We start from the raw sequence: 60,948 nt of genomic DNA, 5'->3' as shown, positions 1-60,948 counted from the left end.
CCACAGGGAGCCCTGCTCTGACAGAGCTGGAGTTTCAGACCTCTCCTCAACACAGAGCTGGAGGGCTCAACACAACCCCAGCATCTCCAGACCCCAGCTGCTGTAAACATGGCACCCCCAAAGCCCAGCTGCCATAGACCCCCCAGTATCCCAAAATCCCAGCTATTGTAGGCACAGCATCCTTAAATCCCTGCATCCCAACATCCCAGCTGTGGAAACTCAGCCTTCTGGCTCTGTCCCAGGTTGAGCCGTTCCAGCCTTGGGTGCATTTCCCAGGCTCTGCTGCAGGACATCCCCAAGCTTGGCAGCAACCTCCAGAGGGAGGCTGGGCCTGGAATTCCCCGCTTGCTGCAGTTCCTTGGAGATCATTCTCCTTACATTTGGATTTCTTAAGTAAAAGGATCATTTCCTCTAGGCTCCTGCTGGATCCCAGTTCTGTGGAATTCCAAGCTCAGCTCAGTTCCTGAGGATCAGGGCTCCCTCCCAGCACCAGGAGGTGCTCTGCCAGACCAGGAGCCCCCAAAGGTGATCCTCCCCTACCCCAAGTTCCTCCTTGGCTCCATCCCAACCCCCTGGAGCCCATCCTGGAGGGAGCTCAGAGTTGGGCAGGGGCACCCACAGCACCTCTTTAGGCCCAGCTCTGCTCCTCAGAGTGCCAGCCTGAGCTGTAGAGGTGCCATTGCAGTGCCAGCCCTGTGCCAGCCTGGGCTGAGGGGGTGGCAGCCCTGTCATACACACACACAGACAGACAGACAGAGTGACACCAGCTTTCCTTTGTGTTTTTATGTCAACTCCCCAGACACCAGATCCCTGTACCTGCCCTGGAATGTCCTGGAATGTCCTTTACACGCTGGCTACAAAAATCCTGGGAAGCAGAGGGGGCAGGGCCAGTCTCTGGAGCAGAGCTTGGCCAATTCCTTGGAACAGAGTTGCACTGACTCCTTGGACTGGAGCTGGGCTGAGCACTGGGATCAGAGCTGGGCTGATTCCCTGGATCTGAGCTCAACCAGGCCCTGGGATCAGTGTTGGACCAATCCCCTGGGTCCAGGTTCAGCCAAGCCCTGGGATCTGAGTTGGGCACATGCCCCAATCCAAGCCCAGCCAAGCTCTGGGATCAGAGATGGACCAAGTCCCCAGATTCCAAGCCCTGGGATCAGAGCTGGGGCCAGTCCCCAGACCCAAGCCCAGCCCTGGGGTGCAGTTCATGCCGAGAGGTCACTGTTGTCAAACCTCTCCTGGTCGTAGACCTCAGCCACCACCTTCCTGCCCGCGAACCAGCGCCCGTTGAGCGCCTGGATGGCCTTGTGAGTCTCTGAGGCCATGGAGAATTCCACAAAGATCTTGACGATGATCTCGGCATCCTCCTCCTCCCCCTGCTTCTCCTGGTAGATGATGACCCTGTTCACGGCCCCAAACTTTCCGCACTCCTCCGTCACCTCTCCCTCCAGGTCATCGTCAATGTCCTTGGGATCCACCATGTTCCTCAGCACCATCACCGTGGACTGCAAGGGAAGGGATGAGGGAATTAGGACCTGGAGATGCAGAGGACACACCTGAGCACCCCAATCCCCGGGCTGGCCATTCCAGCCACACTCCATGGCACTGATGGTTTGGGTTCTCAGGGATAATTACTGAGCTTCCAGGGCTGTTTGCTGCTGGCCTCTGGATCAGAACTCCCCTGGGCTTTCCTGGGATTCACCCTGGAAGCACAATGAGCCTTGGGCACCACTCCCATTTTCCCTGTGCTGCTGTCATCCAGGGATTTTTGGCTTTTCCTCAACAATTCCATCACAATTCTCTGTTTTCCCTCCCTCCCCTCCTGGTACAGCTGAAGGATTCCCCAGGTGTTCTGGGTGCTCCCAAGAGGACACACAGGGAGGTCACACACCTGCATCCAGCCCTTCCATGACTGAACCCCTCAGAATCTCAGATCAGAAGGGACAGCTGGAAGTCACCTGGCCTCAGCTCCAGGGCCATGTCCAGGTGGCCTCTGGGCATTTTCAAGGATAGAAATTCCACCACCCTTCTGGGCAGGCTGTCCTGTGCACCTGGCCCTGGCACACCTGGGGCATTCCAGGCTCTGCCCCATCCCAATCCAGGCCCCACGTGAAAATGTTTCCTGTGGCTATTCCTCACAGCCCAAATCAAGGGCACGTGTAGGCTCAGAATCTCAAACAGTTTGGGATGGAGCATTTTACTGAAAAAGACAAGTTTTGGTTTTTGGGGGTTTAAAACTTTTTTAAACCTTAAATAAGACTATTTAGGTCTGCTCAACTTTTCCCAAGCCAGGCTGTCCCACGGACTGAGTCTTTGGGAAAGGTGATTGTGACAGAGGTTGCAGCTGCTGGGGCAGGAGCTCAAAGGTGTGTTTAACTTCAGGCACCCTTGGGAAGTAGAGGGAACCCTCACTCCTTAGGGAATGCTGCCAGCATTTTCCCCATTAGCAAATGGGAAGAAATACTTTCCTGAGCTGTCAAAGCTCAGGAAATCTGTCAGGAAGCTCCAGCAAAGGAACAAACTGGACATGCCCAGGCAAGATTACCAAGACCCCTCCAACAGCCCCCACGAAAATCCATGAATCCACTGTTCTGTTTAATGTTCTTTTTCTATTCCTCTTTCTTGTCCTCTTCCTCATAGCAATTCCCACGAACTTGTTTGATCAACACCTCAGGGTTTCACAGAATCAATTAATGTGGGAAAAGACCTCCAAGAGTCCAGCTCGTGTCCAATGCCCACCTTGTCACCCAGACTGGAGGCTCCTCTGGGATTCTGGACAGGACCCACCCCACTATGGAAAGTTGTGGAGAAAAGGAAAACTTGGTACTTGGGATAGACTGGCCTGGCCTTTGCCAGTCCTACCCTTCCAGCCCAAAGGCCACCAGAATTTGATTTAGTGACACCAGGGACAGAGTTTGGTCAGAGACACTTCATCAGGGCCTGCTCTGAGCCCTCCAAGGGACTTGGGGAAGATCATGGAACCTCAGGATGGCTTGGGATGGAGGAACTAAAAGCCCATCCAGGGCAGGAAGGCAGGGACACCTTCCACTATCCCAGGTTGCTCTCCAAGCTCTGTCCAGCCTTAGACACTTCGGGGATGGGGCACCCACAGCTTCTCAGGGCAGCCTGTGCCAGGGCCTCCCCACCTCACAGGGAAGGATTCCTTCCCAATGCCCCATCCATCCCAGTCCTCTGGCAGGGGAAACCATTCTCCTTGTCCTGGCATTCCATGTAAATCAATCCTCAAGAGCAAGGCCAGATGCCCCTGGGTGCCCTGAGCTCTGAGGTGCTGTGGGTGTTCCTGAGGAGGTGCCAGTGCAGTGCCAAGGCTGGGACACACAGGTGCCAGCTGTCACCTGCCTGGCCTCACCTCCTGCTTGCGGAGCAGCTTCTGCATGACCATGTGCCGGGCGCTGCTGCCGGAAATGCTCATGTGCTCCTGCTCGCTCAGCATCTCCGGCCGCTCCGACTCCTGGAACACCTCCTCCTCCTCCTTCTCCTTCTTCACCTCCACCAGCCCCAGCGCCGGGGGGCTGGCCAGGATGGGATTTACAACCCCCACCTGCGGGATGGTCACCGGGATGGGCGGCCGGGCAGGGGTCACACCTGGGAGAGCACAGGACGGGAGCGTGGTCAGTGACACCTGGGCGATGGCTGGTGACATCTAGGCAATGGTCAGTGACACTCAGGCAGTGGTCAGGGACACCTGGACAGTAGTCAAGGACACCTGGGCAATGGTTGGTGACATCTGGGAAACACTCAGTAATACCCAGGTCACGGTCAGTGACTCCTGGCCAACGGTTGGCAACATCTGGGCAATGGTCAATGACACTTGGGCAGTGGTCAAGGACATTTGGGCAATGGTCAGTGACACCCAGACAATGGTGACACCTGGGAAACATTCAGTGATACCCAGGCCTGGTCAGTGACACTTGGGCAATGGTCAGAGACACCCAGTGCCAATTATCCAGCTTTTCCCCCCGCCATGCCAGGAGCTCCTGCTGGGAACCCACAGCCTGTCCTATCTATTGGACACCAAAATTAATCCATAAAACATCCAAGTTCTTGCCCAGGCAGGGCCAGGAGCAGGATTCCAGCCACCCCAAGCAGAGAGTCCCATCCGTGGAAAAGGGACACAGATGACAAGAGGCAGAGCACACACGGGTGATAGGAGCAAGGGGACCCACAGAGGTGACAAGGGAAGAGCACACATGGGTGACAGGAGGAGAGGACAGACGTGCAGGTGTCAGGAGAAGCACACAGGTGACAAGAGCACACACACATGACAGAAGGAAGAGGACACACAGGTGCCAACAGGAAGGGACAGACACAGGTGACAGAAGGGGACGCACCGAGGCGCCAGCAAAAAGGGGACACAGGTGCGAGGGGGAGGAGACTCACCTGTGATGACCCCAGGGGCCTGTGCAGCCATCACAGCCTGGGGCAGAGCCCCCAGGGGCTGGGCCAGGGTCAGGGCAGGGGACACCAGCCCTGGTGTCGCCAACGTGCCCAGCACTGCGGCTCCTGCCACAGCTTCCTGCGGGACACACAGAAAACCGCGGGTTATCCCTGGCTCCTGCTCAGCATCCAGCCAGGCTCAGCTACCCTACACCTGGTAAATGCCAGATATTCCATTCCCAGGAGCTCCCAGTGCTGCTGGGGAAGGTAAAGGTGTCACCCAGCCCAGCAGGGAAACAAACTCTGAAGCAGCTTGGAAGAAAAAACTTCTCCTGGAACTCGAACCTCAATAAGCACCCTGACTCCAGGTGCCCAGAATTCCCACAACATTCAGCAGGAACATCCAGCTGAACAAAAAGCACTTCAATGAAAGCCTAAAATACATGCCAGGACCCAAATGTTTTTGGTTGTTGTTGCTTTCCAGGCCATCATAGGCCTGATTTAATTGCTCACATCCTTCTCTTCCTGGTATTCCCAGGGCTCCTGTAATCCTGCAGAAGATCCCATGGTTTTGTCCCTCCACTCCCACGTGTTCATGGATTTGACTCAAAGCTGCTGCAACATCCCAACTCTTTTCTTCGTAAATGCCCAGACTTTGGGATCCAACCCATCCCATCACTGCCCACAAGGCAACTCCTATTTCCACTAGAGATGAAGCTCCTAATTAAGGGGAATGGGAAAGTGCTGGAACAAAACCACTGGGATTTCTGGCTACACTGGTCACCAGCTACTCTCTACTTCTCACTGAAATGGCTAAAAAAACTCTCCCAATAAATTCTGATTCCTTCCCTTCCTTGCAAATCTGACTTTTCCTATCTCTGGTAGACAGGGGTGAGCCTTGTTCCTCTCTCTTTAGTGCCACTCTCCTCACATGAACAGATCCTGCAGTTTCTTGACAGAACAGCAGGATTTATCCATGTCTGTATCACATCTCCACCAGAGTCTGTGCTTCTCTCCCAAAGTGATTTTGATCCAAGTAATTCCAGCCATGTCTCAACTTCCTCCCTCCCTTGACTGCAGAAGTTTCCAGACCTGTGGAATCTTTCCTGGGGACCTGTGAGTTCCATGTGAGGGGCAGCTCCTCCTGCTCCAACCCCCACCTTTGATTTGGGGAAACATTCCCCAAAAAGCCTTCTGGAGCCTCAGCTCCACTGCAGCAGCACCAGGAGCTGCAGTGAACAGCAATTCCTGCCTGAGAAAATCCCAAAACACAACAGTGCTGGAATTTTCTTTCTCTGTCGGGGGGATCCTGCTGCCCAAGGCAGGGATGGGGGCACAGCCATGGGAATCTGTGCTCAGTGGTTCCACCCAGGAGCTCCTGGTACTTCAGGAAAACTAAATCAGAGAATTCAAGTTCCATATTAATACCCAACACTGCCCTTCCCTGTTTCCCAACAGCCTAAAGCCCTTCCAGGCCTGTTCCACCCTGCTACAGGTGGGACCTTCAACCACAGTGCTGCTCACACAACTGCTCCTGCTCTCATCCCTCTCCCCCTTCCATGTCCTTCCCTGCTTTCTCTCAGCCTCTCCTGCAACTATTTTTCCCTCATTGCTGGTTTGATTTCCAGACTAGGAATTGTCTCCATCCTTCCCCACCAGTTATTGAAATAAAGCTCTCATCAGCTGTGCCAGATCATTCCACAATCTGGTGTTTCAGATTCCCCAGGTGCCAGGAACAAGCTTCCATGTGTGGAATCCTGGGACAGAGTATGCTCTGGAATAGTGGCATCCTGGAATGGTTTGTGTTGGAAAGAACCTTACTGCTTATCCAGTCCTACCCCCTGCCATGAGCAGGGACACCTTCCACTATCCCACGGCCTTGGACACTGCCAGGGATGGGGTAGCCACAGCTTCTCTGGGCAACCTGTGGAATGCTCTGTGCTTTCCCTGTGCCTCACCTGAACTGTGCCCTGAGCTGTCCCTGTTCCACCCTCGTGTCTCACCTGTGCCACATCTTAGACATCCCCACATCTCACCTGTGCCTTCCCTGAGCCATCCCCACACCTCACCTGTGCTGTCCCTGTCTGAGCTGCCCCTGTTCCATCCTCACGTCTCACCTGTGCTGTGATCTTGGCTGTGGCAGCAGCAGCAGCCACAGCAGCTGCAGGTGGGAGCCCTCCAGGTGTGGCTGGGGTCAGGAGTGGCATTGGGGGTGTCACAGCCTTGCCCACCCGCAGGTACTGACCCCCCAGGTCAAAGAGGTTCATGGAGGACACGGCATCCTGGGAGGACTGGGCCTTCTCATACTCTGCAGGGAGAGATCATTCATTCACAAATGAGCCTTTTGTGATGGAATTATAGAATGGTCTGGGTGGGAAGGGACCTTAAAGACCACCTAGTCCCACTCCCTGTCCCCTTCCATGAGCAGGGCCACCTTCCATTAGACCAGGCTGCTCCAAGCCTGTTCAACCTGGCCTTGGAGACTGCCAGGGATGTGGCAGCCACAGCTTCTCTGGGCACCCTGTGCCTGGGCCTCACTCCCCTCGCAGCCACTATAAATAGTATTTCTCAATACAGAAATATAGCAGACCTGACGCGCTCCAAATTTACTCCTACTACTTAAGGAACTTCCTTCACTAGGGTGGGAAACCCAACCCCAAAGCCACCCCAGGAGCAGAGGACAGCCCCATCTCCCTCTGGCTGTACCAATGAAGCCGTAGCCTTTGTGCTTCCCTGTCGTGGGGTCCCTGGCCAAGGTGCAGGATTTGATCTTCCCAAAGGCCTCGAAGACGCTCTTGATGTCGTCGTCGGACAGGTCCTGGTGCACCGAGGCCACGTAGATGCGGTTGAAGGCCCGGGCCTCCTCTGCCAGCTGGTCAATGATGGGCTGAGCCTGCCCGATGTTGCTGGGCCTCCCTACCTGCAGGGACAGGGATGGGGATGGAGCTGGGAAGGGTCTGGAGCCCCAGGAAAGGCTGGGGGAGCTGAGAAAGGGGCTCAGCCTGGAGAAAAGGAGGTTCAGAAGGGGACCCTGTGGCTCTGCACAACTCCCTGACAGGAGGGGACAGCCAGGGGGGTCGGGCTCTGCTCTCAAAGACCAAGAGAGAGGACAAGGGGAAACAGCCTCAAGCTGGGACAGGGGAGGTTCAGGCTGGACATCTGGAGGAATTTCTTCAAGGAAAGGGTAGTCAGGCCTTGGAAGGGACTGCCCAAGGAGGTGCTGGAGTCTCCATCCTTGAAGATGTCAAAGGAATGCCTAGATGTGGCACTCAGTGCTCTGGGCTGTGTGACAAGGTGGGGATGGGTCACAGACTGGACTCAATGAGCTGGGAAGGATTTTCCCATGTGAAAAGTTCCATTATTGTGTGATATGGACAGTCCATGGAGCAGGGCAGCACCCAGCCCCTCCCTGCCTGTGCAAACCACAGCACACCTCAGGGGGCAATCCATCAGCAGCAGAGGGAACAGGTCCAGGAACAGCCTGCACTACCAGGATCCTGAGCTTTGCTCCCTCCTCCCTGTACCTCTCCCATTCACCTTCCCTGACCTGCCAAACACGAACTTCCAGGGACTGAGAAGGATTTTGTAAGCAAATCACAGCATTCCTACCCCTTTCAGGGGCTCCTAAACCCCCTGGGCCACAGGACCCTGCAGACACTCAGGGCGTGTCAGAGACACCAGATAAGATATAAAGAATCATTTTTGCTTTGTCTTCAAGAGAATTCCATGTGTGGATGTGAAAACCTGAGTCAAGCCCCTGGAGCCACTCTCAGGTGAGATTCAGAGGCCAGGGGTTTCTCTTTGGAGGGGGACCCAGAGCCACCGTGGGCTCCATCTTGGACATCAAGGTCCATCAGATAACAGTCTTCAAGCTCCTTCCCCTATCACAGTGCTGTGGGGAGCATTTCCAGGCATGAAAGCATTATTCCCAGGAAGAGAGAAGCAGAGATTTTCAGAGCAGGCATGTTACTCACCTTGATGTTCCTTCCTCCCAGCATGACAGAGTTCATCTGCTCCAGGGCCAGCTGGGCGGCCTCAGGAACCTCGTATTCCACAAAGGCAAAGCCCTGGGAGGGGAGGAGACCATCAATCACTCCAGCTGTGCCTGTCTAATGCAGCCAAGGTTTCCTATGGACAGGTGCCTACAGGTGGAATTGATTCCTACCACACTGATGGATGCTCGTGGCCCAGGATTGCTCAGAGAAGCATTTATTATGGCAGAAAAGGGCCTGCAGAGGTTCCCCCAAGGGCAGCTGATTCTGGAGCCTCTCAGACTCTGAGGTCCCACAGCAAAACCCCACACAACTAAGGGCTGCTGCCTTGTCAGCACTTTCAGCAGAGCTTTGGCTTGGACATCAGGAGGAATTTCTTCAAGGAAGGGCTGGTCGGGCATTGGAAGGGGCTGCCCAGGGAGGTGTTGAGTCCCCACCCCTGGAGATATCCAAGGAAGGACTAAATGTGGCACTCAATGCCAACCTCAAATAGTTTATGATTCTGTGCACTTCACCCCACGCACCCCTGGCTCCCACCAGAGAATCCTACCCTGAGCAGATCAGGGAGCTGCAAACATTCACCCCTAGTGCTAAAAGGAACCTATTCCTCGTAAGGATAGAGGCCCTTTTCCCTCCTGTCTGCATCTGGAAAGCCTTGAAGAGAGGAGGATGTTCCTTAAGGGCTGGGAATCATGGGAAGGTTTGGGTTGTAGGGACTTTAGAGCCCATCCAGTTCCACACCTTCCACTATCCCAGGTTCCTCCAAGCCCTATCCAGCCTGGCCTTGGACACTTCCAGGGATATGGCAGCCACAGCTTCTCTGTGCCAGGGCCTCACCACCCTCACAGGGAAGAATTCCTTCCCAGTATCTCATCCAGAATTCTGCAAAGCTGGTTATTTTGTGTTTAGGACACATGGCTGAAAGAAATGTCCTTGCAGAAGGACATCACTGGGGCATCACCACCAACTCTCACTGCCCCCAAAGAATTCCTCTCCTTCCCAGGACACTTCCCCTGCTCTGTGCCAGATCCAGGCAATCCCACAACGGTTTGGGTGGAACAGGACCTCAAAGCTCACCCAGTTCCACCCCGTGCCACAGGCATGGAACCTCCCTGCCAGACTGGCAGCTCCAACCCACCTTGTGCTTCATGGTGACGGAGTCCCAGGACATGTCGATGCTCTTGATGGGCCCGAAGGGGGCGAAGGCCTGGCGGATGGTGTCCTCACCCAGCTCGTAGTAGATGGAGCCCACGTAGACCCGGCACATGATGGCCAGCGCCCGCTGCCTCTGAGCCGCCATCTGTAGCGAGACAAGGACTGGCTGGTCAGTGCTGGGCTGGCCACGGCCACTGGGGCCTCCTCCCCTCCTGCCTCCCTCCCGGAAGCCAGCCCTGGCGGCAGCTCTGGCACAGCCTGGATCATCAAAAGGGTTTCCCTGCTCGCTGCACAGGGCACTGGAGCGGATCTGTCCGGCTCACTCCCGGATAAAGTCTGGTTCGTCCTGGGGCAGACACGTTCTGGCCCCTCTGGCCGGGTCTCCCCTAGCCTGATCTCATCTCCAGCCACACCTGCAGGAGGAGGGAATCCCTTCACTCTAGGGCAGCTTCCCCCTCCAGGCAGCAAAGGGCTCAGCTCTGGGCACCGGGAGGATCCCTCCCACTCCCCCCCAAAGAGCAGAGATCCATCGGCACTCCCACCCCCGCCCCGTCCTCCCCGGCAGCAAAGGGGTCTGGGACTGGGAACCTCCCCCCGCTCCCTCCGGCACCAGAGCCTCCCCCCGCCCCCAGCAGTCCGAGATCCAGTACTGGGCACCACTTCCACAGCTCAACAGCAAAGCCAAACACTTCCATGGCCCAGTGGGACTCCTGGGAAGCGTGTGGTGCCAGTACTCATCCCTGCCTGGCGGCACTGGCCAACTGGCCATGCTGGTGCAGCCCTGATAGGCGGGCGCTGCACAGAGGGTTTCTGCTACTGTGTCCTACATCTGCCTGGAAACCCGTCTCCAAGACAAATCCAGCCATTCCTTACAGGAGGGATCCCAAAAGCAGAGCACAGTGTCTGTGTCTGTCTTTGTGTCTGTCACCCCCAGAGCAGCTCTAGAGCTGCTGAGGGACGTGGCCACACCACAGGGCTCTGGAGGATTCACTGCCTGCATGTGAGGGGATGGCTCTGGGGCAGGTAGGACACACCTGGGGCAGGAAGAGGCTGGTGCAGAGCACGTGCAGCAGCAGCAGCAGCAGATGATGCCTCTGCCCCTGCCTGGCATCACAGCAGGGAGCTCTGAGCACCCCCTTCCCTTCCCAGCATTCCCAGGACAGAGGGGCTGCAACCAGGAGACGATTTTTGGGATGCCCTAATGAGCAGAGGAGCTCTGCCATGCCTGGGGAGCTCTGGGGCAGAGGGAAAACACTCAGGGCCTTCTCAAGGCTGATTTTTGGGGTGCCCTAATGAGCACAGGAGCTCTGCCTGGTGCTGCTGCAGCCCAAAAGGAGGGAGAGCTGATCTATGACAGGCACAGCAGCATGGACACAGCCTGTGCCCGAGGGACTCCTGCTCCCTATTGCACCTGTCCAGGGCTGCCACTGGCCACAGGAGGAAACAACCTGGGAGGGTTTAACTCCTGCCATTCCATACAGGACACTGCAAACAGGGACAGCTCTCACCCCAGACTCTGTACCTAAGGTGACATTAAACCCCAACTGCTGCTCCTGAGGTGACATCAAGCCCCAAATGTCGCTCCTGTGCTGACACCCAGCCCCAGCTGTTGCTCCTGAGGTGACATTAAAGCCCAACTGCTGCTGCTGTGGTGACATCCAGCTTGCCCCTTGCCTGGCTGAAGGACTTCCCAGCACGGCTGGGCCATGGCTCTCTTTACTCTGCAGGCTGTGACTAGCAGGACTATGGCACGTGCACATGCAGGACAATAACTGGGTGCTCTCCCAGCTGCTCCAGCACATTCCCAGCTTTGGGGCAGGAAAGCCCCTCAGTCTGTGTCCATTTACGGAGTCAGAGCCACGACCAGTGTCACCCTGGGTGTCCCAGGAAGGTGCCTCTGCAGGAGGAAATCCCCACCTTTCCCTGCCACAGGACTCTAAAGGAGAGGTGAGGGAGTGAGGAGGACTCAGGATTTTCAGACAGAAGAAGAATTCCTTCCTGGAAAGGGTGGTCAGGCATTGGAAGAGGCTGCCCAGGCAGGTGTGGAGCCCCCATCCCTGGTCAGGCATTGGAAGAGGCTGCCCAGGCAGGTGTGGAGCCCCCATCCCTGGAGGTGTCCAGGGAACACCTGGATGTGGCACTCACTGCTCTGGGCCGGTTACAATGTGGGGATCAGGCACAACAGTTTGAGCTCGATGACCCTGGAGGTCTTTTTCAGCCTTAATGACCCTGGGATTCTGGACCTGCAGAAGGCAGAGCTGAGATGGGCTGTGCTGACTCTGGGTACCTGTGGGTCACCAACAGGAGCATCCAGGTGGGAAATGTGCCCTGGACACCTGAGCTCAGCACAGGCTGGTGTCAGGGCCTCCTGTCTGGACATCTCACTGCTCTCAGCATTGATTTCACTGTCCCCTGTGCCTCTTTCTCCTCCTGTAACATGGAAAAGCACCTGAAGCCCTAGCAAGGCAGCAGCCCCCACCTGTAGCTGTGCAATGTTACTCTAAAGGGATTTGGGAGATTATTTTAAGGACAGGCCAAAACCCCACCTCGGGGTGCTCTTGTAATCAAAGCAGGTGATGCACAACCCTCTCCATGAGCATCAGTCATGACACAGTGACACCAGGGGACGGTGAAGGGATGTGAGAATCCTACACTGTGACACCTGGAGGGAGGGCTGAGCCCAGGGGAAGCTGTAACTCGGGCCCTGAGACCCAGAGCTCAGGAGTTCAGGCTGTGCTGCCTCGACAAAGGAACTGGGGAACCCTGACAACAGGAAAAGTGCTGTTTGCACTTTGTGCATTCAGAATGGGCTCTGGGATGAAGCATCTGCCAAGAACGGGATATCCTGACTGCTCTGAACTGTTCCAGGCTCCTGCTCCAGGGCTGTGTCCACCTGTGACTCCTGAAGGAGGAATGGCTGAGGAAAAGGGGTCACAGCCTGGTGCCCTGAGGTTCATAAGCCAGTAAAACTTTCCTGTGCCACCAACTCAGCTATGCCCAGCTGGGGAGAATGAGCCAAAACCAATTTAGGCCAAACGGCCGGAGTTCCACTGTCAGGCAGCAGCTCCAGGGATGGGGGGAGTTGCTGGGCATGAGGGCTCTGACACCATCTCTGCCAGATCCACACCATGATGACTGCTCTGTTCCATTCCAAACTTACCCCTGCCCCAGAACACCCAGCCTGGCTCCCCACTGACACACCACCCATTGCCAAAGGAGGGAGATTGGGGATTTCACTTCAGTGCCCTTTTTCTTGGAGTTCAAACCTCCGTCTGTGTTTTACACCAGGCACAAATCTCACATTCCAGCAAGATGGAGAGATATTTACAAATGTGCAAATGAATTTACAAATGAACCTTTAGGGAGGAGTCACAGGACACTTTGTCCAGCACATGCAGGAAAAAGGAGAGGATGGATCATGCCAAGTCATCCAGCTCTTTGTGGCCTCTGATTAGAGCGAGCACAAAGGGTCACACAAGTTCTCTGCTCGGTCCTGTGGTTCTGTCCCTTCCATCCTGCTTTTGCTGCACTCGGAACATGCCATATTGCCCTTGGTCTGCACCGTGCACAGTAAAGAGAGTCTGAGCCTGGGCTACACCATGTTCTGCCAACCTCCGGCACCCCGGCCCTCCCCAGCACCGGCCGGCTCTGGGTGCTGGGAGGTCGTTCCACAAGAAGTCGCCCCTTGGTGAGTTACCTTGGCCGTTAGTTTTAGGTCGGGACCTCAGAACTGTAGCATCCCTAGAAATGCAGCTCCCACAATTTCACAGGTGTGTTCAGAACTGGTGGAAATCTAAAGCTGTCTTTGCCCCCGAGTGGCAGTGTCCCCGCAGACTGCACAGCCTGGGGTCTTCTCGGGGCAGTGACACCTTGCTCTGCTCCTGGGCGTGTCCAGTACAGGTGGGGATGTGGGAGGGCTGTGCTGGGCGCGGACAAGAGCATTGGCACCACTACGAACGTCCCCACGCTAGGCCCTGACTAAGACAAGTGCCCCAGAAGAAGTGAATATGTCTATTGACCGATTGTAAAGGTGAGAGAGGATCTCCAAAGCCCATTGTCACTGCTGCCATCTGAAAGACAGTAAAGACAGAGTTCAGTCTGTTGGAGCTGAGCATACTACGGCTGTTTGTACAAACTCAAGCAGAGCGGCGGCGCAGGGGCACCTGCGGAGAGGCCTCTCCTTCCTCGGCCCTCACTGCCTGGTCCCCAGGACTGTCCGGCGCCAGGACCCTGCCGAGTCCGGTCCCACCAGGCCAGGGTGGGCTTGTGCTGCTGCCGCTGCCTCGGGAAGCAGGGTGGGATCCCAGGGGGGACTCAAGGCAATAGGAAATCTCTGCAACCGCTGTCGTTGATTCACCCCCAGCATTTAAAAGGAGCCCCTCAACTAGAGCAGACCCTCAGAACCAGGCACAGCCCCAAATGGCCTCAGCTGCCGGGCAGGGAGAGCACATCCACAGAGATTCCTCAGGCAAAGCCCTTGTTTTGGGCTTCCTGACTTTGAGTAAAGGCAGTGAGACATGTTCCAGAAACCTCTGAAGGGAGGGAGGTCAAACCTCAGTTAAGGGTTCTCCCAGTACAGGCATTCCAGTACAAGCAGGAACAGCCAATAGAACTTCTTCAAAATTGAGAGCACCTGGGTGCAGGGGAGGGAAACGAGGCAGCACAGGAACATGGGGACCCTCTCTGAGGCAGAGGAGACAGTGATATGACACTGTTCCCAGGATCCCTTCTGCCTTCACCACCTTAAACATGGCTCAGAAGCAAAACCCATGGCAAAGTCTTTGGCTTCTTGTATCTCAAGAAGGGACATCCAACAGGACACAAATTTTTTAACCGTTTCCTCTTGGAACAAAAAGAGATCTGCAGGCAATTTGTGAGGTCAGTCAGGGTGCCTGGTTGAGCTGCAGGCTCAGGGCTGTGCTCTGGTTCCGAGGGTCCTGAGAACTCCACCGTGTCGGGGGGAGCACAAGGCAGAGGGAGCGGCTCGGAGTGGGGGTCTCACCTGGAGGTTGGTGAGCTGCTGCTGCTGGTGGGCGATGGTTTGTTTCACCAGCACACTCTTGATGCTCTGCTCCATGGCGTACTTCTTGGCCTGGAAGGGAAACAGGGGCTGTAGGGGCAGCATGACACAGCGGGGCAGGGAACAATGCCTGGTTCCACACCACAGCTCCCAGAACCTTTGGGTCTCCATCCCTAAGCACCAGGGCACTGCCCCCAGCTCCCCAGCACCTCGAGGCCCTGGTACACAGCAGGATGTGGTGAGGGGCAGCCCAGGGAAGCAGCATGCACCGGGAGCTCGGCGTTCCCCTCTTCCACCCTCGCGTCCCCTTACCTGCAGGGCCCGGGGCGGGGCATGGCCTCCTCCAGTCCCCTCCTCTCAGAGAGCGTCTGCACAGACAGGTACTACAGGAGGGAAGGGGCTCCACCTCCCCATGGCCATCCCTAGCCTGGCCTGTCCCCTCTCAGCACACCCAGTCTGCCCTGCATCTGCTCTCAAACACATCAGCCCTTCCCTGGCTCTGCTCCCAGAACGGCCCAGTTCACCTCTGGCTCTGCTCCCTGAATGCCCCAGTTCACCTCTGGCTCTGCTCCCTGAATGCCCCAGTTCACCTCTGGCTCTGCTCCCTGAATGCCCCAGTTCACCTCTGGCTCTGCTCCCTGAACGCCCCAGTTCACCTCTGGCTCTGCCTGCACACTCAAGGCTCCTCTGGGGTTTCTCTCAGTCCTCTTCAAATCTGGCGAAGCCAGAGATTCCAGCGGTGCTGGCACAGAGACTCTGTGCCAAGGCAAATCTCATCCCCACACCTGTGCACGTTCCCTGGGACACACACAGCCACACCTGGAGCACCTGGTCTCTATGGCTGTGTTTGGGAGCTGCCAGGGAATGGCAGGATCTAACCCAGGGATTTGAGGTGTGTGCTTCAGAAACCTGGAAATTAACAAGGGGGTTTCCATCCACTGGCTCCAGAGAAGCCAGAGGGAATGAGGCCAGGAGCCAATCACCACACACAGAGGGACAGCTGTGACAGCACAGGGACAGCCACACAGAGCCTACCATCCCGAGGACAAGGATATCCTGAGATATGCTCTGGTGTGGACAGTGACAGGGCAGTGACAGATCTCAATTTCAGCCCTCATGGAGCAGTGGTTGCTCCTCAGTGACTTTGTGGCACCCACACCCTAGATCAGAATTCCCGTCTGACTTAGGATGCCATTTTTCCTGAACTGATTTACTTTTTAAATTAACCCCACTCTCACCCACCCCAACAAAAATTCCCCATCATGCTCCCAAAAGTGTCCATGAACTCTAAACCAAACCAAGTAATTCCCAGGCCCAAATGTGACTGTGGGACCCTCCAGCACAGCCACGACCCCAGAGATGTGGTGGCGAGTTCCCTCTGGCCCCACCAGTGACAGAGGCTCATTAAAAACACAAACAACATCACTCCCCAAACAGCAATTTCCCAGTTTTACTCACTTTCTGGAGAGCTTCCTGCTGCTCTGGGGTGAGAGGGGGCAGCCCCAGCTTTGCTGCCGTGCTTTGCCCATTTTCCATCTTAATGGACTCTGTACCCTAAGGAAACAGAAAATGCTCAGGGAGAACTTTCTCACAGGAGTGACCCGTCTCTTCCTTCCCAGAAAACCAAAGCACTTCATGTCAGTTGGCTAAAAACCCTTCCCAAACTGAGGTGTATGTCAGGAAAACCAGTTCATATCCCTGCCATTCCCTGTAGGAAGAGCCATTCCAGCAATTGTGCAAACCAAGGCATGTGTTGGACACGTACAGAATTCTCCAACTACGTTTTCTGTGAACAGACCATCAAATAATCCCCAACCCTTGCTCACATCATCTCCATCCCCTCAACAGATCCACTGTCTAATGCTCCCATCAGTGTTCCCCTCCCACTTCTCCCTCCCAGCTCTGTTGATCCAGCTTTCTCAAGTTCTCATTTTAAAACTTCCTCTGGAACTTTCCCAAATCACAGAATCATGGAATGCTTTGGAGGGATCTTAAAGCTCACACCTCCTGCCATGGGCAGGGACACCTGCCACCATCTTAGGCTGGCCTTGGACACTTCCAGGGATCCAGGGGCAGCCACAGCTTCTCTGGGCAACTTGTGCTAGGCCCTCCCCACCCTCAAAGGGAAGGATTTCTTCCCAAAATCCCATCTAACCCTGTCCTCTGGCAGTGGGAACCATTCCCCCTTGTCCTGTCCAAACCCTTGTCTAAAGTGCCAATCCAGCTCTCTGGAACTAAGATTCCAGCACCTCAATCCCACTGCTGGAACTATGGATTGTACTGCTGGAATCATGGATCCCACTGCTGGGACCATGACTGACTCCAGCACAGTGATCCCACTGCTGGGACTGGGATTCCAGCACAGTGATTCCACTGCTGAGACCATGGATCCCACTGCTGGAACCATGACTGATCCCAGCAATTCAGCACCCCAGTGTTGAAGGCACTGCTGGGACTGGGATTCCAGTCTGGCAATCCCACTGCTGGGACTGGGACACCCAGCTCAGCCCCCAGGAGCAGGATGTGGCCCTGCCTTCGGTGTCCATGTGGGCTCTGGTGGCACCAGCCATCCAAACAGAGCTGGTTCCTTCTCTCAACTCCACACTTCCAACCAATCTCCCAAAAACCAGCAGGGACAAACCTCAGCCTGTGGCCCTGGATGCTCCTGTGGGAAGTCTTTGCTCCGAGTAAAAGCAGCATGGAAAAAACTCTGTTCAGAGCAGGAACCAAGACTTGAAGCTTTTTCTTTATCAAAAGCAAAGCTTCTCCTGGACTGCCACAGAATCGTGGAATGGTTGGGGTTGGAGGGAGTTTAAAGCTCATCCCATTCCACCTTCTGCCATGGGCAGGGCCACCTTCCGCTATTCCAGGCTGCTCCAAGCCCCGTCCAACCGGGCCTTGGACACTGCCAGGAGTCCAGGGCAGCCACAGCTTCCCACCACACCCCAACCATTCCAGGATATATGCTCAACAATCTGACTCTTATTTTACAGCAAGGATGAGACTCCTGGCTTTGTACAGCCTCCAGTTCCCTGTGGGTGTTGTGAGCATTTTCCAGGATTGGTGAACAAAGAGCAGACAGAAAACAAACCCTCCCACCACAAAATCCTGTTCTCCAGGTGTCTGGACAGTATCCAGAAATGCAATTGTTTCACTGGTCCCTTCAGAAGTCCATGGCTGGACTGGGACACAAGGAACATGAGAGTGATGGGAACACCAACAGGGAGCTGACAGGGAACAGAGGTGGCTGGAGCTGCAAATTGGAAACTCCAGTGCACAAAGCCTGGACTGCACAGGCCACACCCAAGCTGGAAACACGACCAGCAAAGCAATATGGAATCATGGCACTGTTGAAATTGGAAAAATCATCACAGCCCACCAAGTTCAACTCTCCCCAGCAGTGACCATGCCCCCAAATGCCAGCTCCACCTGGCCACAAACACAATCCAGAAACGTTGACCTGCTTCTAAAAGAAGGCTCCCTCATCTCCAAAATTCACTTTGATTGTGGAACATCCAATAAATTAGTTTTAAGAAATCTTCTTGCCTTTTCCCATCTGTCTGAAACCCTGTTTGTCATCAGCTGTCGCTGTCCCTGTCCCCTCCCATGTCTCTGCCATTGGACACTCAGGGCCAGAGCTCTCCCCAGCCAATTTCAAACCCTTTTCCCACTGCTGCTCCCATCTCCTCTGGCTTTAAAAAAATCAATTATTTCAGTTTAGGAGCTCTGAGATGTAGGAGTAGAAGAACAGAGTGTAGGGCTGCTGAGTGGAACTATTCAAAATAAAAAATTCAGGAGCCCAATCTGTTGTGATTGTTCCAAACTCAGCCTATTGCACGGCTCAGTTTAATATAATTTACATATTTGGGCTCATTAACAGGCACAGCTTCCAAAAACTGCTCTGGAACATCACAGCTCCAGCATAGAGAGCAAAGCTGAGACTGAAAGGACCCAGCAGTGCCCAGGAGCACCCTGGCACTGCTGGCTCCAGCCTCTCTGCCAGCACACATCTCTCTGGGAAGAACTCATAGACACAGGATTGATCTTTGCTGACCGCTGGCATGGCTCCAAGAGGAATTCCTGACCATGCATCTCTCACCATGGAACATCACCACCCTGTCACTCCAGGATCCCTGGAAAGCTGCACATTGTGCAAACCCACTCCAACCTCCACCCTGGTACTCAGAGAGCCTGGACTGCTGCTTTCCTCTTTCCAGGCACCTCGGGATAACGCTGCTCCCAGGAAACACTCGGCTCAGCTCCCTGGGGCCAGACAACAGCACTTGGGGCTTTGTGCTCAGGCTCCTCCCCTGAAACCTTATTTCCACATCCCATAACAGCCAGAAGGGAGCGAGGAAAGAAGGAGAAAAACTGGTAGGGGAAGCAGGAGAACAAGAGCTTCTTTGGAAAGAAATAAATGAGAAGTGGATTCCTGCTGCCATTCCAGTGTCTGAGCATAGCCGGGCCCTTTCAGGGGGTTTGAACTCCAAGAACTCAGAAACATTCCTGGAAATTTGTTACAGGGCTGAGAACTCCTCTGAAGTATTAACACACAGAAAGGGCAGAATCCCGTTTATTTGGGAATAACAAGCAGCAAATCACACGGAGATCCGAGGAGACAGAAGTGCAAAAAGGAAGGATGGAGCATGTGACCAGGGCATCACCATCTCCCTGGCAGGTGAACAGGAATCAGCAGTCCTCTCACACTGCCCCCAGCAGAGGCTGGGAGAGCATCTCCTGAGAGCAGCAGCCCTAGCAGCACAGAATCCCAGGATCAGGGAGGCTGGAAAAGATGCCAGGATAATGGAATCCAGCCTGTGACTAATCCCCACCTCATCAGAGCACTGAGTGCCATGTCCATTCATTCTCTGGACACCTCCAAGGATGGAGATTTCAAACCTTAACCAGCAGCAGCCATTTCTAATGGCCTTACCCCTCTTTCCAGAAAGAAATTCCCCTACAACAGGTGAGTGTCCAGGGAAAGCCCTTCCTGGTTGATATAATCACATTTCAGTAGATTGTCCCTGTTTTCCTTCTAAGCCCTTGAGGATCACTCCTGGAGGCCCTCGTGGCCATGGTAACCTTTGGTACCCCTCAATGGCTTTAGCAACTCCTCTCCCACACCCCATGGAATGCTCCTTCCCAGCTGGGAACAGCTGTATCCAGAGCATGGGGCACATCCACAGCTCCTCCACTCCTTCCCTGATGCGTTCCCTGATGCGTTCCCAGAGACTGGTGGAAATCAAAACCTCCCAAAATGGGCTCCTCCTGCAGCACTCTGTGAACAAATGGCTCCCACAGTGACAGTGACTGCTCCCACAGACAGGGCAGGGACACAGAACCAGGAAATGGTTTGGGTGGGAAGGGGCTTTACCACCCACCCAGTCCCACACCTCTCCATGGGCAGGGACCCCTCTCCCTGTCCCAGCTCTGCTCAACCTGGCCCTGAACACTCCCAGGGATGGGACTGGAGGAGATTTAGGACTTTTAGGACATCCCATTCCAAAGCAGGCTTTGATTCCATGATTCCATAACTGACCTTCTCAGGCTCCCAAATGGCTTTTGCCAAACTGCACAGCTCAGCCAAGGAAAGGGAACCGTGGCTGATCCAACTGCTGTCCCTGCAGTCCCCAAAGGCACCACACAACCCTGCAGGGCAGGAATTCCCAGCCCAGTTGGGATCCAGGAATGCAGAAGGAAGTCAGACACTGGCAGAGGAGATGATGTGAGGGCTGGAAGGCTGACAGTGATAGGGAATGCCCCAAAATGCCCCCACAGAGGTTTTACTCTCCCAAATGGCACTGCTGAGGTGCCTGGAACATTGTGCCCATTCCCAGAGGTGCAGAGAGCCCAAAAACTTCCAGGAGTCAGGAGAGAGCAAAGGAAAAACACCCCAGGGATGTGGGAAGGTCTCAGCTCAAGAATGAGGGGAATGCTGAACTGGGAGCAGGATCACAGCACTGACAATCCCAGATTGGTGAAATTCCTTTAGCAGGGGACCCACACCTGGATCACCTTCCACAGGTGATTCCAGGGCCAACACCAAGGCACCACCCAGGAGCACAGACATTCCCTGGGAATTCCCTGCACATCCCCTGGGAATTCCCTGCTCTGTCCCACGGCACAGGAAGGATGATCTGGAGCAAACGTCACAGGTGATGATGACTCTCTGGGTCAGAAGGAAAGAGAGAATGTGGAATGGACTTTCACAGATCCTCCCTAGCTATGCCAGAAAACTTCATCGGCTGCTCCAGGCTGGGAAAATGGATCCCAGAAACACCAGAGCTGATTTGTGCACCTGAAAGGCAGCCACACACCTGCCTGTGTGTGATTCTCATTGCTCCTGGTACCATGGAATGATCCTGGCATCATCGCTGAGGCTAGGAAACACCTCAGGTCCACCCTGTGACCTGTCCCCACCTTGTCACCAGCCCAGAGTGTCACCTCCAGCCCTTCCTTGGACACCTCCAGGGATGGGCACTCCAAACCCGCCTGGGCAGCCCCTGCCAAGGCCTGACTCCCCTTTCCTCAAAGGAATTCCTCCTGAAGCCCAGCCTGACCCTCCCCTGGCACAGCCTGAGGCCGTTTGCTCTTGTCCTATCATCCTGTGAGGGTGTGTCCACAGGGACTCCCCACACCTGGGGATGGATCCCTGTGCAGGTCCCCAGGATAAATGGGAATTCTGAGGCCAGGTGCTCCCTTCCCATTCCCCGTGGAATCACGGTGACCTCACAAAGCCAGACCTGCCCCCTCCTTCCCAGCGCTGACCTGGGAAGCCTCCTAACCCAAGGGATTAAGTAAAGATGAGGCAGGAAAAACAAAGTGAGAGTTATTTACATTTACTCCCAAATGGGAGCACCGACACCTTTCTGTGGATTCACAAAAGGAATTCCAAGACACACAATTCCTTCTGGGATCAGCCCCTCAGAGCAAAGCTGAGCTGCTCTGGGATTGAACTATTCATCAGGGAAATCCCGTATTTTCCATTAAAACAACGACGGGGAAACAGGAAAAACTCAACAATAAATTCCCGCCGTGCCACAGTGACTGCAGATCCAGCCCAGCATTTCATGAGATCCGGGGGTTCACGAGGGGAACCCCCGCAGGTATTCCCGGGCTCCCTCCCTCCCTCGATTTCCAACTCACACAATTCCCAGCCAGCCAAGAGCCGGCCCGGCAGCAGCACTTCCACTGCTCTGTTCACCGTTCAGCCCCAGGAAAACCACCAGCCCGGAAATTCCCCTTCTCTCACACCCACAGCCCATTCAGGAAAGCTCTAAAAACGTCCCAGAGCCCACAGAGAACTCCCATAAAACGCAATTCAGGCGGATTTCAGACCAGGAGCCCAAAACCAGCTTTTAAACAAATGGATTTGGAAAACCTAGCCTAAACCCGAGCATTTAAACAGGCGAAGATGGAACAGGAACCCAAAAAGAAATGTTTAGACCAATGGATTTGGAAACACGCAGCCCAAAAACCAGCGATCCCTGGCAGCGGGATGCCCGAGCCCGCTCCCTGCAGGGCCTGGGAGAGCCATTGCCGCTCCCGGAGGGGTGGGAGCTGAGGAGAACCGGCGGGGCCGGAGCTCACGACCGGGGAAGACCGACACTTTCCTCACAGGGAGAAGGCCGCGACGGGAGCCCAGAAGAGAAGAACCGGCGGGAAGCGGCGCCATCCCTTCAAAGCCGCCACCCCACCACGCGGGCCCGGACGGACACCCTTGGCGGCCGCCCCTCTGCCCCGCCCCGCCAGGAGCCCCGTGAGGAGCCGCCCGGGTCCGGTCCCGGTCCCGCCGCCCCATCGCCCCTCACCAGCGCCATCGTCGTTGTCGCCGCCATCTTGTCCTTCCCGTCTGCAACACGCGACTCTCGCGAGAGCACCGCGGCGCGCGCGGGAAAGGACCGGCGGGGCGGTTCTCTCTCGAAAAAAAAAAAAAAAGTATCGCGAGATCTCGGGAGGAGGGGTCATGTGACCCGAGCGGCTGCCAAGATGGCACCGTCACGGCCGGAGAGGGGAGGGATGGCGTGCAATGGACCCGGGGGGGATCAGGCCTCCGGACCGGCTGCTGCGGCCCTCAGAGCTCCTGGGTTAGTGCGGGGCCGGTAGTTCCCGGGGTCTCGGGAAGGTCCAAAGCTTCTGGTGCCGCGGGCAGGGCTGTAACTGGCTGGGCCCAGGATAAAACGAGCTCAAACCGGCTAAAATGTTGGCTAAACCCGGGTAAACCCAGCTAAAACGGGATAAAAACCGCTAAATCCTATTGGTACCGGGTGATCCTTGGTCGCAGCCAGGGGGAAGAGCCGCGGAAGCCCCCCGGGCACCGGGAGATGCTGGGTATGTCACGCGAGGGCGGACCGGGAGCGTCTGCTGGGAACTGCAGTGAAATGTCCCTGTCCCGCCGTCCCTGTCCCTTCTCTTGGGACTGTTCGAGGAGTCCTGGTGTCCAAATCTGAGTGCAGAGCTAAGGCCACAGGGGACGGAGCCGGGCTGGGAGAGCTGGGAATGCTCATCTGGAAAGGAGAACATTCCGGGGACACCTCAGAGCCCCTTCCAGGGCCTAAAGGGGCTCCAGGAGAGCTGGGAGGGATTTGGGACAAAGGCCTGGGGGGACAGGACATAGGGAATGGCTCCCCACTGCCAGACGGCAGAGATTAATGTAATATTGGGAATAAATCCTTCCCTGTGCGGGCAGGCAGGCCCTGGCACAGGGTGCCCAAAGAAGCTGTAGCTGCTCCTGGATCCCTGGGAGTGTCCAAGGTCAGGCTGGACGGGGCTTGGAGCCAACCTGGGACGCTGGGAGGTGTCCCTGCCCGTGGCACTTCCCTTCCCACCTGGCCATCCCGGCGTTCTGTGTCTGTGCCAGGGGACGGAAGGGCAGCTCTGGGATGGTCCCAGCTCTGGGATGTCCCTCCCTAGGGGTGAGCTCTGCCTCAGGGACAAGCAGCCCCAGCAGGACACAGGCGCCGTCACACCCCCGGAGCAGAATCCTGTGTTCCCACTGGGGAACAGACCGAGGAAAACCCCCAAGGAATTCACAGAGCCCCCAAGTTTTATAAACGATTTTGGGGAAGTTTGGGCCACTGAAGTTCACCAAGGGAATTGCAGGGTCAGAGCAGCCGTGTTAGATCCCATGGATTCATGGAAAAGGTGGTTGAGGAAGGGCCGAGGAGGGGCTGGGATGTGCTGGAATGTCTAGGCAGGTCTGCTCTTGAGGGATTGAGAATCGGCAGCTGGGAGGTGTCCCGTGAATCCCTCCTCCCCGCTTTCCCTGGAGAAAGGAATTCCCGGCAGTTCAGTGCAGAGCCCTCCAGGGGGACTGGCTGCTTTATTGATTTGTCACATTGGAACACTGGCACAGGCTAGGGGTGCAGCACGGGCTGGGGGTGCAGCCTGGGTGAGCCAGAAATGCAGCACAGGCTGGGAGCACAGCCTGAGCTGGCTGAGTATGGATAAAATCCCGCTGGGGTGCAGCTGGAGTGACGCCACAGAGCACGAGCAGTGCGGGGCAGGTTGGAGGCACGTGGAGCTCCAGCAGGGAGGAGAACAGCAGCATGAGGCACAGGAGGCTGAGGCAGCTCCCCAGAGCACAGGGGGAGCAGCAGGAGCAGCACTAGCACGGAGCAGGGGCACGGAACAGCAGCCTGGTGTAGATCATCACCAGGACGGTGCCAGAGCTGCACTCCCACAGCACAGCAGGAGCAGCACAGCACAGAGCATGATGCCAGAGCCAGTTTTCCCTGGCACACCAGAAGCAGCAGGAGCAACGCTGGTACAGAAGACTGGCACAGAGCAGGGTGCCAGAGGCAGATTCCCCTGGCACAGCAGAGGCGGCACCAGCACAGAACAGCAGCAGGATGCCAGAGGCAGTTTTCCCTGCACAGCAGGAGCAGCACCAGCACAGAGCAGGGGAACAGAACACCAACCTGGTGCAGATCACCAGGAGAGCACCAGAACTGGATTCCCCCAGCAGTCTGAGCAGGAGGAGCAGCACCAGCAGAGCACAGAGCAGGATGCCATGGATGGATTCCTCTGGCATGGCAGGAGCAGCACCAGCACCAGCAGAGCACAAAGCAGGATACCAGAGGCAGTTTACCCTGGCGTAGCAAGAGCAGCACCAGCACAGAACACTGGCATGGAACACTGGCATGGTGCAGAGCACCAGGACAGTGCCAGAGCCAGAGACCCCCAGCGCCAGCACAGCACAGAGCAGGATGCCAGAGCTGGATTCCTCTGGCATGGCAGGAGCAGCAGGAGGCACAAACCCTGGCACAGAGCAGTGCATACCAGGGTGCCAGATCAGTTTCCTATGGCACAGCAGGAGCAGCACTGGCACAGCACAGAGCAGGATGCCAAAAGCAATTCTCCCTGGCACAGCAGGAGCAGCACCAGCACAGAGCAGGATATCAGAGCCTGTTTCCTATGGCACAGCAGGAGGAGCAGCACCAGCACAGAACACTAGCAGGATGCCAGAGGCAGTTTTCCCTGGAGCAGCAGGAGCAGCACTGGCACAGCACAGGATGCCAGAGCCAGTTTCCTATGGCACAGCAGGAGCAGCAGCACCAGCATAGCACAGAGCAGGATATCAGAGCCAGTTTTCCTATGGCACAGCAGGAGCAGCATTGGCACAGCTCTTGGACAGAGACAACTCCATTTTTGCACTTTTCTCCACGTCAACGAGGTGTCCCTGGCAAAGGGCAGCACTGGGGTGGTGATGGTGGCCGTTCTCCCATCTCCAGGCCAGGGACTGACATTCCAGTCTCCAGGAGTAATGGGAGGAAGAGGTTCCAAGGCTTTTTCCTGGAGATGCTGAGAGATTTTGGAAGGCTGTGGGAGGAACTGGGGAATTGACAAGGATTCTGTGGAGCATCAGTGAGATTCCTGCTGATCCACATATGTGGATCCAGGTGGTGGGTCAGGATTTCTGGGATTTCTTCCCAAGCCATATCGTGTCCAGCTCACACAGTCCCAGCTCACGGTGAGGATTCTAAACACAGGCAGCACAGTGGAGACTTTAAACCTGGAGAAATTCGGGATCGACAGTGGAATGTGGCAGATGGGGCTTTCCAAACCTGCTCCTCCCCTCAGCAAGGACCATTCCAGATGGCAAAGAGGGAAAAAATAACTTTGGGACCTGCAGCGAGAAAAGCCACTCGTTCCCAGAGGGAAATGGATCCGGCTGGGGGCTCCTGCAACAGCTCCACAAACCCCACTGGGAAAGGGCTGCTGGGGGATGCTGGCCACTCCCCTTGGGAGCAGGGACCAGAATGAATCCCAACTTCCTGGGACGTAATTCCCGGTGTTTGCCAAGGCCTCCGTCAGCTGATGCCTTCCCAGAGCATGGATTGGGCAAATCCCTGTGGGCCCAGGGTCCGGCCAGGCCGGTCCTGCTGCAGTTTGGTGGGTTGGGAGCCCTTTGGGATCCTCCAGTCCGGCACCTCGATCCCCTGTGGTGGCTCACAGGGCTTGGGAGCGGTGCTTGTGGAAGGCGTTCTCCAGGAAAGTGGCCAGCTTTTCACAGTCATCCTGAAATCCAGACAGGACAACAGATAAATCCCTTTGCTGGGCTGTCCCAGACACCTCCAGCCCCCCACAGTCCCAATCCCAAACTGTTCTTGTGCTGGCCCCGTCCTGGAGCAGGTTTGGGGTCCCCAGGTAAAGGACATTGGGGGGCTGGAGCATGTCCAGGAGAGGGAAGGGAGCTGAGGAAAGGAGCCCCAGGAGAGGCTGAGGAAGCTGAGAAAGGGGCTCAGCCTGGAGAAGAGGAGGCTCAGGGGGGACCTTGTGGCTCTGCACAACTCTGACAGGAGGGGACAGCTGGGGGTGGGGCGGGTCGGGCTCTGCTCTCAGGGAACAGAGACAGGAGGAGAGGGAATGGCCTCAGGCTGTGCCAGGGGAGATCTAGGAGGGATGTTGGGGAAATCCCTCCTAGAAAGGGCTGCCCAGCCCTGGCACAGCTGCCTGAGGCAGTGGAGGAGTCCCCATCCCTGGGAGTGTTCAATAAACATGTGGTTGTGCCACTTGGGAGTGTCATCAGGGTGACCTGGCATGTTTGGTCACAGGTTGGACTCAATAATCCTGGAGGTCTTTTCTAACATTAATGATTCTGTGATTCCTTAAGTAAGAAATCATCCTGCTTCCCTGGGTGCTCCCCTGGTTCTCCCACTCAGAATTATTTAAGGTGCAGCTCAGTAACATGTGCCACAACAGGCAGCTCCCCTTGGAACAACTCCTGGAGCAGAGTCCTGAGGGAACAGAAAACCAGGCCCTGCCTGTGAGGGGCCGGTGCTGGAGGAGCTCTGGTGGCTCTGCAGTGGCTCCAGGCTTGGGGACAGCAAGGACTCACCTCGTGGATGAATCCATAATGCACCAGCTCTGTGGCCAAATCCTTGGAGTTATCAGCTGCAGAGACAAGGAGCAGGAGAATATAAGTGTGGACACAGCTGGTGGAGCTCCTGTGCCCAGGAGAGCTGGGAAAATGGGGCAGGGAGGTGGCACAAGGTTCCCGAGTTCCCAAAACACAGCTCTGGACAAGGAGTCCCTTGGAAAGGCTTTGTTTGGCTCTCCAAGGAAAGCCCCAGAACAATGCCTGTGGCAGAGCCCGCAGCGGCTGGGGAAAGAGCAGCTCCAGGTACCATTCCCAGCTTTCTGAGGGAATTTTGCCTCTGAGGCAACCCCTCTGAGGGCTCTGGCTGTGTGGCCTCCAGGGGCTCCTGATAGTCTGGGAAGGAGCTGGACCTGCACCTTTCCTGGGCCCCTCAGAGGAGGGTCCACAATTCCCTTGGAAAAGGGAATGAGAGTGGAGTTCACCACTGGGGACTGTGGGTCCTGTGGAAATGCAGCTCTGGAATGACCCTGCATCACTGCCCTCCCAACTGCGCCTCATGGGCTGGTGATTCCCACATGGCAGAGGCACCAGCACAGGGCCCGGGGGGGCAGGGCCTGGGACCACAAGGGAAAAAGGAAAGAAAAGGAAAAAGAAAATGAAAAAGGAAAGGAAAAAGGAGAAGGGAAAGGGGAAAGGAAGGGGAGGGAAGTGAAGGAAAGGGTGAAGGAGAAGGAAGGAAAAGAGGAAAGGAGATGAAAGGAGATAAGGGGAAAGGAAAGGGGAAGAGAGGAAAGGAATGGAAAAAGGAGGAGGAGGAGAGGAAAGAAGGGAAAGGGAGGAAAGCTGGCACATTCTGTGTCCAGCAGAGCCCAATCCCCACAGGGCCCCGGAATTCCCCAGCAGCCACACCCAGCATTCCCGGCGGGAACATACTGGGCAGCAGGTCATAGCTGAGCTGTCGGTGCAGTTTGTCCTCCAGGATCAGCAGGAGTGTGAGCTGTGGAGACAGGAGAGAGTCTGCTCATCCCAGTCCCTCCTGAGGCACTGCAGGAACTGGGAGCTCTGGGCACTGCTGCAACTGGAAGCTTTTGGGCACTGCTGGGACTGGAGCAGCTCTTGGGCAGTGCTGGTGCCCTGGAGCAATTCCAGCTCCCTGCAAGTGCTGGGCTCAAAAAAATAGGGGTTCAAATGTGTCTGGGAACACCAGGGACAGAGACATCCAGACACTCCAGGTCTGCGTCCCACAGGCCAGGGGACTTGTAGCTTCTTTGGGAATTCCTTCACTGTACAGGACAGGAGTGAGTTCTTTGGGTACCATGGAAACTGGCTGAGGCCTTTCCCAGTCAGACTTCCCAGTACCAATTCCCAGTCTGATATCTTGGGCTGATTTCTCCTTCTCATTTTCCTGTCAGATTTCCTGGTCTTATTTCCCAATCCCATTTCCCAGCCCCATTCCCAGTGAGATGTGCAGGGAGCAGGTCAGGATCCAGGTACTCACATGCCACTGGCTCTTGTCCTCGTTCAGCTCCATGTTGCACTGCATCTGCACCACCTGGAAAAGCCCAGCCTAGGATCAGCCTGGACAGGCCCCCTTCCTGAGCAGGCCTTTGGGATTCCTGCTGAAACCCTGGAATTCCTCTCCCAGCTCCTACCATGGCTAACAGGAGAGGTGCAGCAGGGATGAAGGGCCAGAGCAGGAGCTGTCCCCACCTGGGTCTGGCCTTACCTTCCTCGTCTCCACATCAAAGGGCTCTGGTGTGGGGGTCTTGGCTTTCTGGGGATCCTCCTGGGGCTGGGACAGGGCCCGTGGGAGGGCATGGGGTCTGGAGACGGCGAAGTTCATCAGGGGGTAAATCCCATTCCTGGCACAGACACAGAGGGAGGACAAGGAGCTGATTCCATCCCCTACAGAGCTGGCTCAGGAAGGAGCAGGGCTGGGCAGTTCCCTGAGCCCGGGGGCACTGTGGGGACAGCTGGAGACAGCAGGGACACTCCCTGTGCCCGTCCTGGCCCCACATTCCCGGGGAGCCGAGGCGGTGAGCTCTGACCCACCTGACATCCTCCAAGAACTTGTCAAGCTCCAGGAAGGAAACCTCCGAGTACCTGGCAGGGAACAGGGCAGGAGGGTTCAGGGGCTTCAGGGCTGCTCCCCACAGCACCAGGATCTCTGGGCTGGATGTGGAATCTCCCCCATCCTCACCTCCACTGTGCCCCAGGCCGGCCCTCCCTGCGGATCTCAGCCATCACCATGTTCAGGTCCAGCTCCTTGATCTTCTCTTCCACCACATTCTCTGGCATCAGATCTGGGGCAGAGCACAGGAGGGGTGTGGGTCCTGCTCCAGGGGGGGCTGGGATCACTTCCTCCCTCCAGGCTCTGCACATGGAATCCCAGGATGTTTTGTGTGGGAGGCACCTTAGATCCCATCCAGTCCCACTCCCTGCCCTGGGCAGGGACACCTTCCCCTGTCTCAGGCTGCTTCAACCTCCGTCCAACCTGGCTGTTGGGAAAGATTAATCAGGGAAACCTTATAAATATGATTGCTTAGCAAAAGATTCTGAAAATATGAAACCTGTAGTTGAGATAGAAATGGAAGCTTACTTTGAGTTGTAGGATACCGAGTCTTAGTTACTACATAACCTAAAGACAATAGCCTAGCCAGCTGAAGGAGAATCCCTTTTGATTGAACAATACCTTTCTGCTGGCTAAGGGATCCAAAGGTCAATGTAGCAAAACAGAAAAGTCTAAAGAGTAGTTTTTAGAGTTTAAAATATAACACATGGTAATGTAGTAGTTCTTATAGGCTGTATGTAGATTCTATAGGGTTTTGTGTCTTGTATTGGTTGGTCACTGTAAATTAGAATATTCATCACAAAAGGAGATATAATGTATTGTAACCAGGACCTCACTCTCTTGTCTTGGCTCTTCTACCTTTCGCCTCTCTTCTTTTCTCTTCTCTTCTCTCTTTGCCCTCTTCACTCTCTGGTCCTTGCTCTCTTGGCTCTCCTCTTCGCTCTTTCTCTCTGGACCTCACTCTCCTTTCCCTGCTCTTACCTCTGCTCTCTTCCCCCTGCATTCCGACCCCTGCCACGTTGCTCTAGCTCTCTCCCCTCTTCTTGCCAGCTTACCCTCTTGCTCTCTCTCGTTCTCTCTCTGGGACTTTCCTTCAGCCGAGGCTGGTGGCTGGAGGGAAGGCCCTTTCTACCCACGACCCTTGCAATAAAACCACATATTCTAGATTATCTCAGGTTTGCAGAGTACCTTGTCCCTGATATCAAATGCTTCTACACCTGGCCTTGGACACTTCCAGGGATGGGGCAGCCACAGCTGCTCTGGGCTCCCTGTGCCAGGGCCTCACCCCCATCATGGCCAGGAATTGCTCCTCAAAATCCCCTCTAACCGTGTCCTTCGGCAGTGGGAAACCCTTCCCCCTTGCCACTCCATCCCTTACCCAAAGTCCCTCTCCAGCTCTCCTGGAGCCCCTTCAGGCACTGCAAGGGGGCTCTAAAGTCTCCTTGGACCCTTCTCTTCTCCAGGCTGAGCATTCCCAGCTCTCCCAGCCTGGGAGGGATGAGCTGGGGGGTCAGGGTGGTCCCGGGCACTCACACTGGTGGTTGATGAAGCAATGGGCTGCCAGCAGCTTCAGGGAATGGACCTCGAAGAGCACGCGGTGGAAGAGGAGGCTGTTGGCGGTCGGGCGCTTGTCGGGGTTCAGGGTCAGGCAGGACAGGATGAACTCCTGGGACCAGAGCAGGGCCACAAGCTAGAGCAGGGCAGGACATTCCTCTGCTCCTCTCACAGGAGCATCTCACACAGATCACAGAACCATGAGGCTGGGAAAGAGCTCCCAGTCCACCCTGTGCCCCATCCCCACCTTGCCACCAGCCCAGAGCCCTGAGTGTCCAAGCCAGTCCTTGGACACCTCCAGGGATGGGCACTCCAAACCTCCCTGGGCACTTCCAAGGCCTGACCACCCTTTCCTTGAAGAAATTCCTCCTGATGTCCAGCTTGAGCCTCCCCTGGCCCAGCCTGAGGCTATTCCCTCTCCTCCTGTCCCTGTTCCCTGGGAGCAGAGCCCAACCCCCCTGGCTGTCCCCTCCTGTCAGGGAGATGTGCAGACCCACAAGGTCCCCCCTGAGCCTCCTCTTCTCCAGGCTGAGCCCCTTTCCCAGCTCCCTCAGCCTCTCCTGGTGCTCCAGACCTTTCCCCAGCTCCATTTCCTTCCCTGGACACGTTCCAGCACCTCAAGGGTCCTTACCTGGGGACCCCAAACCTGCCCCAGGACTGGAGGTGTCCCAGCAGTGCCAGCACAGAGGCCACTGCCCTAGGCCTGGGGTCACACTGTTTTTGATACAATTCCCTAGGAAATGGATCCAAAGGGTTCTTTGTGCAGCAGGAGCCACAGGACAGGGAGCTGCAGCAGAATTCGGGGTGGGGAGAGATGGGAAGGGGGTTCCCACTGCCCCCATCCTGGGTGTGAGCCCAGCAAAGGCTGCAGGAGAAGGGGCAGGATCAGAATCAGCCCCGAGAGCAGGAATGGGGTGGTGGAAGTGGGGAAAGGGCAGGATGAACAGCAGGATCCAAGGGATCTTCCTGTTCCTGCTCACTGAGAGCAGAGGAGCTCAGTCTGCCACTGCTCCTCCAGCTCCTGCCCTGCTGCTGACGGGGAATGGGCCAGGATATCTGGGAGAGATCCAAAAATGATCCCAAGGATGCCAGGGGAGCACCCCCAGACTGGACCCCTCAGAGCCCCCTGCCCCAGAGATCCTCGGGTGTGACTCCGACCACTCCCAGAGCTCCAGAGAGGAGACTCCTGCTTCTCCTGGAACGTGGGAACTGCAGGATCTCAAGGGCAGGATTTACTGTGGGATGCCTCAGGAAATTCTGTGATCAAACAAGAGAATTTGGGGAATGTACAGACTCATTATGGGATGTTCTGGAGGCTGCCACGGGAAGAGGAAGGGGGGTTGGGTGGTCGGGGTGGATGGAGGGGGATCAAAGGTTCCAGCTGTTCCGTGCCTTCCTCTGGCTGAGCCCAAATCTCAACCATCCCCCAAACTGTCCTAGCTCCTTATTAAACCCCGTTCCCAAGTATTTCTGGGGCAGCTTGTTCTCTGCTCCCTGGGATCCACGTGGGCCTCCAGCCAGCATGGAGCCAGAGCAGCTGAGCAGTGATGGAGCCTGGGAAGGGGCACAGGGAGACCACAGGAGTGAGGGAGAACAGGGACACTCTCGTGGGACAGGGCCAGACCCCATCTGCACCTACTGCGAGCTGGCAGGATGGGATTTACATCCCAGGAGTGATCAGGACAGGGATTTACATCCCAAGAGTGATGCAGGGTGGGATTTAAGCCCAGGAGTGATGCAGGGTGGGATTTACATCCCAAGAGTGATGCAGGGTGGGATTTACATCCCAGGAGTGATGCAGGGTGGGATTTACATCCCAGGAGTGATCAGGACAGGAATTTACATCCCAGGAGTGATGCAGGATGGGATTTATGCCCCGGAAGGATGCAGGGTAGGATTTACATCCCAGGAAGGATGCAGGGTGGGATTTACATCCCAGGAATGGTGCAAGACAGGGGTTTACACCCCAGGAGTGGTGCAGGACAGGGGTTTACCCCCAGCAGGCTCCTCCAGCTGCACTCACCCTCATGTTGGGATCGTCCAGGGAGTGCCGGGCCCGCGCGATCGCCTCCTCCGACACCCGCGTGTCCCCGTTGGTCTGGATCTCCAGCACGGCCATCTGGAGGGAGCACAGCCAGTCCGGGGGGTGCCCCGGGGACACCCCAGAGAGGGGACAGCCCCGGAGAGGAGACACCCCAGACAGGGCAGGGACAAGGGACACCCCAGACAGGGGACACCCCCAGACAGGGCAGGGACAAGGGACACCCCCGGACACGGGACACCCCTGGACAGGGGACACTCCCAGACAGGGGACACCCCCGGCCAGGTGACACCTCCCGACAGGGACAGGGTCCCAGCATTCCCGGGGTCGGCTCCGCCCCGCACCTCCAGCGCGCACATCCCGAAGGAGAAGATGTCCACGGCCGTCCCGTCCGCCCGCTCTGCAACACGGACCCGTCAGGAGAGAGCCCTGGAGACCCCCACCTGGAGACCCCGCCCACGGTATCCCCTGGACACCCTCACCTGCCCTCACCTGTTCTCAGCTGTTCCCACCTGTTCTCACCTATTGCTCCCTGCCGTCACCTGTTCTCACCTGCCATCACCTGTTCCCACCTGTTCCCACCTACTGTTCCCTGCCCTCACTTGTTCTCACCTGTTTCACCTTTCTCACCTGCCCTCATCTGTTCTCACCTGCCCTCCGGGCCCCCCCATTCCCGTCCCCCCCAGCCCCACTCACGGCCGTATTCCGGAGGGAAGAAGTGCAGGTTCCGCAGCTCCTCCCTCTCGATCCTGATGGGGCTGCGGAGGTCGTCCGGAAGCGCTGGGGGGACGGGGCAGGGGATGAGGAAGGAGGAGGGGGGGGCCTGTGCCCACCCGGGAGGGTCTCAGGGGATGGGAGGTGGGGGGGGGTGTGTGCTCTACCCGGGGGGTCTGTTTGTGCCCAGCCGGGGGGTCTCAGGGGATGAGGAGGGGTCTGTGTGTGCCCCTGCCCACCCCCCAGCCCATCCCAGCAGACCCCTCTGCTCTTACCCAGGAGCAGCAATTCCTGGAGGGATGAAGGTGCTCCCTCCCCACAGAGCCCAGGATCATCCCCTGTGCCTGGTGCCCCTCTGGAGGGAGTGTCCCCAGGGCAGAGGGCTGTGTCCCTGGGGGTGTCCCCAGGGCAGGGGACTGTGTCCCTGGGGGTGTCCCCAGGGCAGGGGACTGGCTGGGGAGTGGCACTGGGGTCACTCACCATTGGCAAACACCCGGTGCCAAACTGCCAGGCAGCGCCAGAGGGAGCCGAGTGTTGGGAGAGCAGGAGGGGACAGAGAAGAACAGGAAACACCAAGGCTGGCACCCCCAAAAATGGACCCCACAATTCCTAGGGGTCCTGCCTAGGACCCGCCCTTCCCCCCCCCCCCCTCCGCATGACCCCCTTGGGCCCCTTCCTGCTGCCAACCCCCCTGGACCCCTCAGACCCCCTGGATCCCTCAGACCCCTTGGACCCCTCAGACCAAACTGGACCCCTCAGACCCCCTGGACCCCTCAGACCCCCAGCCCTCTTGGATTCCTTAGACCCCTCTGGGCCCCTTGGATCATCTTGAACCTTTTGGACCCCTCTGACCCCCTTAGAGCTCTCAGACCCTTTGGATCCCTAACACCTCAGACCCTCTTGGACCCCCCAGACCCCTCTGGATCCCTCAGGCTGCCCAGACCCCGTTGAACCCCCCAGACTCCTCGGACCCCCCAGGGTGGGGCCAGTGCTGCCACACCAGAGCCGATCTTGATGAGTCCGTTGTGCTGGATGAAGATGGTGTCACTGGTGAGATTGCCGTGGATGATGGGGGGCTCGCAGGAGTGTAGGAAGCTGGGGGGGCACAGGGGTGTCCCGAGCACAGCCCACACCCCTGGGACCCCCCAGGGCTGGGCAGGGAGCTGGGGGAGCCTCACCTGAGAGCCGAGAGGATTTGGGTGCACCAGCGCTTCCAGGCCTAGGGCAGGGACAGAGTAGGGACAGCAGAGACAGAGCAAGGACAGAGCAGGGACAGAACTCCCACCAACCAGGACACAACACTGGCACCCATGTCCAAGCCAGGGCCTCCCATCCATTCCCAGTGACAGGGACATCCCCCACTGACAGGGACACCACCCTGTGCCCTGCCCAGGCTCAAGGCTGTGTCCCACACTGTCCCACAGAAGCAGCCCCTGTGCCCTGTTCAAATGGCTGCAGCAAATGGCTCAAGGCTGCAGGAGAGCTGGGAGGGACTCTGGGGAAGGGATGGGGAGCCAGAACAAGGGGAATGGCTTCCCACTGCCAGAGGACAGGGTTAAAGGGGATTTGGGAATAAATCCTTCCCTGTGAGGGTGGGGAGATGCTGGCACAGGGTGCCCAGAGCAGCTGTGGCTGCCCCTGGATCCCTGGAAGTGTTCCAGGGCCAGGTTGGACAGGGCTTGGAGCACCCTGGTCCCATGAAAGGTGTCCCTGCCCATGGTAGGAGTGGCTCTGGATCATCCCATAGGTCCCTCACAGCAGCCCTGGGCAGTGGCTTTGCAAGTGATGCTGGTCCCTTGTCCCCAGGTGCCAGCCCTGGGCGGGGGCAGGACACTGGGAGCACCTGGGGCAGTGTCACCCACCACAGCCACTCCCAGTTTGGGGTCAGTGGGATCCAGGCTCTCCTGGGGTCCAGCAGGGTTCCTGTGTGACCCAGGGAACAGCAGCTCCCACCTGCCCTGCCCTGTAAGATCCCAGAGACCATCCCTGGGACAGAGACACAGAGCCACCTGCCCTGTCCTGCTCCCAGGGGCTTACCCGGGCATTCATGGCCTTGTGGTTCTTCTTGGTTTTCTTCAGGAACTGCTTGAGGCTCCCCGAGGACACATACTCTGTGATGAAGATGACCTGGCAGGGGATAGGGGGTCAGCAGGGAGGCTGAGGAGAGGGGTGAGGAGCAGAGCTGGGGTCCCCCAGTGCCCCCCCAGGGTCCCTACCCGTGCCTTGGAGTCCTTCACATCCAGCCAGTACTTGTGGAGCTTCACAATGTTGGGGTGATCCACCAGCACCAGCTGCTCAAACATGGTCTTGATCTTCTCCTGGGGGCACATAGAGCACAGGTGAGGTGCTGGCATGAGGCAGGATGGGTCAGGGGGAAGGTCCTGGCATGCAGAAGGTCCTGGGATGTGGCAGGGCACCCCCAAGAGCTGGAGATGTCACAGGGATGCCACAGGGACACTGGGCTGAGGTGCAAAGGAGCTCCCTTTGAGGGACAAGCCAAGGAAGCCTGAGTGCCAGGAGTCCATCCTGCCAGGCTGTGCCCACCCAGGAAGGCAGGGGAGCTCTCAGAGTCTCACCTCGTGTGCTTTAAAGGCCTTTTTGTCAGTGAAGAGCAGCTCATTCCACACCACCTCCACACCCTCCTCGGTGTCCATGGCCAGGAAGGTGCTCTGGATGCCGGGCATGTTCCCCTGGTTCACCTGGAGAGAGGGAAAGGCTTGAGGGATGGCACCACCTGCTGCACAGGCAGCTCACTAAAAAAAAAAAAAAAAATCCATTTTCTTTTCTCTTTGGCACGGGAACAGCCCATCCTGGCCCCATCAGCCAGGCCCTGCTGGTGAATCTGACTGGTTTGTCCACAGACCCACCTCCAGCCGTTTCTGGGAATTCACAGAATGTCTGACCACATGAACCTACCGCTCTGGGAGGTGAATTGTCACTCCAGCTTCGTTGCACAACCACCCCAGTGTCACTGGCAGAGCAGTGAATGCTTCCAAAATGATGGACACTAACACTTCCCAGAGCGAATGCACAAATAAATAAATCAAAAATAATAAATAAACCAGCCTGAAACCCGATTCCTGCCCAGGAAGAGCAGAGTCTCCAAGCTCTTACAACACTCTCTGCCATGGCAACATGGCTCTGTCTTACAAATACAGCTTTTTTTGGAATGGGGGTCCCTGGAGTAGCCATGGAAGAGGCTCTGGCTGGGAACTTGAGCATGGAGCAGGACAGTGCCTGTCCTGTCTGGGCCAGGAGGGAGCAGAAGAACCCCTGACAGCAGGTCCTGAGCTGGGTCCTCTGGCCCTTCATGGGTGTGACACTCCTGCATACAGGTGGGGTCCTGCCCTGCACCCCTGTCCCAGCAGCCACAGGGGACCCACCCCTGCACTGTCCAGGAAAAATCAGAAGGTCTGGACAAACCAAAGCCACCACATCATCTCTGAACCTCCTGAGGAGCCTAGGGGCAGCCCCAGGATCTGTCCAACCACTTTCCATCTCCAGAGGACACAGATCCCCATCCCAGGTCTGTGTGTGCTGCCCCAGGCAGAGTGGCTCTGCAGATGTCACCTCCGCAGGTGACCTCCTGCATGGACCCTCCTGGTCCCCAGACCAGCCACGACCACCAGAACCCATTTCCAGCCCAAATAAAACCTCCAAGGCACCTGGCTCAGACCCCCAGCCCAGGATAGGTCTCCTGCCTCCCAGCAGTGGTGCCTGCTGCATCCTGACCCACTATCCACCCCAAAGCATCTCTGCAGGGGTGGGGCTGCAGCCCCCCAACTGCTCCTGCCCCTTCCTGTGGGGCTGGGGGCACTCCAGGCCTGTGAGCAGGGGCATAATGCCCACCCCATTTGCCAAGGAAAAGGGGGATTGTTCTGCTGCTCCCCAGGGAGGTACGAGGTGTGCCAATGCTGGGGCTGGGGGCTCATCCTGCTGCTAAGGCTGGTCCTGATGCTGGAGCTGGTCCCACTGCTAGGGCTCATCCTGCTGTCCAGGCTCAGGGCTCATCCTGCTGGTGGCGCTGGTCCCAGTGCCAGGGCTTGGGACTCATCCCACTGCTGGGGTTGATCCCACTGCTGGGGCTCATCCCCATGGACTGCTGGGACTCATCCTGCAGCCAGGGCTGATGCCACTCCTGGGGTTCATCCCAGTGCCAGGGTTTGGGGCTGGTCCTGCAGCCAGTGCTGGTCCTGGTGCTGAGGTTCATCCCAGTGCCTCAGTGTGGAGTCCCCGGAGCCCCTCAAGGTCTTACCCAGGGTCTGGCCTTGGAAGGATTTACCACAAAGACTTCCCACCTAGACTGAAGAGAAGACTTCCCCACAGTGCCTTGTGACACTGTAACATTATCCCACTTCTCCCTGATGCCCAGATTCTCGTGGTCTCTCCTTTCCCTGACAATCCTTTGGTTGTGGGACCCTGGTGACTGGCCCTGTTCCCTACAGGTCACTGACCTTTCCTGCCCTTTGTACCACCCCCGTGCCCCCAGGTCCCTGGCTGCTGAGCCCACACTTAAGCTGGTACACAGCATATGGGTTTTACACAGGGACATGCTACTACACCCGGGTTTGGGGCACATCCCACTGCTCATCCCAGAGGCCAGGTTTGGGGCTCATCCTGCAGCCAGGGCTGGTCCCACTGCTGGGGCTCATCCCAGAGCCTGGGTTTGGGGCTGGTTCCTGCGGGGCTCGGGGCAGCCGTGGGCGTTCAGCATCCCTGGCTCCTTAGCAGGGCACCCCGAGGCAGTTCATGGCCCAGTTCCTGCTGCAGCCACACAAAGCACCTCCCTCTGTTCCTTGTTCTGCTGGGCACGGGCTCCGCGTGCTCCGCACAAAGCCCAGCACGGACCGCGAATGATGCGGCCACTGCCTTCCCAGTGATCCCAGAGATCCCAGTTATCCCAGTGACCCCAATGATCCCAGAGATCCCAGTGATCCCAACGATCCCAAAGAGGCTGGTGACCCCAGTGATTCCAGTGCACACACAGCCACAGTGGGAACCACAGGACTGGAATCAGAGTGCTTTGGGTTGGAGAGACCTTAAAGCCCATCTTGTCCTGGTGCCGCACAGCAGGAGCCCGGGGGGTCCCTCCTGCTGCTTTCTGAGCCCCGGGGGCAGCTCAGGGCTTGGGCAGTGCTCTGCTGGGATCCAGGAGCCTCGGGAACGTGACGGGAGGAATCTTCCCCGCCCCGTATGGACATGAACGTGCTCGGGCTTGTGCTGAGTGAAAACAGGGCTGATCCCCACCAGCTGCTCCCGCTTTGAGCTCCGGCCCGGCCTCCATAAATAAATAAACGCAGCATTTTCCACACAGCCTGACCGGGACAAAAGGCAGCAGTGCAGGTCTCTCTGGGGTTATCCCCGGTGGGTTATTCCCTGTGGGTTATCCCCCGTTGGTTATCACCCATAGGTTATCCTCAGTGGGTTATCCCTGTGGTTTATCCCTCATGGGTTATCCAGTGTGGGTTATCCCCCATGGATAGTTATCCCCCGTGGGTTATCCCCAGTGGCTATCTCTGGTGGGTTATTCCTCGTTGTTTATCCCCTGCGGGTTATTGCCTGTGGGTTATCTCCTGTGGTTTACCACCTGTGGTTTATCCCCTGTTATCCCCTGAGGTTATCCCTCATGGGTTATCATTATCCTTTGAGGTTATGCCCCATGGGTTATCCCCAGTGGGTTATCCCCCATGGTTTATCGCCTGTGTTTTTTTCCCCCGTGGGTTATGCCCCCTTGGGTTATCCCCTGTGGGTTATACCCCGTGGTTTAACCCTGTTATCTCCGTGGTTTATCCCCCGTGGGTTATCGTTTTCCCCCGTTGTTATCCCTGCTCCCGGCCGCTCCGTGCACTGCCCGTTCTCAGCCCCTCGCAGCCCGGGGAGGTTCTGGCAGAGCCCTCGGTGCCGGACAGCGCTTGGCCGGCGCCCGGAGCGGCCGCTGGGGACGGGGCAGGGCAGGTTTACCAAAGATCGGGTTGCAGCTTCCAATCAATCGCTCCCTTCTCAGCTTTTCTCGTCAGCGAGGGCTGAGGCGGGCACGGGAACGGGCTCAGGGATGCGGCTCTGGGGCCTGGGGAGCAGCGGGGGGATGGGGCCAGCGATAACGGGGAGAGGAGGTTTTGCTCCATAGCGGGGGCTGTGAGGTACTTTCCCACTCAAACCCTTCCATGATTCTCCACTCACTGCGTGCACCGATTATTTCACTCCTTTGTGCCACCACGACATTTGGTACTGGGCACGGGCGGGATTTGGGGCTGGGCAGTGAGCACGGTGCGCCTGGAAAACCTCTCAGAGTAAATCCCGGCCTGGCCTGTCCCCTTCAGTGTCCCCAGAGCCGGGTGACAGGGAGGGCTGGTGCTCTGTGGAACACGAGAGGGGGAGTGCTGGGCACGGGGACACCCCGCGGGCAGGAGGGAACGGGGAGAGCCCCTGGGGGGTGCTGCTGGCACTGAGTCCCTCGTGCCCCCCAAACCTTGCGTCCCTCGGCCCTGACCGAGCCTGTGCCCCACCGTCCCCAGCTGTGGCCCCAGGCAGGACAAGGGTGGCTGTTGCAACACAGAAATCGCTTCAGAAAACACGGGAAAGGGGAAAAAAAAATGAGCTGAGAGGGCTGAGGCCCCAGTCATGGACACCTGGGCTGTGTCCTGCAGGTCCCCGAGGTTCAGGGACGGGGAGTGGCAGCACGGGCAGAGCCTGCGGGCCCCAGAGGTGAGAGGTCACTGACCCCTGCTTGTGTCCTTGCCATGCCTGGGGTAGGGGGCTGTCACAGCCCCTCTCCCGGGCTGGGAACACGCTCCAGACTCCCAGCTCCTGCTGCAGGGGACCCATTCAGCACCAGAAGGGCCACCTGCAGTCTCTGTGTCCCCAGCGAGGGGACTGGCACCAGCAGCAGCCCCAGGCAATGCCAGATCCACCTGTCCCTCAGCAGCTGTCCCCGCGGCAGGAGCACTCCGGGCTGGGGACACCCCGGGCTCGGGGCAGAGCAGCTGAGCCCTGGGGCTGTGCCAAGGAATCCGTGGTGCCAGACAAACCTGTTCTGTCCGCGCGATCCTGTTACACAACCAGCAGGTGAAGGGAACGCACGAGACGGAAAATATCCTGATTCCAGCGAAGTAATTGGATCCTGTCTGTCACCAAGCCGTGAGCCCAGGGCCAATTCAGCCCCGTGCCCACATGTGAGGAGCCCCAGGTGAGGGTAGGCAGGCAAGAGGGTGGGCTCTGCCCCTGGCACAGCCGTGGTGCCCCAGGCAGGCTCTGATGACCAGTTACATCCTGGAGCAGCGAAGGAGGAGCAGAGCTGGGACAGAAAGCAGCAGGGCCGCTCAGACAACCAGGAAAATCCCCCCAGTGCTGTACTCCGGGGCCTGGGAGAGCATAGGGAAACTGAGGGACAGCCCCGAGGGATGGGAGAGCTGCTCCACCCCAGGCAGGAGGGGCACCTACAGCACCCACCCTTTATTCCAGGAACTCTCCTTGTTGCAGAATCATCAAAGTCTGGGGTGGTGTGGGTGGGAAAGGACCTAAAAGTCACCTCATTCCACCCCCTGCCATGGACAGGGACACCTTCCACTATCCCTCCTGCTATCCAAGCCCTGGCCTTGGACACTTCCAGGGATCCAGGGGCAGCAATAGCTGCTCTGGGAATTCCACTGCAGCACCTCACCACCCTCACAGGGAGGGATTCCTCCCCAGTGTCCTATCCCAATGCCTAATGCTGCTCTCTGGCAGTGGGAAACCACTGTCCATTCCTAGGAGATTCCTGCTTGGCAGCCACAGCAGCACAGGGGTCCCTGTGCGATCCCAGCCTCTCCCAGCAGGATCCTGAGCTACTGGAGGGTGCCCCTGCCCAGGGCTGGGAGGGCTGGAAGCCTCTGCTTCCCCCCGTGCCCACGGCTGCCCTTCCCTGCTGCCCACAGCTGCCCGAGCAAACACTGTGATCCCTGTTCTCGGGCCACTGCTGTGGGAAAGGGACAGAGGAGTATTTTTCCACTGCCCAGAGCGGAGCCAGGAGAGATCCTGCACGGGGCAGTACCAGCGTTGTTATTTCCTGGGAGAAGCTGTTCCCTGGGCACGCCTGCAGCCTGAGCCTGCAATGTTTGCTTTACCCCCAGGCCCTGCATGGCCACAGGAGGGGACATGAGCCTCGGGTCACCCCAGCCCAGCCCTGGGGAGGTGACAGGAGCCCCAGCCTAGTCTTTCCCAGCCTGGGGAGGTGACACAAAGCTGGGGTCAGCCCCAGCCCAGCCCAGCCCAGCGAAGGTGACACACACCTGGCATTGTCCCAGCCCAGCACCCTCTCCTGGGAAATGGGGCTGGCAGTGGCACAGGGCTCTGCAGGATCTGGGAGGACAGGGAGAGGATCCTGGAGAACAGGGAGAAGATCCCAGTGCCAGCTGTACCGGGCAAGGGGAGCCCAGAAGGGCTGGGGCAGAAGGTGGAAGCAGCAGCAGGTGCCCAAGGAGAGGAGGAGCAGGTGGCGTTCAATCCCTCGGCATCCTATACCCCATCCCATGGGAATGCTGTGCCCCATCCCTGGCCATGCCATAACCCATGCCTGGGCACCCTGTACCCCATCCCATGGGAATGCTGTGCCCCATCCCTGGCCATGCCATAACCCATGCCTGGGCACCCTGTACCCCATCCCAGGGGAATGCTGTGCCCCATCCCTGGCCATGCCATAACCCATGCCTGGGCACCCTGTACCCCATCCCAGGGGAATGCTGTGCCCCAGCCCATCCCAGCCAGCAGCCTCTGGGGCCAGCAGGAATCAGCCCAGCTCAGAGGAATTGGGGCTGATTTCCGTGTTTTAACCAGCTGAGCCATCAGCAGAGCAGCTCCAGGAAAGCCAAGGAAACCCTCGGTGACCGGCCTGTCCTCCCTGCAGGAGGCTCAGCCGCGGATTTGCCATCCAGGCTCTCAGGGCAGATTCCAGCAGCTCCATCCGTCCTGAAACACGGCCCGCGACACCCCCAACCCCGGCAGTGGAATAAAACCTCCGGGACTGAGAAACGTCTCCGGTTACAGGAGGAAGAGCAGGAAGGAGCCGAAGGGCACAGAGGGGGCTCCAGCCTGCAGGAGCCCTCGGCTGCAACGTCTGGGCACTGCAAACAAAGCCACCCCCCGGGAAAGCGGGGGAAAAGGCCAAAAAGGCTCGGATAAAGACAGGAAAGGGAAGAAAACACGGCAAATGTCAGGAATTGTAACGCTTCGGGCGGGGTAGTGCAGAGGGAACGGTTTGGGGAGCTGAGAAGACGCATCCGTTCGGGAAAAGGAGGAGAGTTAGGACACAGGTACTGCCTTGGGGCAGGCAGGGAGCACCAGGGACAGCCAGAATTCCTGTGCAGGAAAGGAATGGAAAGGAACGGGATAAAGGAGCTGCAACCAGGAATTCCTGTGCAGGAAAGGAATGGGATAAAGGAGCTGCAACCAGGAATTCCTGTGCAGGAAAGGAATGGGATAAAGGAGATGCAGCCAGGAATTCTGTGCACAACAGGGATGGGGATAAAGAAGCTGCAACCAAAAAACCCTGTGCACAATATAGAAGGGATAAAGGAGCTGCAGCCAGGCATTTCCGTGGAGGATAGGAATGGGATAAAGGAGCTGCAGGCAGGCATTCCTTGCAGAACATGGATGGGGATAAAGGAGCTGCAGGCAGGCATTCCTTGCAGAACATGGATGGGGATAAAGGAGCTGCAGGCAGGCATTCCTTGCAGAACATGGATGGGGATAAAGGAGCGTGTTCCTGCATGAAAAGCACAAGTTCCTGCGCTGAAGCCTCACCGCAGGCTGACGTCAGCCCCCTCCCCAGCAGCGAGAACAAGGCAGGGGATTGTTGTGGCCGGGTGAGATCCCGGAGGATTAAAGTCTCCGTGAAATGGAGAACGTGGCACGGGGAGAGCAGCCCCGAGGCACCATCCAGACCGGGCCCCCGCTCCGCCCACACGAGCTCGGGGGGTGATGGGGAGGACTCTAAATCTGGCACAGCCGAGGCTTGTTCCTTACCAGAGCCCTGGAGCACGTGCTGGGGACAGAACTCCACTGTCTGCTTCCAGCAACATTTATCCACTGGTGAGTTTTCCATTGCAATTTGATTTCATTTTGTTTTATCCCCTAACTGGAAGCCTCTGGGGTGCCACAAAATCCCTGTTCAGAGCACAGCCAGGGGGAAGCCTTCACTGTCCTAAGGTTGTTGCATTTTATCTTCTTTTCTGCCAGAGTCTAAAATTCTCAGTGCCCAGGGTTCCATCATGAGGTGTTGGACATTAACTCCAAATTTCTTGGTTATTAACCCTAAAGTCTTGGATATTGGCTGAAATTATTGGATATTAACCCTGAATTCTTGGATATCACCCAAATTCTTGGATATCATCTTAAATTTTTGACTATTATCCCTAAATTCTTGGTTATTACCCTAATTTCTTAGCCATTAACCCAAAAGTCTTGGATATTAGCTGAAATTCTTGGATATTAGCTGAAATTCTTGCATACTAACCCTAAATTCTTGGATATTAACCCCAAAGCCTTGGAAGTTCACCTGTGAGCTCAACTGAGCTTGGCAGAGTCACCCCAAACCCACCCTGCAAAATTCACCCGCGGCGAACAAAAGCCACGGAAGCAGAAAGGGGCAGGAACAAAAGAGGTGGCAGGAAAAGAAGGAGCCGAGTGCTCCAGCTGATCCCCCCCGTGCTGGAAAAGCTCCTCACAGCTCTGAGCCCAGATCCCTGAGGACGGCTGGCAACAAAGCAGCTTTTTAAAAATAACCCCGTGGCAGATATTGCATAGTTGGAGCCTTCCCAAGTCATTCAACATGGACCCGGCCGTGCTGCTGCCAACTGCAAACCTCATTAATGCCTAAAAATGGGAACCCCCTGCACCTCGCAGGATTCCAGCCCTTACACCATTTTTCCATAGTTTGTTTTCGTTTTCTGGTCTGTGGGAACCTGCAGCAACACCCCAAAACCTCCCCCTCCTGCTGATGTTTTAACACCACTTTATTTCCCTCAAATGCTGCTTCAGCATTTCTTCCCTGCATTTTTGCTGTTATTTCCCTCTTTCCCTTCTTTCATCCTGCTGGATGAGTTAAAGCTGAGAGTTGGAATTGCAGAATCCCAGGGTGGTGTGACCCTGTGACATGAGCAGAGACACCTTTCACTGTCCCAGGCTGCTCCAAGCCCTGTCCAACCTGGCCTGGAAAATTTTCAGGAGTCCAGGGGAGGCCACAGCTGCTCTGGGTACCCTGTGCCGGGGCCTCCCCACCATCCCAGGATACAATTCCTCCCCAGAATCCCATCCAGCCCTGTCCTCTGGCAGTGGGAAGGCATTCCCTGTGTCTTGTCCCTCCACCCCTTCTCCCCAGTCCCTCTCCAGCTCTCCTGGAGCCCCTTAAGGCCCTGGCAGGGGCTCTGAGCTTTCTCTGGAGCCTTTTCCTCTCCAAGTGAGTCCCCCCAGCTCTCCCAGCCTGGCTCTAGAGGGGCTCCAGCCCTGGAGCAGCTCCATGGATTCCTCTGGACTCTCTCCAGCAGCTCCAGGTCCTTCCTGAGCTGGAACCCCAGGGCTGGGGCAGCTCTGCAGGTTGGGTCTCACCTGAGCACAGGGGCAGAGGGGCAGAATCCCCCCCTCCCCTGCTGCCCATGCTGCAGGCTCAGCCCAGAGCAGGGGGGGGTTGGGATCCCAGTGCTCATGGCTGGGCATGTCCAGCCTTTTCCAAATTTAACTGACTTTGCAAAAGAAGGACCCTCAGGTGCTTTTCCCCAGGGATTCTCTCCAGGCATTCCCCCCATCCCATGTCTGTGCTGGGGCCTGACCCAGGTGAACAAGGTACACTCCATCCCACCTCCCCAGCCTGCCCAGGTCCCTCTGGATGCCTCATCCCTCCCTCACTGAACCCCAAGGGTGCTCCAAATTAAATCCCACACTGGAAACAGCAGCAGCAGAATTACAAGCGAGGGACAGCTCCAGGGTCACTTAGAGGAATAAATTACAGGAATAACTCCAGAGTTCTGTCCCTGAGCCACAGCTGAGCTCTGCCACAGCACACAGCACACAGCACACAGCCCTCTCACTCCAAGGGAAGGCCTTCAGGAGCCCAGAGCACTCTGCATCCAGGGCATTCCTACAGGGAGCACAACGGGCAGAACTGGCAGGTGGGAGACATGAGGGGGAAGGATGTGGGAATCAGGAAATCACAGCCTGTCACCCCTGATTTTCTTGCTTTCAAGTGTTTGAACCTTTGCAGCCTGATTCTCACACTGCTTCATGTAAACAATGTGTATTCTTAGAATTTATCAGTATGTTTTGCATAGTTGTTCTCTGAGAGGAGAACTTGATTGAAAGTAAGAGTGACCAATCTGGTCAGGAGGTTGTAACCTCCTTGGGCCAATCTGGGTCCTCTGTAAAAAGTGTATATAAGTAGATTGGAGACAGATATTAAAAAAGACTTCCATGTTTGACCCTCCTGCTGCCTGCTGTCCTCTGTGAGGGTCCACACCCACATCGCAACGTGTTGCACCTCTAAGTGCAGGGGTAACACGCAGCCTGAACCCAGGAAATGTGACAGGTGAATGTGGTGGGACCAGCACTCATGAGCAGCAGATACCTGCTGGTCACAGCCCCCCCCACTCCCCGCGTTTTGGGGCAGATTGAGGGTTTGGGAACACAAACCCCACAGGGATAAACCCTGCTAATCCCAGAACGAGGTGCTGGGGCTCACCCACAGCCCTGCTCACACCAGCAAAGGTGAAAAACTTCTCACAAGAGGAGAAACCCAAGTTTCCTCTCCCTTGTGCTCACACTCCCCAGGGTGGGTGGGAAAAGCAAATGAGGTCATCAAAGCGAGGCTGAAAGAGCCCCGGTGTTCCCACGTGGAAAATCCTGCGCCAGCAGCAGCTCACAAACAACAGGAGAGCTCCGAGAGGGGCAGGGCTGGGCTGGGCTGGGGCTGGGACACTGCTGGGGCTGGGACATTCCGGGGGCTGGGACACTGCAGGGGCCACTTCTCACACTTCAGCCAAGTGCTTCTGTTCCCTGAGCTGCTCGTGACACCCTGTGACTCCACAGCCCTGAGGAATAAAAGGATCATAAATGGGCAAAGGAGAAGGGACATTATCCCCAGGGGGCAGGGCAGACCAGCTCAGCCCTGTGTGTGAAAACAAGGTGCAGTCCCTGTGTCCACAGCATTAACGTGCATTAATATTAATATATCACCCACTGCCCTTCAGTCTACAGAACCAGAAATCATGGAATGGTTCAGGTTGGGAAAGCAATTAATTAATATTAATATAATTAATGTTAACTTATTACCCACTCCCTTTTGCTCTACAGAACCAGGAATCATGGAATGGTTCAGGTTGGAAAAGCCTCTGAGCCCACTGAGACCATCCTGTCCCCAGCACTGCCAAGGTCACCACTAACCCACATCCTCAAATGCCACAGGGATGTTAAATCTGTCCCGCGGTGGGGACTCCACCACTGCCCTGGGCAGCCCTTTCCAGGAGGGATTTTCCCAATATCCCACCCAAATCTTCCCTGGCACAGCCTGAAGCTGTTTGCCCTGGTCCTGTCCCTGTTCCCTGGGAGCAGAGCCTGACCCCATCTGCTGTCCCCTCCTGTCAGGGAGTTGTGAAGAGTGACAAACTCCCCCCTGAGCCTCCTTTTCTCGAGGCTGAGCCCCTGGGTCAAGCAGAACTCCTGACTGTGCTCCATCAGCATTCCAGGCTCCTAGCCTCAGGCTCTGCCCACCCCGATAGCCCTGCTCTCCAAACCAGAGATCGGGCACAGCTCTGTGGTCCCACATAGGGCTTGACTCCTCTGACAAAACCAGATTAGAAAAAGAATAATTACAGTGGATCTTCAGGAGGGTGGGGAGAGCTCCCTGTGGGCACTCCCAGGAGTGCTGAGGGAAAGGAGAGGAGAGGAGAGGAGAGGAGAGGAGAGGAGAGGAGAGGAGAGGAGAGGAGAGGAGAGGAGAGGAGAGGAGAGGAGAGGAGAGGAGAGGAGAGGAGAGGAGAGGAGAGGAGAGGAGAGGAGAGGAGAGGAGAGGAGAGGAGAGGAGAGGAGAGGAGAGGAGAGGAGAGGAGAGGAGAGGAGAGGAGAGGAGAGGAGAGGAGAGGAGAGGAGAGGAGAGGAGAGGAGAGGAGAGGAGAGGAGAGGAGAGGAGAGGAGAGGAGAGGAGAGGAGAGGAGAGGAGAGGAGAGGAGAGGAGAGGAGAGGAGAGGAGAGGAGAGGAGAGGAGAGGAGAGGAGAGGAGAGGAGAGGAGAGATCGCCAGCTCTCAGCTCCTTCCTGCACGTCACGAAGCATCTGTAAATTTGCTCCTCCACTAAACTTCCTCCACTTGGCAATCAAGGAGCCTTCCTGCTCTCCTGGAACAGCTGTCCTGCCCTTGGAAAGGCCAACCCACCCTTTCCAATGCTCCAGCTGGAAAATCCCCATGGATGGAGGGCACGGCACAGAGACCCAAAGCTCTTGTGTGGAGATGGCCCTGGGGGGTTTCCACTTCTCCTGCACAGGAGGATGAACCCCCTGGGCCAGACCCAGGCATGGCAGCACTGCCCCAGAAAACTCCCGCACAAAATCAGCATGGAAACCTTCATCATTAAACGTCGTGGTTTGGCCAGAACAGACTGAAGGAATTTTCCCAATATCCCACCTGGGGATAAAAACCTGCCCTGGCCCAGCCTGAGGCCGTTCCCTCTCCTCCTGTCCCTGTTCCCTGAGAGCAGAGCCCGACCCCCCCGGCTGTCCCCTCCTGTAAGGGAGTTGTGCAGAGCCACAAGGTCCCCCCTGAGCCTCCTCTTCTCCAGGCTGAGCCCCTTTCCCAGCTCCCTCAGCCTCTCCTGGTGCTCCAGACCCTTCCCAGCTCCGTTCCTGTCACTGAACAAGCTTTAGCTTCTCAATGTCCTCCTTTTCATGAGGGTCAGGGACCCTGGTGTGGGGAAGGCAGAGAGAGGCAGGGAGCAGGAATGGGGACATGTGGGTATGGAAGCACCTGGCAGCACCGAGGGACAGAAGGGCAGGTGCTGACGGTGCTGGCAGGAGCAGCTTATCAGCCTGGAGCAGGTTATCAAGATCTCAGCGAAGCCCAGGCTGGGAATTCGGGCTGGGAGATGCAGCCGCAGGCAGAGCTGAACGCTGGGGCCAGGTCCTTTGCCGGGGACAGGGGAGATAAGGGGCAGATAAACAGCTCGGCCTTGGATGGATCTTTTCCCCTTCAGGCGCCGACAGTGCCTGTGCCGGGTCCCTCCCTCGGCGCTGTCCCGGCCCTGCCCGGGTTCAGGATTCCCCCGCTGCCTCCGGTCCCTGTTCTGGGTGCCCTGACAGAGACAGGGCGACTCCAGCCCCGGTTTTGGGGAGACGATGCTGTACATTGGCGTAGGAAGCTGAGCTGAAGTGAACAAACCCCCGTGTCTGGAGAGGAGGGATCGGGGTCTCCAGCCCTGGTGTAGGCTGTGAGGGGAGCCCCGACCCCCCAGCACCGACCCGGCGAGTCCCCGTTCCCGCAGGAGCTCCGGGGTCATCTTTGTGCCATCTGTGTCGCTGTCACCGAGCATACCTCGGGGACCCAGACCAGCAAAACCCTCCGGAAGGCCCCGGCAGCCCCGCAGCGGGAGGGAGTCGGCATCCCCAGCCTTGCGGGACGGAGCTGGGATTGCCCTGGGGCACAGCCCGGCTCTCCCAACACACCGGGGCTTCCCACACCGCGGCACGGCGAGCCCGGCTCCCGATGGGATTCCGCCACTGGGATAGGATGAGCCCGATTCCCTGCTCCAGACACCGCAGACCGGCACGGGGAAACCCGGCTTGGGGCACGGAGCACCGCGAAACAGCAGCCGCACCGGGGCACGGTGAGATGGGCTCCCCACAGCCGGGCACGGCTAAACCGGTCCCGCACCGGCACAAGAATCACTGTGAACGGCACACCCCGAGCCGGGGCATGACTAAGCCGGGCTCACCGGGCTCTCGGCGCCTCCCGCCGGCCCCGGGGACCCGCTCCCCGCATCGCCCTCCGGCCGCGGCCATCGCCGTGCCCTGGGCACCGCCGCCGCGGCCCCGAGATGGGCGAGGGGTCTCGCTGGGCGCCCCGCACGGCCCCATTCCCATTCCCATCCTCATTCCCCGGCATCCACATCGCATCTCCCGGCGCCCCCTGCCAGGCATTCCCATGGCCGCTCTCCGGCGTCCCCCTCCCTCCGCCCGGCTCCCACCTGCTCGCGGCGCTTCTGCCAGCGGCCGCAGGGACTCTCCTCCAGCACCTCGCTCTCCTCCTCGCTCTCCTCCTCCTTCTCCTGCGCCAGCCGCGCGTCCGGCTCCGGCACCGCCATCCCCGCTCTGTGGGCTGTGCTGAAATCTGCCGGGCTGCGAGGGCTGTACCGGGCTGTACCGAATCGTGCCGAGCTGTGCGGGCTCTGCCGGGCTCTGCCGGGCTGTAAGAAGGTGTACCAGGCTGTTTCGAGCCGAGCTGTGGCGAGCTCTAGTCCGATCCGATCCGCTTTGATCCGATCCGATCCTCTCCGCTCCGATCCGAGCCGGTCCGCTGTGACTCACGCCGAGCCGAGCTGATGCGCACCAAACCGAACGGAACGGAACGGAACGGAACCGAAGCGAAGGGAGCCGAGCCGAGCCGATCCGAGCGGCACCGCACGGCCCCGCTCCGCCTCGAGCCCCGCCGCGCTGTGCCGGTGCCGCTCGGGGCCGGCCCGGTCTCGTCCCGCCCCGCCCCGCTCCGGACGTGCGGCCGCGCACGCCCCGCCCCGCCGGGAGGGGCCCCGGCACCCCCGAACATCCCGCACCCCCAGCACCACCGGCACCGCCGGAACCTTCCTCCTTACCCCCCGCACCCCCAGAACCACCCGCGACCTTCGCACCCCCCGCAGCCCCCCGGCACCCCCCGCACCCCGCCCCGGGGCCGCCCGGTGCGTGTCCTGTCCCCCCCCCGGTTGCTCCCCCGGGAGCTTGTCCCACCCCTCGGAGCCCCGTCCCCGGGCCCGTCCCATCCCGGGGGTGCTGCCTTGTCCGGCCTCCCCCCTGTCAGCGCCCTCCAGCCCCATCTCGGGGGGTTCCCATCCTGCCCGCTCCCCGCAGTCCTCCCTGGACATGCCGGGGCCACCGTGGCATCTCCCCGAGCAGCGACGGCCCCGCCAGGGTTCGAGGGCTGCCCCTCTGCAGGACCCCGTCCGGACCAGCCCCCACCCAACGCCCAACAGATGTTTTCATTCCACTGGGAAGTCTCTGGCTGGTTAGATGTTGGCTTTTTTTTTTTCTACTTTTTCTGGCCGTCTCCGGTTACTTTTAGCCCGACGATTCGTCGTCCCACCCTCCTTCCGTGCTGCCCTGGCGCCTGGCGGGGTTTGGGCACGTCCTCCCCCTCCAGGCTGCGGCTGCTGCGGCCGCCGTGGTTTAACCGAGGGGACCGCGGCGAGGGCGGCTCTGGGCGAGGTGACACGGGAAGTGCACACCGGGTATGGTACACACCGCAGGGGGAGAGGAGGGGAGGTGTGTCCTGGTGTGGGCCACCACCAGGTCCTGCTGGGCCACCAGCTCTGGCTCTGCCACCAGGGTTCCTCCAGGCACAGCCCTGCCTTGGGCACTAAGCCCACCTGGGTGAGTCCCCGCTGTCACTATGACCCCGAGGTGGCCCTGGCAAAGGCCCTCCCCATTGTCATCCCCTGTGCCACCATCCAGCCCCGGTGACACCACTGTGTGTCTGTGCCAGGCGCCACCAGCTCCCAGGGTGGGTGACCTTGTCCCATGCGTGCCAGACAGGGCTGGAAGGGGAGTCAACCCCTGGTTCTTATCACGATGGAGTCTGGGGATAAGCTCAAGGACGAAGAATAAAAATGTTGTAACCAAACACAAACCACACCCAGGCACCTTTCCCACCTGCTGCATCTTCACAGCCCCTGCAGCACTTCCGTGGCCACCTCCCAGCCTGGGCTGGCTCCAGCTCCCAGTGACACCCCTGTGACCATCTCCTGTCCGTGGCCAGCTCTGGTTCTCTGTGGAACTGCCTTTCATAACCTCCAGCACCCCTGAAAAGGGATCAATAATGAGCTGGCAGAGTTTGCTGATGCCATGAAGTTTCTGGCTGCAATGCTGACTCTGGTGGTGGCACAGGGAGGGGTGGCAGAGGTGTGGACAAGCTCTCGTGCAAAAACCAGTTATTCAGCTGGGAGAACACCTGAGCTGGGGACGCGCAGGGCTGGACTGTGGGGCCGGCGTGGGGAGGGCACAGGGAGAGGTGAATCTTCACCATCCTACCCCTCACCTTTCTCCTCCAGCTCCCTTTCCTTCTCCTGGGGAGGACACAGCCCAGCATGTCTGTCCTGCCTGCCTGTCCCAGGCGTGTCACTGTGGCACACAAGGAGGAGGGAAATCTTTTACTGCTCCTCGGGGTGAGTGCTCAGTGTGATACACGGTGGAATTCCTTACCTCGGGGTGTTTGCAGCGGCCCAAGCAGATTTAAAAGGGATTTTAAAAACCATTAGGCAAATTTGTGGGAGAAAAATTGATTGAGGGCTATTAACCAGAGACACAGATGCAGCCTCTGGCTCCAGAGGCTCCGTGCAGTGGATTGCCAGGAGCTGCAGCTGATGGAACACAGCCTGGCCCCTACTCAGGCCCTTGTGCTTTCCCTCTCAGGATCCACTGTTGGCAAAGGGGTGCGGGGATGCAGGGACATGAGGGGCTCAGGTCTGACCTGCTTCAGCTTCCTGGAGGGAAGTGTTTGGTCTTCAGAGGTTCCCTGTGGATCTCCCACGTGTTGTCACCCACATGTGGGACACATCCATGGCTGGAGATTCCCATGTCCCTGACCTGGCCCAGCCCAGCAGCTCCTACAAGAATCCTTAAGGTCCTTTGAAGCACATAAATCCCATCCAGCAGCAGCATCTGGCTGAGCCCTGGATCTGCTTGTTCAGGGTTGGTGACTTTGCAGCATTCCTGGTGTGGGAATCCTCAGCTGTTTTGGAAGGGGCAGTGGCTGCTCCCACAGCAGTGACCATCCCATGTCACCACTGCCCATCACCCCTGTCCAGACAACGTCACCTCCTCATTCTCAGTGTCCCATCCATGGATTTTTTTTTTTTTTCTAGAGGATACCCATCAGCAATACCTGCCCTGCTGTTCCTTTCCTCCCTCCTTCCTCCTCTCGTTGTCCCAGTCATCAAATCCCCAAGGGCAGGAGAAACAGGCTCCATCCTGGTGGTCTCCACACTCTCATGCTGAGTGTGAGCTCCTGCAGCATCTGCCTGCCCCTGGCTGCTCTCAGGGCTCCAGCTGGGAATTCCCGAGGGAGCAGGGACTGGGCAGTGCAGGCAGGCCCACACCCAGAGCCCCAGGCTGTGCCTGCCTGGAGCTGGACACTCCACAACAATCCTGCCAGAGTGTTCAGGTGTGTCCAGGTGGGCACTAGCCCCTTGCTTGTTCCAGCCCAGAAGTAGCCACAGGCCCAGGGCAAAACCCCCACTGTGCTGGCCCTGCTAAGGCACCTCCAGTCCTGGGGAGGTTTTGTGCCTCTCCCTCATAAAAAGAAGGACACTGAAGGGCTGGAGCATGTCCAGAATCAGGAACGGAATTGGGCAGGGCCTGGAGCACCAGGAGAGGCTGAGGGAGCTGGGAAAGGGGCTCAGCCTGGAGAAAAGGGGGTTCAGGGGGGACCTTCTCACTCCCAAGAACTCCCTGATGGGAGGGGGTCAGGCTCTCCTCCCAGGGAACAGGGACAGGACAAGGGGAAATGGCCTCAAACTGTGCCAGGGGAGGTGCAGGTGGAATATTAGGAAAATTCCCTCCAGGAAAGGGCTTCCCAGCCCTGGCACAGCTCCCAGGGAAAGGGGGGAGTCCCCATTTCTGGAGGGATTTAACATCACTGTGGGTGTGGCACTTGGGGACGTGGTCAGTGGTGGCCTTGGCTTGATGGGGCTTTTCCAGACGATTCCATGATCCTCATGCCCAGGAACTGCCTGCTTTTCCCTCACCAGCCCCTATGAAGCCATTTCCATCAGGAATCTCCTGGTGTGGGGCAGCTGCAGAGACCTTTTGTCCCAGGCTCTGTCCTTTCCCTCTGCCAGCCCCTCTCAGGCTGTCCCTCTGCTCAGTGTCACCTCCCACCACAGTTTGCAGTCAGGGACCCTGGGAAGGTCCATGGGGGCTCCAGGAGGGAATGCTGCTGCCAGAGGAGCTCACCTGGCTCTGCTGCCATCAACCATTTTAGTCAGATGGGGTTTGGTCTCTTTCTTCAGGTAGCAACTGGCAGAATGAGGGGACACAGTCTCAAGCAGCACCGAGGGAAATATAGGCTGGATATCAGGAAAAAGTTTTTTACAGAAAGGACAATAAAGCATTGGAATGGTCTAGCTGGGGAGGTGGTGGATTCACCATCTCTGGATGTGTTAAGAAAAGACTGGATGTGGCACTTGGTGCCATGGTTTAGTTGAGGTTAGGGCTGGGTTGGACTTGGTGATCCTGGAGGTCTCTTCCAACCTGGTGATTCTGATCCTGATTCTGATTCTGATTTTCAACCCATCCTTTCCCAGCTCCTTCCTGGCTGCCCTGAGCACAGCAGCAGCCCAGAGCTCCTGGCTGAGCACTTTTGGGATCTCAACAGTGAGATTACGGGTCTAAAGGTTCAGGATTTGGGTTCCATCCAGGACTGTGGCATGTGGGAGGCCGGGCAGGCAGGATTTGCTGCTGGGGGCGAGTTCTGTCCCCGCTGCCCTGGGCAGGTGGCAGTCAGAGGGTGGAGCTGGGGCTGCTGTCACCTGTCCCCAGGCACTCCAGGGACCTCTGGGCCCCGTGGTGTTGCTGCCTCTGACAGGGCTGGCAGGTGCAGGGGGCCTGAAAGGGGGTCTGGAAGGGGTTATCCCTCAGGGGGTCTCAAGGGGGTTATCCCACAGGGGTCTGGAGGGGGTTATCCCACAGGAGGTATGCAGGGGGTTATCCCACAGGGGTCTGGAGGGGGTTATCCCACAGGGGGTCTGCAGGTGGTTATCCCATAGGGATCTGGAGGGGGTTATCCCACAGAAGGTCTGGAGGGAGTTGTCCCACAGGGACGTGCAGCCAGCCTAGAGCTCCTTGCATTGTTTAGTGTGGGTCCCAAGGGTGGATCCCCCTGGACCTGCTCCAGCTGTGGATCCTCCTGGATGTGTTCCTGCTGTGGATCCCCCTGAACATGCTCCAGCTGTGAGCTGACAGAACCCCATCGGACTTCTGATGGGTCAGTTTGCTTTTATCCATTCCTGGGACCTGTGCAGGGTTTGGGGGGACACTCTGGCAGTGCTGTGCAGTGAGATCAGCACTCTCTGAGGAGCAGGACACCCCAACATTGCTATGCAGTGGGATCATTGTCCCCCGAGGGGCAGGACACCCTGGCAGTGCTGAGCAGTGGGACCAGCACCCCCAAAGAGCAGGACACCCCCACCATTGCCCCCCAAGGAGCAGGACACCCCAGCACTGCCCCCCACACTGGTTCTGTGGGGTTGGGAGGTGCCGGGGCTGGGGGCAGCTCCCTGTTTCCCTTTCCCTCTCCCTGCCGGGAGGCCCCTCTCGGCGGGTGTGTATTTTTATCCCCGTTTGATGGATGGGGCCGGCGTGTGATGATGTCATGTGTTGTTGCACGGCTCGCACTGTGCTGAGCTTGAGGGTTTGGGTGCCAAACCGGCTCCGTGGATCTGGAAAACGTCTCCCGGTCTGTCTGAGCACGTTTGTCTAGGGGCTCTGAGGGCGTACGGGGCCGCACACGATGCTGTAAAATCCCTTTGTGAGGCTGAGTTTGCAGCAGGCTTTAACCTGCCCTGCCCCACAGCTCCTCACCTGCAGCATCACCAAGGGGTGCGCGCAGGTAACTCAGGTGTGTGAGTTGGGTCAGCAGGAACCCAACACCGCGGGATCAGAGCCCTCCTGGGAGACGGGCAGAGCTATTTTCTGGAACTGTTTCCGCAGTTTGGGCCTCTGGAAGCGTCCCCGCCATCCATCCCTCCCCCCGGGGCACGGGGAGGGCCGGGAGAGGGGCTGCAGCCCTCGGAACGGCTCGTTCTGTTCGTCCCGGCCCTGCCTGCGCTCCTGCTGGACAGGAAACGCGTCTCCAGCTCTTCCCTAAGTGCTTTCAGCAGCGGGAAGGGAGCCAGCTGTGTGCGGAGGTGAGGCTGACCACAGCAGCGCTGCTGGCATGAGGGCACGGGCGGCTGGAACAGGCCAGGGCTAAAAATGGGATAATCAGGATCCCATGCCGTTCCCTTCCCGTCCCAGAGGAGTCGGGAGGGCTCCTCTGCCCCTGGATGAGGGATGGCAGCTGAGGGGCAGCACGGGGGGAAGGCTGTGCCGAGAATGGGGCAGGGGATGGGAGGCCACAGCCTAGGGGACAGCCCGGGGACAGGGCTGGAGATGGGTCACTGCAGAGGGGAGGGCACAGCCACAGCCCACGGGCTCAGGGACAAGCTCCTGGAAAGGCTCTCCAGCCCTCCCCACATCCCCGGGGGGATTTAACATCCCTGTGCATGTGGCACTTAGGGTCAGGGGTCAGTGGTGGCCTCGGCTGTGCTTGGGGCATGGTTGGACTCAGAGGGCTCTCAGGGGTTTCCCAGCCTCAGGAATTCCATGATTTTGTGATTCCGAGGGTAGAAATAACAAAGGGAGGTGGGGTCAGGGCCCTGAGAGCACCAGAGCTGCCGGGTTGTGTTTTGGAGGGCAGGCGTAGCTGGGAGCAGGCTGGTTGGATTTGGGAGCAGAGGGATTGGATTCTGGAAGCAGGCTGATTGGATTCTAGAGCAGGCTGGTTGGATTTGGGAGCAGAGGGATTGGATTCTGGAAGCAGGCTGGTTGGATTTTGGGAGCAGACTGGTTGGATTTTGGAGCAGGCTGGCTGGATTTTGGAGCAGGCTGGTTGGATTCTGGAGCACGCTGGTTGGATTTTGGAGCAGAGAGATTTGTTTTGGAAGCAGAGAGATTGTATTCTGAGCAGACTGGTTGGATTTTGGAGCAGGCTGGCTGGATTTGGAGCAGAGGGATTGTATTCTGAGCACACTGGTTGGATTTTGGAGCAGAGAGATTTGTTTTGGAAGCAGAGAGATTGTATTCTGAGCAGACTGGTTGGATTTTGGAGCAGGCTGGCTGGATTTGGAGCAGAGGGATTGTATTCTGAGCACACTGGTTGGATTTTGGAGCAGAGGGATTGGATTTGGGAGCAGAGGGATTAGATTTGGGAGTAGACAGATTGTATTTGGAAACAGAGGAGTTGTATTCAGAGTAGAGTGACTGGATTTTGGACACAGCTGTCAGACTTTGCCCGTTGCCTGGAGCTGGTCATGTTCAGAGGGTGCCTGGTCTGTGTCAGCCCCTGCTGCCGCCACCAGCCCTCAGCAGCTCCTGGAAAATTCCCTACTGCTCCTCAAGGCCCTGCTCAGGTTTCTGGCTCCTGGCCCCACTCACAGGGGTGGAATTTGACTGCTGAAGCTCCTGGTGGGGATGGTATGGGGACAGCCAGGGCTGGCTGAGACCTCGACCCTGCAATGTCCATGCCCTGACCCCTGTGGTTAGTGATGGGGTGTTCCCTGCTGCCTCAGGCTCTGCTTTCACTCTGAAATCCCTGCTGGCTCCTTCAGCCCTCTGTGATCCCACTGCACTCCAGGATCCTGACCTCCCCAGGACCCCGAAGGAGCCCCATCCCCAGGCAGAGCTGGCCCTGTCCCTGTCCCCACACTGAGGGGACACTGGTGGGTGTGGGGACATGGGGTGGACAGTTCCTGGGGAGGGGAGGATGTAGGGATGCACCCCACACACCCAGGAGGTGTTTCCATACTGGGAAAGGTTTAAAACTCCTCACCCCTTACATTTCTTATAAGGTAAAGGACCCAGAAACGTCTTTGCTGTCCTGACAGTAATTGGCTCAGTGCTAAGATAAGACCACTGATAGGTCTCTTTAGCTGTTCCTCAGGGTGCAGCTAGATTCTATTGGCAGCAAGCCAAAATGTCCCTTCTAAAACATTAAGTGTTTAAGAAGGAGCACAAAGGAACTCAAGGGCTTTTTAGAGTGTCTTAGCAAGGTGTCAGAGGCTTCTCGGACACCTGTGCTCAGCTTTTTCATTTCTTTCTGTAATGTTTATTATTTTTCATTTATTAAACCTTTTACAAACCACACCTGAAGGGCAGTCTCACTAAATATTTTAAGCCAATCTGCAAGAGCTGGACCCTCAGAGATTGATACATTTACACGGGGCTCAAAACACTCTGGCCACGTGTTAAACTGTATCAGGAGAAAGGGACAGTCCTTGTCACACTTCTGGCAGGACCTCTTCCACCCCAGGAGGAAAAGCAGGAAGGACATTGTGACCCCCAGCCTGAGGGCTCTGGGCTGCAGGACCCTCAGGGAGGAGTTTGGGCTGTCACATCACAGTTCCCTGTCCCCAACAACCTTTAACACTTTCTTGAGCTTTGGTTAAGATGAAGACATGGAACCAGGTCAGTGGAAAAATCGGACAAAGGTTCATCATAACAGATTCATCATCACAACAAACATCTGGTTTGTTCCTTTTTTTATCTTCCAGGTCAAGCCTTTCACGGGGAGAAACGCAACAGACAGAGCTGGTTTCAGGTGTGACCTCTGGGGTTGGGGAAAATGTGCTGGAGACCCCAGGGATCCATTGCTGAACCCTCTCTTTGTGCTGCTCGGGCAAACCAGGACAATTTGCAGATCCCAGTGAAGCCAAAAAGGAAACTCCTGTCCCCTGTGACAGCCTAGCTGCTGCACAGGGGGGACAGAGACACGTGCCATGTCCTGTCTGCCTCAGAGGCTGGGGTGTGCTTTCAGGGGAGCTGTGGGCTCTCAGAGCCAAATTAATTTATTATTTCTGTTAACAGCTTTGTCAATAAATAGCAGGTGAGGTGAGCAAGCTGAGCCGAGGCAGTGCAGAGGGCTGGGGCAGGTGACATTGAGGCTGGAGGAACAGTCATGGGACTGAAGGGGCATCAAGAAGGGACCTGAATGCAGAGTCATACCCCGCAGTCACTGAACAAACAGCCATAGAGCATGGACGTGATTAAAGGAAAATCCTGTGTGAGTTCAGCAGCCTCAGCAGGGCTGTGGGATCAGGGTAGTGAGGCCCTGGTGTTCTCAGCTGCCCTGGGAGGTGTTTCCAGAGGGGCAGACAGGGATCTCTGTGCAGCCTGAGCACCAAAAAACCTCTGGCTGGATTCACTGTGGGAAAGAGGCAAAGACACAACGCAGAGAGGGAGGCAGAGCAGGAGCAGATGTGGCAGGACAGATGTGCCGGGAGATAAAACTGCCCAGGGCAGCCTTATCAGGGACAGACAGGGCCAGGAGTGAGGCTGCTCCTGCTGATGGAGAGGTTTGCACATGAGAAGGTTGGGCTGGACACCCTGAGAACGTTTGTGGCTGCTGGAAAAAGAAGGGCAGGGCTGGCATGGATCACCCATAGCTGTGTCTGGGTGGGCTGGGGACTCCAGGGGGGTCAGGGGCCAGGCTAGCACCGTGTCCCACACTCCAGGGCACCACTGCAGAGGTGTGTGGCCTCTGTGGGTCCCTGGAGAGGGACTTTCCACAAGAGCAGTGACAGGGGACAAGCTGGGACAGCTTTGTGCTGAAAGAGAGTGGATTTAGACTGGATATCAGGGAAGAATTCTGCCCTGGGAGTGTGGGGAGGACCTGGCACAGAGTGCCCAGAGAACCCTGGTGCAGCAGCACTTCCAGGCCTAGGGCAGGGACAGGGCAGGGACAGGGCAGGGACAGAACTCCATGAGCCAGGACACATTGCACCCGTGGTCAAGCCAGGGCCTCCCATCCATTCCCAGTGACAGGGACATCCCCCACTGACAGGGACACCACCCTGTGCCCTGCCCAGGCTCAAGGCTGTGTCCCACACTGTCCCACAGAAGCAGCCCCTGTGCCCTGTTCAAATGGCTGCAGCAAATGGCTCAAGGCTGCAGGAGAGCTGGGAGGGACTCTGGGGAAGGGATGGGGAGCCAGAACAAGGGGAATGGCTTCCCACTGCCAGAGGACAGGGTTAAAGGGGATTTGGGAATAAATCCTTCCCTGTGAGGGTGGGGAGATGCTGGCACAGGGTGCCCAGAGCAGCTGTGGCTGCCCCTGGATCCCTGGAAGTGTTCCAGGGCCAGGCTGGACATGGCAGGATCACCCTGGGATAGAGGAAGGTGTCCCTGCCCATGGCAGGGGTGGAACAGGACAAGCTTTAATGTCCCTTCCCACCAAACCTCTCCATGAGTCCCTTGCTCTGTGACCGTTCTGCAGGGAGAGCCGCTGTGGGCACTCCCTCTGCATTCCCACTCCTGCCTGAAGGCAGAGACAGGGATTTGCTGGTTTCCCTTTCCTTTTCCAGCAGGTCAGGCCCCATCCTGGAGCTTTATCTGTCTCCCCACTCTTCCCCGGGGCGTTTCCCGGTGCCTCCGCTGCGGTGCGACATTCCCGCAGGTTTGGGGCTCCCGCTGCCCGACCCTTCCTTGCCCCCGGGAGTGCTCCGGGACCGCTCCGACCCATCCCGTTATGCAACGAGCTTTTAAACTATGCAAATGTATTCTGCTCTCCCCTCGCACAACCTCCTGTTTTCTTTTCAGCCGCTTTTCTGGAAATCCAGCGCTTCCTGTGGGAGCGCAACCCGAGAGTCGCGGGGGCCGTCTGGAGCCCTCCCAGCCCCGGCTCCGCGGGCACGATGGAGCTGGCATCGGCTCCAGGCAGACCCCACAGACCCTGCCTCACCCTGGCACCGGGTCCTCCCTGCAGACCCTGCCCACCTTGGCTGCGGATACCTGCAGACCGTGCCCCACCCTGGGGGTCCGTGTCCCTGCAGACCCCATAGACCCTGCCCCACCCTGGCACCGAGTCTCCGCAGACCTTTCCCCACCCCGGCACCGACTCCCTCATACCCTTCCCCACCCTGGCACCGAGTCCTCCCTGCAGACCCTGCCCCACCCCGGCACCGAGACCCCGCAGACCCTGTCCCATCCTGACACCGGGTCCCCGCAGACCCTGTCCCTCCCTGGCACCGGGTCCTCCCTCCCCATCTCACCCCGCCCCGGCTCTCGGCGTGTCCCGGTGCCAGAGGCACGGGCCGCTGCCCAACCCCTGCCAGGAGCAGCGACACGCGGAGCTGCAGTGTCCCCGTCTGTCCCATCCATGGCATCAGCCGCCAGCCGGGGATGGGACACGGGGACACGGCAGCACCGCCCCAGTGTCCCCACGGTGTTGGTGGCTCTGGGAGTGACCAGGACAGCCACGTCTCTTGTTTAGTAGCCCCGCTGGGTTTTTCCTCCATGAATTCCTCCAAATGCTCTGTGAGCTCACTGTAAATTTTACCTCCCATGACATCCAGCACGGGCAGGGAACTCCCCAGCCCGGCCACCCATGGAGTGCAGAATTCCTTCCTTCCCTTACCCGGTCTGGGCTGGACTGGCACAAACCCACAATCCTCGGGCTTGGGAAGACAGGGAGCACAGGGCTGCTGTGCCATCCCAAGCCTTTCTCCATCCCAGGAGTCCCTTCAGCCTCCCTCTCCTTCCCTGTGCCTCCGTCATTCCTGTGCTTCTCTGGGACCTCACAGAGTGGGACAGTGGGATGGGACAATGGGATGGCAGAAATGGATGGGATGGATCAATGGGATAGGACAATGGGATGGGACAGTGGGATGGGATGGAACAGTGGAATGGGACAAATGGATGGGACGATGGG

The 60,948-nt window shown here is 57.7% G+C and overlaps 2 protein-coding genes and 1 long non-coding RNA gene across 5 annotated transcripts; 1 reads left to right on the top strand and 2 right to left on the bottom strand.

Annotated features, from left to right (window-relative positions):
- Positions 1-768: 768 nt before the first annotated feature.
- On the bottom strand, positions 769-23,195 carry PUF60 (poly(U) binding splicing factor 60). 2 transcript variants are annotated; one of them, XM_083885209.1, is made up of 11 exons: positions 22,374-23,195; positions 16,021-16,116; positions 14,545-14,634; positions 13,562-13,612; positions 9,526-9,687; positions 8,370-8,462; positions 7,102-7,315; positions 6,513-6,703; positions 4,399-4,534; positions 3,368-3,603; positions 769-1,502 (listed from the first exon to the last, which is right to left on the bottom strand). In XM_083885209.1, exons 1-11 carry the CDS (start codon positions 22,398-22,400, stop codon positions 1,203-1,205), a joined length of 1,596 nt encoding a protein of 531 aa, XP_083741335.1. In that variant the 5' UTR covers positions 22,401-23,195; the 3' UTR covers positions 769-1,202. The 2 variants fall into 2 exon arrangements, with proteins under 2 accessions (XP_083741335.1, XP_083741336.1); XM_083885210.1 differs by lacking the exon at positions 13,562-13,612 and having other exon boundaries at positions 22,374-22,902.
- A 1,652-nt stretch (positions 23,196-24,847) lies between these two features.
- On the bottom strand, positions 24,848-49,931 carry NRBP2 (nuclear receptor binding protein 2). Of its 2 annotated transcripts, XM_083885230.1 has the most exons (19): positions 49,830-49,913; positions 49,463-49,681; positions 35,841-35,963; positions 35,481-35,582; positions 35,302-35,391; positions 34,443-34,483; positions 34,265-34,359; positions 33,745-33,768; positions 33,247-33,330; positions 32,895-32,950; positions 32,533-32,628; positions 30,489-30,621; positions 29,085-29,187; positions 28,937-28,987; positions 28,611-28,746; positions 28,383-28,436; positions 27,818-27,881; positions 26,903-26,958; positions 24,848-26,082 (listed from the first exon to the last, which is right to left on the bottom strand). In XM_083885230.1, exons 2-19 carry the CDS (start codon positions 49,577-49,579, stop codon positions 26,014-26,016), a joined length of 1,494 nt encoding a protein of 497 aa, XP_083741356.1. In that variant the 5' UTR covers positions 49,580-49,681; positions 49,830-49,913; the 3' UTR covers positions 24,848-26,013. The 2 variants fall into 2 exon arrangements, 1 of the variants encoding a protein (XP_083741356.1); XR_014592749.1 differs by lacking the exons at positions 24,848-26,082; positions 26,903-26,958; positions 27,818-27,881; positions 28,383-28,436; positions 34,265-34,359 and adding an exon at positions 31,141-31,242 and having other exon boundaries at positions 28,660-28,746; positions 29,085-29,382; positions 49,463-49,931.
- A 247-nt stretch (positions 49,932-50,178) lies between these two features.
- LOC310914696 lies at positions 50,179-58,050 on the top strand. Its single transcript, XR_014591074.1, has 3 exons — positions 50,179-50,858; positions 51,536-51,649; positions 57,794-58,050. It is a non-coding gene; the product is annotated as an uncharacterized lncRNA (long non-coding RNA).
- The last annotated feature ends 2,898 nt before the right edge of the window (positions 58,051-60,948 follow it).

The sequence above is a fragment of the Zosterops lateralis genome, assembly GCF_965231275.1.
Source record: "Zosterops lateralis genome assembly, chromosome: 1".
Classification (NCBI taxonomy): domain Eukaryota; kingdom Metazoa; phylum Chordata; class Aves; order Passeriformes; family Zosteropidae; genus Zosterops; species Zosterops lateralis.
Note: the sequence above shows the minus strand (reverse complement) of the source record. Positions and strands in the feature narration are given on the sequence as shown.

What these genes read in the sequence shown, in the direction of transcription:
- NRBP2 (XM_083885230.1), bottom strand. Translation starts at nt 49,579, where the DNA reads ATGGCGGTGCCGGAGCCGGACGCGCGGCTGGCGCAGGAGAAGGAGGAG. An exon ending in AAGTTCTTGGAGGATGTCAG is followed by an intron (nt 28,747 to 28,936) that starts GTGGGTCAGAGC and finishes TGTCTGTGCCAG; the next exon opens with GAATGGGATTTACCCCCTGA. An exon ending in TTGATGTGGAGACGAGGAAG is followed by an intron (nt 28,437 to 28,610) that starts GTAAGGCCAGAC and finishes GGGCTTTTCCAG; the next exon opens with GTGGTGCAGATGCAGTGCAA.
- PUF60 (XM_083885209.1), bottom strand. Translation starts at nt 22,400, where the DNA reads ATGGCGGCGACAACGACGATGGCGCTG. An exon ending in CGACAACGACGATGGCGCTG is followed by an intron (nt 16,117 to 22,373) that starts GTGAGGGGCGAT and finishes CTGTTTCCTTAG; the next exon opens with GGTACAGAGTCCATTAAGAT. An exon ending in CCGTCACCATGAAGCACAAG is followed by an intron (nt 8,463 to 9,525) that starts GTGGGTTGGAGC and finishes CTCCCCTCCCAG; the next exon opens with GGCTTTGCCTTTGTGGAATA.